The 71,304-nt window shown below is 33.8% G+C and overlaps 6 protein-coding genes, 1 long non-coding RNA gene and 2 pseudogenes across 9 annotated transcripts; 5 read left to right on the top strand and 4 right to left on the bottom strand.

The window, feature by feature from the left end:
- The first annotated feature begins 4,445 nt into the window (after positions 1–4,445).
- On the top strand, positions 4,446–9,199 carry LOC114713901 (aldehyde dehydrogenase family 2 member B7, mitochondrial). 2 transcript variants are annotated; one of them, XM_028898575.1, is made up of 11 exons: positions 4,448–4,593; positions 5,242–5,379; positions 5,601–5,743; positions 5,842–5,995; positions 6,089–6,318; positions 6,745–6,834; positions 7,191–7,364; positions 7,544–7,681; positions 7,945–8,082; positions 8,163–8,224; positions 8,620–9,199. In XM_028898575.1, exons 1-11 carry the CDS (start codon positions 4,521–4,523, stop codon positions 8,891–8,893), a joined length of 1,614 nt encoding a protein of 537 aa, XP_028754408.1. In that variant the 5' UTR covers positions 4,448–4,520; the 3' UTR covers positions 8,894–9,199. The 2 variants fall into 2 exon arrangements, with proteins under 2 accessions (XP_028754410.1, XP_028754408.1); XM_028898577.1 differs by lacking the exon at positions 8,163–8,224 and having other exon boundaries at positions 4,446–4,593; positions 8,620–8,685.
- A 1,203-nt stretch (positions 9,200–10,402) lies between these two features.
- On the bottom strand, positions 10,403–11,951 carry LOC114713903 (probable xyloglucan endotransglucosylase/hydrolase protein 33). Its single transcript, XM_028898579.1, has 4 exons — positions 11,720–11,951; positions 11,509–11,609; positions 11,128–11,336; positions 10,403–11,021 (listed from the first exon to the last, which is right to left on the bottom strand). Exons 1-4 carry the CDS (start codon positions 11,949–11,951, stop codon positions 10,628–10,630), a joined length of 936 nt encoding a protein of 311 aa, XP_028754412.1. The 3' UTR covers positions 10,403–10,627.
- A 4,830-nt stretch (positions 11,952–16,781) lies between these two features.
- On the top strand, positions 16,782–19,321 carry LOC114713911 (RNA-binding protein pno1). The gene is made up of 2 exons (XM_028898590.1): positions 16,782–16,927; positions 18,121–19,321. The coding sequence occupies exon 2, from the start codon at positions 18,168–18,170 to the stop codon at positions 18,828–18,830; it is 663 nt and encodes a 220-aa protein (XP_028754423.1). The 5' UTR covers positions 16,782–16,927; positions 18,121–18,167; the 3' UTR covers positions 18,831–19,321.
- A 2,502-nt stretch (positions 19,322–21,823) lies between these two features.
- LOC114713912 (uncharacterized) lies at positions 21,824–22,698 on the top strand. The gene is made up of 2 exons (XR_003737392.1): positions 21,824–22,052; positions 22,080–22,698. It is a non-coding gene; the product is annotated as an uncharacterized LOC114713912 (long non-coding RNA).
- A 1,125-nt stretch (positions 22,699–23,823) lies between these two features.
- Positions 23,824–34,107, top strand: LOC114713910 (ubiquitin-like-specific protease 1D). Of its 2 annotated transcripts, XM_028898588.1 has the most exons (15): positions 23,840–24,384; positions 25,914–25,965; positions 26,073–26,159; positions 26,348–26,439; positions 26,530–26,789; positions 27,785–27,833; positions 27,969–28,048; positions 28,146–28,178; positions 28,280–28,375; positions 29,557–29,659; positions 30,084–30,181; positions 31,106–31,228; positions 32,080–32,194; positions 32,986–33,093; positions 33,266–34,107. In XM_028898588.1, exons 1-15 carry the CDS (start codon positions 24,064–24,066, stop codon positions 33,404–33,406), a joined length of 1,758 nt encoding a protein of 585 aa, XP_028754421.1. In that variant the 5' UTR covers positions 23,840–24,063; the 3' UTR covers positions 33,407–34,107. The 2 variants fall into 2 exon arrangements, with proteins under 2 accessions (XP_028754422.1, XP_028754421.1); XM_028898589.1 differs by lacking the exons at positions 32,986–33,093; positions 33,266–34,107 and adding an exon at positions 32,877–32,979 and having other exon boundaries at positions 23,824–24,384.
- Positions 34,108–35,143: 1,036 nt separating this feature from the next.
- LOC114713940 (deoxynucleoside triphosphate triphosphohydrolase SAMHD1 homolog) lies at positions 35,144–41,193 on the bottom strand (annotated as a pseudogene).
- Positions 41,194–43,319: 2,126 nt separating this feature from the next.
- On the bottom strand, positions 43,320–46,770 carry LOC114713886 (uncharacterized). The gene is made up of 3 exons (XM_028898554.1): positions 46,542–46,770; positions 46,103–46,224; positions 43,320–43,713 (listed from the first exon to the last, which is right to left on the bottom strand). Exons 1-3 carry the CDS (start codon positions 46,721–46,723, stop codon positions 43,694–43,696), a joined length of 324 nt encoding a protein of 107 aa, XP_028754387.1. The 5' UTR covers positions 46,724–46,770; the 3' UTR covers positions 43,320–43,693.
- Positions 46,771–52,976: 6,206 nt separating this feature from the next.
- Positions 52,977–55,025, bottom strand: LOC114713916 (polygalacturonase 1 beta-like protein 3; annotated as a pseudogene).
- Positions 55,026–67,231: 12,206 nt separating this feature from the next.
- On the top strand, positions 67,232–69,887 carry LOC114713917 (transcription factor WER-like). Its single transcript, XM_028898596.1, has 4 exons — positions 67,232–67,235; positions 67,631–67,777; positions 67,928–68,057; positions 69,412–69,887. Exons 1-4 carry the CDS (start codon positions 67,232–67,234, stop codon positions 69,833–69,835), a joined length of 705 nt encoding a protein of 234 aa, XP_028754429.1. The 3' UTR covers positions 69,836–69,887.
- Positions 69,888–71,304: the final 1,417 nt, after the last annotated feature.

Here is a 71,304-nt window from a genome sequence, read left to right on the forward strand (position 1 = left end):
TGTTACTTGCTTACAATGATTGTGTCCGTGTTTGGAATAACGTTAGGGAGTTTAGAACTCCAACCAAAAAAAAAAAAAAAACGTTAGGGAGTTTAGAACTGAGTCGAGACAACAACGGAAAGATACAAGTAACGTGGAAAAAACAATGTTTGATATGATTCTCAAAATTTGCTTTAATGTTTGAGAAAATGGTTTCAAAAGACAATTACATAACTCAAATTTTTATTATGATCATTAATTTTATTAAACTCCTAATTAGGCTAGATAATCCAAAGAGAGATTTTAAAATTTTATGAAATGACCCTACTGCCCATTTTATTAGAAATCAACAGAGAATTCTAAATTAATATGTTTTATTTCATGATTAACACATTTTAATTTTAAAATAATAATTTTTTGTTTCCATAACGTATTTGTAATTAATCTTTAAATAAAATTTAATCAAAATATAATCCTAAAAAATAACATGTCACATTTTACAATTAACATGTTTTAATTATAAATTAACAATTTTCTGTCTTCAAAATATAGACGCAATAAGTCCTTGAATTAAAAAAAAATCACGACACAACTTTGAAAATTAACAAGTTCAATTATAAAATTAGCACATTTTAATTCTAAATTAACACCTTGAAAATGATAGAAAATTCGCACTTCTCTGGGTTTTTAATGAAAATAATATTAGATTTATTTCATAAAATTTTAAAATTCCTATTTATGTCATATGATCTAATTAGATATTTGATAAATTCAATGACTCAAATAAAAATTTGGGTTATTTAAGTGCCTTTTTAAGAAAAATTTCCTTAATTTTTTAGTTTTTTTATTGTTTAAAATTTATTTTTTTGTAATTGAATTTTTAATATATTATCTAAACAAATTGCTATCAAAATAACTTTCAAAGGACTTTTCATGCGTAAATCACACTTTTATCTCAATTTCTATTTCCAAAAATCACTTTTATCAATGTTAATCCGTACAAAATAAGAATAAATGTACGAGTGATTATATCAATATGAACTTCTCAAAGCGTGATAAAACTTCTCTCGCTTTTATCAATGTTTGCACGGAGTAATAATTAAAATATGGTAATAAATATGACTCGATTTTGGCAATAGTGTCAGAGTTTGGTGCCGAACGTGGCCACTTAGTCATATTCACGAAAAGTCAAGCCGCATGCAGCTTCCATTCTTTTGGAGGAACTCAAATACAAACGTGCCAGCCAATTAACAGGATTAAAGTACCAAATATAATTATATAATTATATGATAGAGTTATTATAAATTCTTCCTTATATTCTTATTATTTTTTAACATTAATTTTCGATTCAGGAATATTTATGTCCTTCTTCAGTTCATCTTTTTTTTACCATGACAAAATGATATATTAAAAGAGAAAGTTCAAATGTTACAAACAATCAGGTAACCTATACGAGTAACATTAGAAGAAATAAAATTTTTTTAGAAATTATATCAATATGATAAGAAAAAAATTGTAAATAAGTGATAATATTTGCTGCCAGGTGATTGGGAAACACTGAGAGAGGGCTGGAAGGTGCAAAAAATACTAATCAACACACATGTGGAAAAAAGGCTTCAAATGATGAGTCATGATATAAAAGTGATTAATTGAGTAAAGCAGAGCATTTAGAATGAAATTCAGTATCAACAATGCCCGTGTTTAATTTATTGTTCTTGTGATATACTGCCTCTGAACCGGAGGTAGCATTATTCAAATGTGAATTTGAAATATTTTGGAAATAAGTAATTAATAATTGTGCTGGTGTAAAAAGTAATTGATAACTGTGGTCCGTTGACAAACCCATTATAGATGGAAAAGAATTTAAAAAACCTATAAATAAAATATTATAATTAGGAATGGAGGTAATATTATTATAGACAGAAAAGAACTTAAAAAATCAATAAATAGAGTTTTATACTTAGGGTGGAGGTAATATTATTCGAATGTGAATTTCAAATATTTTGGTAGTAACTAATTAATAATTGTGCTGGCGAAAAACAGTAATTAATGATTGTGGTTGGTGGACAAGCCCATCACGGATGGAAAAGAACTTGAAGAGCCGCCACGTAACCTTTCAGCGGTGATCCCCACAGTTGAAGTATTCAGGTCAAAAAAAAAAAGAGAGACCCCCACAGTTGAAGTATGAATTCAAATCCGTTGACTCTTCGAAATATTACGGCCGATTGATCATTTGATTGGACGGTTCACACCTCCTAGATTGGATCCATACGCATTAAATTAATAACAAAATCTAAATTTTGTTAGAAGGACTTGTTTTTTTTTATTTATAAAATAATATTTATATTTATCTAAACATTTAATAAGTTTCTTTTAATTTCTTATTCTTTTTTTCATCTATTTATTGGATTTTTTACTTATTTTAAAGGCATATTTTAAAAAAAATATATACCTTACATATTTATTATTTTAAAGTGATTTTAACTAATTTTTTAATAAAAATAAATAGCTAAAATTTATTTTATATTTTAAACCAGATAGAGTAGCTGGCAAAAAAATAATAATAACAAAATTTGCGGGCAACAAAAACATAGTGAAGTTTGTATCCAGCATGCTCACGTTTTCTTGGATGGATGTCGTGTGCATTGGTATACCGCCGCCCGCCGGTCGTATCCAGCATGCCCTCGTTTTCTCGGGTTGATGTTGCTCCACGCAGACCTTTTTTGTTTTGGGCCATTGACGTAGACTTAAGAAATGGTATAGCTTTTTATTTGCCTGAATAAATTGCGTAGTTTTTTCACCCGCATCAACAGGGCAAGCAAAAACTTCCTCTAACGAAAACTAAGTATTACTCGTAGGACTCTTGAGACCGTCCCTCCACTTTTTCCATTTGCAACCTCTTTCAGCGCGTAGGGTGGGGAATAAATTGCATAGTTATAATATATATATATATGTATAGAGTATTTTTTGTGCTTGATATGAATTATCTTTCCATCTTTTATTCTCAATGTAAGAGTCAGATAACTAACTTATAAATATTTAAAAAAATTAGTTAAGTTAATTATTTATAATAAATAATGTTATTTTTTTAAAATATCTTTGTTAATTATATGTATTGAAATTTGATGGAAACTCTTTAAGTGTGCAGTCATCATGGGATTACTTGGGGGCGAAATAGATAAATCTTGAAGACAAATTGAATTAGAATTTTATATTTATGATCAAATTGAATTTCTAATTATCTCTTATACTAAGAAATGGAGGTGGTATTAAATTTGTTATATGGATGTATAATTTCATTCCTAATTTATTGTGGAGATTAATGTGCAAACTTGTTCTAGAAGTTTTCAATCATGAGTGCTTGGCACCTGATAGTTTTTTTTTAAGTGCAAATTTGCCCTAAAAGTGTCCTGTATCTTTAAAAACGTTAATGGTCAATATAATTACTTTAACAATTGATGTCAGTTTTTTAATAGCAGAAGACAGTATTGTTATGATTTTAAGCTTTCAGGACAAATTTACATCTTAACTCTTTATTGCTGTGTGGATGGTTATTTTTTTAAAGAGTATATATATTAAATATGAATAAAGTTAAGAAATTATAAATTTTTAAGACAAGATTAATAAAATTTAATGTTAATCTTAAAGTGTATTGAAGTGTCTTATGCATAGAGTTAAATAACCATATGTTTTTTGACAAAAAAATAAACATATATCAAGAAGAATGTTATGTGATATTCTACTCTATTCTTTTTATAAATTAATTTTTTTATATATAGAGTTGGTCAGGTAAGCTTTTAATATGTTTAAAATTTTAATAAACTTTTTTTCATTCCAACTCCAATTAATTACATTCCATGACCTCTCATCTCTCTTATTTTAGCATGCTATAGAAAGCATTATAATCTCACAAGGTCAAAAAAAAAAGAAAAGAAAGCATTATAATCTGGTAACATGACAATGTGTAATCCTTAAATCGGACGAGCAGTTAAACGGACGGATGAGATTTTTTTTTTTTGGACTCAAACGGACGGATGAGATTGAGCACAAAAAGTGCATGAGGGGATGATACGGAGAGAATTCCAAATCCCACAATATGGACATGCCACATAATTTTTATTTTTAACAGTCAAAGTCCACGTCAGGATCTCGTGTTAGGTGCCCAGCGCATATCGGCTGGTCCCTGCCATGCGTTTTGCTCTTCTTCGTCTTCCTCAAGATGTGCGTGTCGCAAGTTGAGACACCGTATATGTATGCGTTTATGGCTGTGATCGGCGAGACAATCATGATATGCGTAGAAATTTGAATTTCAGTTTTGGAACTACTGTAAAGTCATGGATAAGAATAAGACATTCGAAATTAGAATTTGGAAATAGTATCAAATTTCATTTAAGCCTATCCCAAGCACTTTCATTTTATATATATATATATATATATATATATATAGATACACACACACTCTATATAATAGTCATTCGTCCAATCCATCCCATATAATATAATACTGCGAGTAAGAAGTCAGAACAACCCAAGAGGCAGACATGGCTTCATCGATGAGGATCTCAAGGCTGCTCTCCCGCTCCCTCGCTTCTGCTTCCTTGTTTGCTCGAGGAGGTATTACTTGTTCCTTACTTCCGTGTTCTTTTCATGTCAATCCACTTGGTGATCCGATTGTTTTGTTGATGATGTGGTTCGCTTCTCCGAAAATGCTCAGAGCCGAATGTTGATGCGACGTCTTCTGAGCTTTTAGATTTTTCGTCTTTGATTTCTTTTCTCCTGTGGAGTTGATTCACTGGGGATTTGAAATATCTGTTGATCCGTCATCTAGTTTAGACTTCAATTTCTAGTGGATCGTACTGGATCAGCAGGGTCAAAGAAAATTAACACTGACAGGGAATGATGTGGGGAGGGTGGGATACGTAAGAGATGAATATCGTACTTGTGGGTCATAATTGCTGCGAAAGGTTGATGATTTATTTATGTCATTTATTACCTCTTTGGCCCTTCTAAGTCACTGGGTTTTCTTTATCATTCCCCGATTTCTGGATTTTTGTTTTTCTCGACATAACTACAAGTTCTCAGTACCTTTTGAGAGCGCACACGTTATTTTCAGTGATAGCAATCTGATAGTTATTTTCTGGCACCACATGTTCGGGTTAACATTTATACTCTTAATGGATGTTTACTGCGTCTTTTGCCTCAAAATCTTTTAAGTTATGAACTCTATTTTTCTGACTCAATGTTTGAAAATAAACGCTGCAGGTGGGAATGGTTACTCGAGCAGAGGGCTGAGTAAATATAGTACTGCTTCTGCAGCTCGTGAAGAACTGTTTAAGCCGTCGATTCAAGTGGAACACACTCAGCTCCTAATCAATGGGAAATTCGTGGATGCTGCTTCGGGTGAGTCCCCCCCCCCCCCGGGGGTCAAACTTAGACTTGTCTTTCTCATTATCTTCTTCGAGCACTTTCAAGATCCAAGGATCTACAGTTTTCAATCTGACTTGGAAAGATTGAAAGATAAATGAAGGAAAAGAAAAGGATGAGATTAAAAAAGCAAAGCTGATTTTCAATTTTTAAAGTCATCTCACTCAGTTACCGCTGTGATTCTTTTCGGGCTTTAGGCAAAACTTTTCCAACGCTGGACCCCAGGACAGGGGAAGTAATTGCACATGTTGCTGAGGGTGATTCTGAAGATGTAGATCGAGCAGTTGTCGCTGCACGTAAGGCATTTGATGAAGGGCCTTGGCCAAGAATGACAGCCTATGTATTCACCTCTAACGCTAATTTCTAATTTCGCTTTTTACCGCCTACAAGTTCTGAACTTTGTTCCATTTTTTCCCCTCGTACAAATGTAAATTACAGGAAAGACAAAAGATATTGTTGCGTGCTGCTGATCTTATTGAGAAGCATAACGATGAGCTTGCGACACTTGAGACCTGGGATAACGGGAAGCCCTATGCCCAAGCTGCTCAAATTGAAGTTCCAATGCTAGTTCGCCTAATTCGATACTATGCTGGTACGGGTTCCAACTTCCAACTAATGTATAACTTCTACGATAGATTCTATTCTACTTCCAAATTTCTAATAGTTCGACGTCTGAATTCTTCAGGTTGGGCTGATAAGATCCATGGCCTCACGGTTCCTGCTGATGGACCATATCATGTTCAAACATTGCATGAACCAATTGGTGTTGCCGGTCAGATCATTCCCTGGAACTTCCCACTACTCATGTTTGCATGGAAGGTTGGGCCTGCGTTGGCATGCGGCAACACTATCGTTTTGAAAACAGCTGAACAAACGCCATTATCTGCTTTATATGCAGCAAAGCTATTCCATGAGGTAGGTGACATTGAGTCACACACATTACACCAAGCTTTTGTTGAGAGCGACTTTTTTCTTTTGTGAAAAAATTTTAATTATCTAATTTCAATGGATGATTATGTAGCTTGAGTTATGATTTGTTTTTGACATTTAGTGTACCTCATGTTAAGTCCCTTCTTTTAGAAAACAATTTCTAGTTTCATTGCTGAACATGCCACATCTATTCAGTGGGGACTATTTTTGTTGTTATGCATTAGTAGTTTCTCTCTCTCGCCTATGTATTTATTAGTCTAGCTCGCGGGTACGTATTTACTTAACATTCTGTGATTTTGATAAGCTTGAATCACTTCTTCATGTGGTTGAACTCATTTTTGCATTGAAGAAATTAATAGATTGTTGTACCTGTATCCAATCCTCATATTGATTTTATCATCATTCTGGCAGGCTGGGCTTCCGTCTGGTGTTTTAAATATTATATCTGGCTTTGGTCCAACTGCTGGTGCTGCTGTTGCTAGTCACATGGATATTGACAAGGTAACAAGATAGTTTAGTTTGCAAGAGCACTCGTTTGTTTCAAGTATGACTTTCTCTCCACCCTTTATGGCCTTTGGTTGTCCACTCTGTTTTGGAGCTTGACATTTGCAGCTGCTTTGATGGTCAACTGGAGTATTTCATCGCAGCATGAATGAGTTTCAGGCTCAAAATAAGACGATTGAAGTTTGACCACTTGTTTTGGAAAGGAACAATTTTTCGTGATAGTACTCTTATTGACATTAATATTTCTGATTTCTAGGCTTGGGAAGTTTCAAATCCTAATTTCATAATTAACTCATTGAAATGGATTATAAGGATGACGGCAGTTGAGCCTGAACTTTCTATACCTCTTGCAGGTTGCTTTTACTGGATCAACTGATACTGGAAAAATCGTCCTCGAACTGGCAGCGAGAAGTAATCTCAAGACTGTAACTTTGGAACTTGGAGGGAAATCTCCCTTCATTGTATGCGAAGATGCTGATGTAGATCTAGCTGTAGAGCAAGCGCACTTTGCATTATTCTTTAATCAGGTTTGTAAAAAATTAGAATTACTCCTTTGTCTTCTCTCTCTCTCTCTCTCTCACGCACACACAAACACACGTCTATGTATGTTTATGTTTAACATGTATAGTTGTTGGATCCTGCTATGCAGTCACGTTCCTTAAGGATTATTGATAAATTGGATTTACGGACATTCTTTCGACTGCAGGGACAATGCTGCTGTGCCGGTTCTCGTACATTTGTACATGAAAGTATATATGATGAATTCGTTGAAAAAGCAAAGGCACGTGCCTTGAAACGTGTTGTTGGTGATCCATTCAAGACGGGAATAGAGCAAGGTCCTCAGGTAATTTGCAAAGAAACTTTTATGGTAACCCATTTATGAACTTAATGGTTTCAAAGTTTGTTTGAGAATCTGATATATTGACAGTCTCCCATTATTGTGCTTCACTAGCTCAATAATGAAGTGATGACTTGAAATATATAACTCCAAGTTTGACGCTTTACAATGTCGTAACGCATAGAACGAATGATTAATTGGATTTCGTCCTGTTTTATTGCGGAACAATCACACACACTGACAATTTCATGTATGATCATAATAACCAGATTGATTCTGAACAATTTGAGAAGATACTGAAGTATATAAGATCTGGTGTTGAAAGTGGAGCCACTTTAGAAACTGGAGGAGAGAGACTAGGAGATAAAGGCTTCTATGTCAAGCCCACAGTGTTTACAAATGTTCAGGTATATCTGTTGCTTGCAGAGTCATCTTATCTTAGGTAGAACTAAAAATATTAAGTGTTACTCATTATAAAAACATTCAGGACAATATGTTGATTGCGAAGGATGAGATATTTGGCCCTGTGCAATCCATTTTGAAATTCAAGTGAGTACAATGGTCCCTCTTTTACTGACAATGCTTTTTGGCGCATTTTCAAATTTTGATCATGATGTCAATTTTCTATATTTGGTTCTCCATTTTAAGGAATCTCATTGTTGTCCTTTAAAGTGACTTCTTCCACGAGTACCGTCCACACGTAACAGGCAGAGTAACGAAAATGCTGACATGTCTTAACATCAAACCAACATTCACAGTTTGATTGTCACGTTATTCTTGTTCTTAGTTAATGTGAGTGCTGTATGTTGATGGAAGCCAAGTTGAAGGACTACAATGTGGACTTAAGAAATGAAGAAACTGACTGAGGAAAAGTGACATCTTTAAGGATCAAGAAATTCACTCATTATCTCTGTTTCTTGCACTGATTTTTTGGTCGTTTCCAGGGACCTCGATGAAGTGGTTAGAAGAGCAAACAACACACGCTATGGCCTTGCTGCCGGGGTGTTCACGAAAAACATAGCCACAGCAAACACTCTGACTCGAGCACTGCGAGTTGGGACAGTGTGGGTAAATTGCTTCGATACATTTGATGCTGCAATTCCTTTTGGAGGGTACAAGATGAGTGGGCAAGGAAGAGAAAAAGGGATTTACAGTCTTAAAAATTACTTGCAAGTGAAGGCCGTCGTTACTCCCTTGGAGAACCCAGCATGGCTTTGAACATATATTTAGCTCCTTCTTTCCCTTCCCCTTTCTCTTGTGAAAGATCAATAAATAGGCTTCTTTGTGAAGACGATGACGAAATTCTTGTATGTATGCTACACATCTCCCGATGTTTTCTTTTTCTTTCATCTAGTGGGATGCTTGAATGAAGTTGTGTAGCCTTTGTTTTATGACTTTATCCCCACCTGAGTGTTCTTTCTTTACTTCTCTCCAGCCTTATTTTTCCTAGACTATTTTTTATATCCAAGCATAGATATTATTCTACCAGAGACAATTTTATTCAAGATATTATCGGATATTAAATGTGAGCACCTCTCTTAGCGATGGATTTGAACATTAATTTGTCATATCGTGAAAAATTAACCCTTTTGTTATTCCTAATTTTCATTGGTTATTTTTCTTGTATTATTATATCTCTCTAAAAGCAAGTTATATCCTAGGTCCTGTTTGGAATCAGCTTTGGGTTACTTATAAGCACATTTTATATAGGTAGAGCTAAAACTCCTCTTATTGTAAATTACGATTAAAAAATAGCTTATAAGTCATTTTAAACGGGCCAAGCTAATGAAAAAGAATCAAACCCTGAAATGGATTGTGATGTATATTGGGTTGAGTTTGGTTCATGATAGACAAACGAACGGGGGAGGGCTAAAGTCAAGAATCTTTCATTGTATTTAAATAGAATCGTGAAGGCACGAGGCATTGACGCTTGTGGACGACAACAGGGAAATGAAACTTCAGTTCAGTGCAGGTTGGAGCCACATGGTCATGTCCCTCAAAATTGATTGTTTGGTTTAATAGATATTCTCTCTGTCTCTCCTCTGTTTCCTGTGTCTCTGATCAGAACCAGAGACCCAAAGCCTATATTAAAAGACGCTGCTTCTTATAACATCATTAAGATTGAAACATTGAACGTTAAGTGGCTTTCCCAAGAGAACCAAACAATGTAACTCTTCAAACTCACACAATTAACAGCATATATTCTGGATCCATGAATTTTTAATCTTGCTTCATTTAAATTTTTTTATTCTTAATCTAATAAACTTCATGTCCTTAGCGATCCAATCTTCAAAATTAAAATAATGTGAGAAGTATATCTCACGCTAAGGAAAAGGAAATAACTTGGTAGGTTTTTTGCACCAGTTAGTGCTCATTCTTTTCCAACCAAATACCTTTTGATATTAGAATATGCGTTCATGAGTTTAAAATAATTTTTTGAACATGACCTAGATTTTATTTTTTAAAGCAATTTAGCCAAATAAAATTTGAAACCTCACATAAATTTAGTCTTAAAGATGAGAAAAATAACTTCCTGATTTCATATTAGTTGAATAATAAATGGCTAACAATAGAAGGTTATTGGTACAAATTAAAGAGTTTAGAGAAATTCATTATTTAGTTTTGAAGGTCAAAAAATCATTTACTTGCATATGAACCAAAGTTTTGAGAATTCTTATACAGCATAGACTAACAAAAGAAAAAAATTACATGAGTTCAGACCTAATATGAGAAAAGATAGAGAATTACTTTCTGTCGAATCACTTTTACACTATTGGCTATCTTTATTCCAATCCCTGAACCAAAGAATTAAACATACAAGTGCAGCATTATTCCTTCCACCCTACTCAGGGTAGGTGAAATTAAAAAGGTATAAGTTGTTAAAAAAAATCTATATCTATAAAAAGTTAAAAAAATAATAATAACAACAAATAATATAGGTATATATATGCTTCAGTGGCATTCTGGAGGCATGACTTTGTACCTGGGTTTATCATTACAGTAAGAGTAAAACATGAGTTTCCTTCTTGCCCAATCCATGGCTGCAATCTGCTGCTGAGACAGCTTAGAGAACTCAGGTCCATTCACAGGGTCCAAGCTTGAAGGACTTGAAGAAGACTTTGAGCAGGTAGAAGAAGGATTTGAAACCTCACAACCACTTAATTCCATTTCAGTGAAAGAAACAACAAATGGAGCATACTTATAATTCACTGGGTATTTTCCTCCATGTGTTGCCCAGTCTGATGCATCCCATATTGTTGCATATACTGACATTGGCTTTGATGGGTATATAGAGTATGATTTACTGTGGATGAACTCTCTCACTGGAATATTGTCCACTAAAAACCTGAAATATTCATTTTAAGAGGATTTTTTTTAGCTAGTTTAAAAGAATATTCCTATTTCTATAATTTAGTCCAACTTGATAATGGAATATAAATGAACTGGCTTACACTGTGTGATAGCTGTTCCATAAGATACTGTAGTAGTGGTGCTGTTTTGTGGGGTCAAACCAGAGATAGAACTTCTCTTCTCTTCCAGTGCTGACACTTCCATTGGCATAAACATTGGTTTGAATTACCCAGTCGTTTCGCTTGTCATGCCCCAGAAGCTCAATATCTATCTCATCATGGTTGTGAGGGAACTTATCTGCATTTGACAACTGATATATTTCCTCTTGTGAGATAAACATATTAATAATAAGATTTAGAAGATTTCAATCCTTAACAGATTTTGATGAAAGCTTAAGAAGCAGAGAGAGAAATGAGAATGAAACAGAAATCAGACACTGCAAATTGAAGTGTCATGTTCTTGAGCTAAGAATTGAAGCTTACATAGAAGGCTACTACAACACCAGATGAAAGACCAGCTGGTAGCTTGATAGCTGCACTGAAGAATCCATAGTAGTATCTGCCTTGCGAGACCAAACCAGAGCCTGGAAAGCACCAACAATCAAAAGGGTATCATAAGAAGTTTCTGAAGACTCCAACTTTATGTATTGTTAAATACAAGAGCATCATGATATATATTCATTTTCAAACGAACCTGAATTTTTGTCAAGAGCCAGAGTGGCCATGGACCCATTACTGAGATACTGAATATTTGGGGCCCCAAAAAACTTAGAAAACCCACGATCAATTGGAACACGAGGAAAAGAACTAGTCAGAGGCGTGGCACTTGGAGGTTTATAAACTCTCCTATGTGAAGAAACCTCAATGGCAAAGCAGAGAATTAAGACTAGAACTGAAAATAGAAACTTCTGCTGCAAAAATGCCATCTTTTGAATAATATACAGAGATGAAGAGCACTAAATGGCATATTTGGGGTATATATATTGTGGGTGGTTTAGATGATCGTTATCTTGCGCTTAGTTGTTTAATAGCTGGCTATTCCTTTCTTAGTATCGCTTTTGATGTGTGCTTTGGATCTGCAAGGCAATGATCAAGAGGGTCATGTGCGTTGATTTCTTTGAGGTTTGGCCTGTGGGGTAGCCCTAAAGTTATAGGAACATGGACCAGACATTTAATGAATAACAGGTAACTCTGTAATATCCATTGTATGTCTCATTTTCTAAGTAGCTGTTGTCTACTGTATCTCAAATTGCCTATTCAAGTGCAGGCTTGTTAGTTAGAAACGCGTTTGTTTTTGATTGATTGAGAGAGAGAGAGAGAGAGAGAGAGAGAGACTCCAATTTGCACAAAGGAACAAAACAAAGCAATGATGGAGACAGGCTGATTGTGAAGTCCTTGGTGTTTATTCTTGGTCAATATTAAAAAAATTGAAACTCGAGGCAGATAATATCTACAAACTAACTGATAAGTTCTTCCTTTTGGCGAAGTTAGCGAAAGATAAAGACATCAAGATACAAAGCAATGATGTTTAGAAGTAAGTACCTCTTTTATTCATAATCATCTTTGTCATTTCAATTTTGATTCTTTTGCATGGAGTGAAAAGATTAATCACCAGGTAGATTGGATTACACAAAGCAACTTACGAGTTTCAAGTCCCAGTGTTATCGAGATCAAAGAAGATGAAATTTTGGGAAAAAGTGACGTGCAGAAAGAGTCCGTTAGAAGGCAGATCAGCACTAAACAGATTAATAAAGAGAAAGTGGATCTAGAAGCTTATATAAGTACTTGATATTTAGTTTAATGAGGGCTGATTAAGAAAAAGGTTTAGCTTTGGTAATGAGGAAGCAAAGTGCCATATGGTAGCGTGACGAGGACCAAATCTGCCAGGACCAACTTAGCTGGCATGCAGAAGAATGTAATATATACATATATATTTTTATATATATAATGACAGTGATAAACCAAAAAACAAAAGAGACATCAGAGTCAGATGCTTCTTGCTCTTATTGTTTTCTTTTGCTAATAATGCGTCAGAAGTTGCATGCATCGCATTAACGTTAAAAGGGGACGTGAAGGCGGTGGTGGTCACAAGCAATCATCGTTTTTTCCCCTTCATCTCACTATTCATTCGTCTATATTAACAATTATACACTGATTAATGTATATTATAATATTCTACTCGATCCAATCCTTAATGTAAAAATTAATTGGAGATTTAATTTAGTCCTAAATATAAAATCTTAATCTACTTTATTTCTTACATTTATCTATTTTGCCCCCAAGTAATCCATATTGTATATGTTAAGGAGTTTCTATCAGGAGGTAATTTCAATATAAATAATTAATGAGGATATTTTAGAAAACATAATATCTATTTATTACAAATAACTAATTTAGTTAATTTTCTTCAAACTCATTTGACTTATAAATTAATGTATAATCTAATAATATACATAAATATTTTAGAGATATCATGTAATATATGTTATAATTAAGTAATTTACTACTTTTTTTAATCTTTTCAAATTAGTTAACTGAGTCTTATATTAAGGACAAAATGCAATATATTATATATAAATGTCTATGTGTGGGCATATATAGACAGACACACATAAGGGTGGTAATACAGGTCAACCTGCGAGTTGGCCTGTGGTGGGGTAACGTTAAGCAATGCGGGTTGAAAAAGTCCCGTATAATGGCAGGTTGACTTTTACCCCAGCCTAACTCGCAATAGTGGGCCAACCCGCCAACTATATATATATTTTTTACTTTTTCATTTTAAAAAATTTTTTTGTCATGCAATATAAAGAAAATATAATGAAATTTTTATCGTTCCTTCAAATACTTGATTCAAAATACTAAATAAATGATATAGGTATTTTTTTAAATTTTTTTTTGGATAGGATATAAAATATAAATAATATGCATATAATAATTAATAAAATTTAAAAAAATACAAAAAAAAAAATGCGGGTTAGCCCGCTGGTTGGCAAGCGAACCTGTGACGGATTGTGGGTTAGGCGGTGAGGGTTAAAAAATTTTGTTTACTGGTGGGTTGACTTTTATCCAATCCTAACTCACCATTTCTAGTTGGTTGAGAGGTTAGACATGCAAATCCAACTCATATTGTCAACTCTAGTTCACACACACATGTAGGTTTCTTTTTCGTGGTGACTGAGGAAGAGAACAAGGAGGATCAAGTTGGATGTGCACTACTTTGGCTGGTCTTAGACCTTTTGTGCTTGGGAATGAAAAGGGTCCTTTTTTTTTTCCCTCTGTGGAGAATGGCTTCTTCCAACCAATTGTGGAGAAGCATTTGCATTTGTAAACCGTTGGATTAAATTTGATTAATCAAATTTAATGATTTTTAAAATATAAATTACTCATCTGGTCATGAGAGGCAGATAATAAAGAGTTAGTTTTTAAATTAACTAAGTATACTCTCTAAGATTAGATTTCAAAGGACTAATTACCAATTAGTATGCTGAAAAGTAAGCAATGGGCGATGACTCAGCCGGTGTCCCCACATGCCCCATTTATGCAAATTGGTTCGAAAGCTAAAGAAGGGCCGTTGCTGAGATGGATCTCCCAACTCTCCGTCTCCATCTGGTTTTATACCACTAGGCCTACCTGATACTGATAGCTCTTGCTCTACTTTGACATGGGCCATTTTACCAGATGCGAAAATCGAACCTCTTATAACCTATTAATATTTTTTTATTTTTAATATAAGAACTAGTTTGATTTTTAATTTGATTCTAAATATAGAATCGTAATTCATTTTATCTCTTATATTTATCTATTTTTTTTAAAGTAGTTCTTATAGTAATTATTCATGTAAAATGTTCCATTAAATGGCTGGTCTAGCTACTACACATAACTAATAAGTGTATTTTAGGGAAGACAACATCTATTTATTACAAACTTCTTTTATTTACTCAAATTAGTCAACTAGTTCTTATATTAAAGACTAAAGATGGTACAATTTAATCTGCTACAGATATTCCTGTGCATAAGCATTCTTATATTGACATTGAATGCAATCTTACTTGAAATACTATCAAATGCTAAATATGAGCACCTCTTTATAGACAGGACTTAGATATTGAGTTGCCACTTTGCAAAGGACTAGCTCTTCTCAAGACTCGGCTCATGTTTTCTTTAAGCACATGTATTCTTTTATTAGAGACAATTCTATTTGAAACCTAATTTACTCCCCTAGTCCTATTTATAAGACAGATATAGAAGATATTTTTTGGTTCTATATATAGGGCATTGAGAAAATTTTTTTGTATGGATATACAATTTTACCCTTCATTTATTATTATGTTGACTTTGTTTATATGAGGTATGATATATATTAAACAGAGATAAAGTTAAAATTTATTAAATTTTAAATGAGATTTAGTAAAGTTTAAAGTTTTAGTTTGTATAAATAGAATCAGAGGAGTAGATCTCTAAAATGAATTGAATGTTGTTTAATATTAATTTCTTTGGGAAACGATCCACTTGTGTGACAGAAGGCCCATTATTACGGTGATTGTTGTTGGTGGGTTTAGTGGGCCGCCATTATTTTTCATAAATATGGGCGGCCATTCAATTCATCCATGCTGTCACGATATACACACACAATCCCTCCAACCCCACTTATATTAATTGCATTCAATTACTAGGATGAATAATTTTAAAGAAGTACACACCATTTTCAAAATTCTGAAAAATAAATACTCCCCCGTCTCTAATATAAAACATATTTAACTAATTTGATTAAATTAAAAAAGTTAGGTAAGTTAGTTAATTATAAAAAATATAACATGTTTTTCTTAAAATACTATAATCATCTTTCTTACTATCTTCCTTTCTTCATTCTTCTACTTGATTATGGTTAAGAGAGTATCTATATAAATAATTTAGAAAAAATTTATAAATATAAGAAATAAGCCTTATATTTAGAATTAAAACCAACTCAATAATTAGATTCTATATTAACGACTAGATGAGTACCACCTTTGGTCCTTAATATAAGAGCTAGTTGATTAATTTGAGAAGATTAAGGAAAAAAGTTAAGTTAGTTATTTGTAACAAATATATGTTGTCTTTTCTAAAATATCCTTAATAATCAACTGTATTGGTTAGAACTATTATTGTTAGAAAGATTACGTTGGGAAAAAAATACATAATATGAGAGTCAAAATGGATTGGAGTGTTATATCTAGGACCAAAATAAAAGTCAATCCAGGTCTTATATTAAGGATCAGGGGTAGTATTATATTTGTACCTTAAGATGGTTTTTTTTTTCCTTGTCAGAAACATTCAAAGTCAAAATGGGCCGAATATTTTGTATGATATATTAATCTAGAATTTTTATTTTTTTGGTAAGATAATTTAGAAATTTTATTGATTATTAATTAATGGTTAAAGTTTTCCCCACAATATAATTGTTTAAAGCTTGAAAATACTTTTTATACCAAAAAAAAGAGAAGATACTTTTTATAGTGTGATGTTTCTTTCTTTTTTTGTAGGCACCAGTACCCCTATTAAAGATAATTTTATTCGAAGTATTATTAAACATTAAATGTAAATAGTTTTTCTGTTAAACCCAACCTGTTGGTTTCAACATGACATACCAAACTCAAAAATTATAAATGGGCCAACCCAGCAAAAACCCAGCCTAGTGAGTCTTTTTGAAAAACAAAAATCGGGTCGCAGCTAACCTAAAACTTAAAACATTCGACCTTCTGAAGTCGCCAGCGTGAATCGTCCAGGCGGCCTTGCTTCGTCTTGCGGCTTCACCCGGAGGGATACTCAAAGCCAGTTGTCTGCGAGTGTGAGAGACTGAGAGTGAAGCAGATTCACGCGTGATTTTTTCTTGTACTTCTTCATCCTCCGTCAGCCAAAGCAGGTGATTCCTTCTTTTCGCTTTGTAGTTCTGCTGCACTGGTTGTTCTTTTTCCTTCTTATTTGCTAATACAAGTACGAAACTGTGACGAATTAAGAATTTGTAAACGAGGAGAACAAAGGATTGATCAGGAGCTATGCAGTATGCTCTGCTTCAAACACCTATATAGGTTCAACGGGTTTTTCTTTCACTTGTCATCTTTATGTAGATTGGTCCCTTGGAGGATCATATAGGGGAGAAATACAACCCAATATGTGCGCTCTGTCTTTTTACTTCCAAGACTTTTTGGGCGTCTTTTGTATGAGTATCTTCAGTTTGGTTTGCTCGTGTGAGTGTTAAAGGGTTACTCCTACTAGATTTTTATCTGTCCTAATTATTATTAAAAATTCCTAGTGAGTTTTTCGTGGTAGGTTAATTAAGAAGCCTGTTTTAGGTCAACACACAAACTCTTGTTTCTTTTGAGGATTTTCAAGTGTGTGTGTCCAACTGTTCAAAAGGCTCAACATAAGCTAGAAGTGGTGAATGCAGATAGTCAAGAACTTGATCAAGTCCTGTGACTTGGTTTTGCACTTTTTATTACAGAAAACTTCAATCCAAAATTTGACTATTGAAAATAAAAGTATCCTTAATTATCAATATTCTGGTCATTGAAAAGACATATAATTATCACCAAGTGTTTTAGTGGTTCTGCTGTGATGTAAAAATATTTTGCATAGCAATCTGTAAAATCAGAGTCGGTGTTATGAAAAACAATGACTTGATTAGGAATCAGAGGAAGTTGCGTGGTAGTACTTGGAAGCTTGAACTAAAGTCAGTCTGTATTGGAATTAATGGCTCTGCAAACCTGAAGGAGGACAAACCACAAAGATTTCGAGCTCTATAGCTCACAAATTGGAACTGCTTTTTCATTGGAGCTGTCTAGGATAGGAGTTGAATAGGGGAAGCACTGGTGTTGGGAAAGAGATATAATTTGGTGCAGATATTAGTTGATAGTGGTAGCAATAACGTGATTAAGATCGAGTAACAACATCAGAGTAGAGGGTTGTTTGGTATGCCATGAAATGTTGTTGCTGAAGTAATTCTATTTATTTATTTGGCGGGTAAGAACCCATACAAGAATCCATTAAAATTGCTGAAATAGTTTTAATGTGAGTTGTGGATTTGGCTTTTCAATTCACACTTGTGTAATTTTGTAGGTTCTAAATCAACTTTTATTGTGGGTAGCACTTGAAAAGGTTGCAATATGCAGTCCAACGAGGCATCTTCTTCCATGGAAGTTGAGGCTATCCCATCTGAATCCAAAGCCTTGCCACCAAAGCCAAAGTTTGAGCCTTTGAAACCTCATGAGATGTCTGATGGCCGTGTTCAGTTCCGCAAGGTTTCTGTTCCACAACATCGTTATACTCCTCTCAAGAAAGCTTGGATGGATATTTATACCCCAGTGTATGAGCAGATGAAAATTGACATCCGTATGAATTTAAAGGCTCGAAAGGTAGAGCTGAAGACCAGACAAGATACACCCGACATTAGTAACCTGCAAAAATGCGCTGATTTTGTTCATGCTTTCATGCTGGGATTTGATGTCATAGATGCTGTTGCCCTGTTGCGGTTAGATGAGCTCTATGTTGAATCTTTCGAGATAAAGGATGTTAAAACACTTAGAGGGGACCACCTGTCTCGTGCTATAGGGAGATTATCTGGTAAAGGTGGCAAAACAAAGTTCGCAATTGAGAACGCAACAAAGACGAGGATTGTGATTGCTGATACCAAAATTCACATATTGGGATCTTTTGCTAACATTAAGATAGCTAGGGACTCTCTTTGTAGCCTAATCTTGGGGTCACCGGCGGGTAAGGTGTATTCAAAACTTAGAGCAGTTACTGCTAGACTGGCTGAAAGGTTTTGATCTTCTTTTAGTCAAGACATTATTGGAGCTTTTTTCTGTTCTTTTGTTATTTTATCATTGATATCAACCGTGGTGAGGCAGTGTTACTGGAAGGAAGCTGCTCATCAATATTTACCTCATTCAGTTTTGGATGTCTCGGTTTTAGCTATATGCCAAAGTATGAATTAAAGATATAGATTCGACGCCATTGCCGTTCGTTGTAATTGTAAGCCTTATGTCTCTTTATCCATTGGACTATAAGTATGTCAGTTGATGATAATAGTTGCTTTCGTGGAAGTGTTGTAATTGAACATTATATTAAGTCCTTTGGTGTGGGGGTTTCTTTTTTTGTTTTGTTTTTTTCTTAGCTGACCGATCTGATGAAAACATGGATTCATCATGGATGTCATATATTGAGATTTAGATTTGTTCTTTTTTATTTCTGTTGGAAAACAATAATTATGTTGATAGAGAAGTGCAAAAAGTTGTACTGACATGTTGAAGTTGTGATATCATCATCTCATTTTACTGGGATTTTATAAAACCATTAATGTGTGTCTTAAAAAAGTGGGTAATAAATAGTATGTCAACTTACATCTAATGTTTTAGGATTTATACATCGATTTCACGTCATATATAAAAATTTTGTTTTGGTAAGGAAACAAATTAATCTCTTCACCAATCTTCTACCTTGCATCTTCAAGGCATGTGCCAAAAGTGCCCGTATATGGTTAATCAATACCCTCGCTTCCAACACGACATTGCAGCCATACTTTCGCTTTTGAAGAAAAGGACAGGAAAAACAAAGGGCAATAGAGGGAGATCATATAGTCCAAGGGAAAAAAACAGGCTTGTAAGCCATATCATACGCGTATAACACAAGTATGGCGTATATGTAGTGGTGTAAATTCATTTATGACTTCACCGCATAGACAGTTCATATTTCCTTGTTTGAATTTTTGTTAGGAGAGGTACTCACAATAATTTGAATAGGATTGTCTTTAATAGGAGGATACCATGCCTACAAATAAATAAGTTTATGTTTCACTGTAAATTGAAGGATACCAAAAGTAAGGCTGCATGCAAGTACTTTTCCGGTTGTTAATATAGGATCTAATTGAGAGTTAACGTTAGTCCTATATATAAGACATATTTTACAAGTTTGTCATTTTTTCTTCCAAATTAACCCATTGATATTCTTCCAATAATAATCAAGTAGGAGAGGAAAGGAGAAAATTAAAAAAAAATATTTATGATATTTTAGAAAAAAACGTGTTATAAGAATTAATTTAACTAATATTTTTAATATGTTTTAAAATGTTTGCTAGGACCTTAACTTTCATAATATTTTTCGTCCATGAAAAATTATTCCAAGAATAAATACTTGTGCAAAACTGAACGATGATTTTTTTTAAGAGACTATAATAAAATTTATTACAATAATTTTGTCCCACCGCATTATTTTATAGAACTAATTGAACCCTGCCGTTGGTATTTTGTTATTTTTCCCTCCATTTCCTTTCTGCAAAGGCGCGAAGCATATGGCAGTCACTGTTCCGGCCTCTTCGCGGCTGAGAGTAGCAAATTCAACGGACAAGAAGGTTTCACTTCAACTGGACTGGGATCGACTGTTGCCTACCGAGACGAGCTTCCACCCACGCTCCCCTTCGCGTCTTCCTCCGATACTCTCTCTCACTTCCCCAAACCCTCTGGCTCGGACCTCCATCAGCTATTTCCGGTCGATGATAACCAAGAACAGTATAGTGATAGTGATCTTATGCGTTACAGTATAGGGATGGTCCTTATTTGCATGACGAAGATGAAAAAATTCGAGTCCTTATAAAGCACTATGAAGATGAGCTGACCGGCAGGAAAAGGGGGCGTCGTGACAAGGTCTGGTTCTTGTTTTGCCTTTAAGTTGTTAGAAATACGGTAAATGCACAATCAACCTCGTGCCCAGAGGATGAGAATATAGTTAGAAATGCAAGAGTTAGGGCATCTTGTTGATGCTTTATGCACAGTGCGTAGCGATCTTGTGCTCAACTGTCTTGCTTTTTATTTTTATTCTTTCGATATTTGGGTGGGTATTAATTAGCTCTGATACTCAATTCAATGCTTTTCATCATGCCTTTTCCTTGCTCATAAAAGTCGCAACGGAGGTAAGAAAAAGAATAGGAGTTATCGAAATTGACCGGTTTGTAGTTGGCTTGCCTCATGATTTGTCGTTTAAGTTTTAATTGTAGGCCGAGCAACAGTGCACTTGCCACATCTTCTGATAAAAATTTCCCTTATTATGGACTCCTTCCGTGCGTTTCGATATCTCCCTCTCTTTGGTGAATATTTGTTCACTCCATTTTCTCTTCCCAATGAGCAAATGGCTCACATGGGAAGCTTTTATATTTGATTGAGCTTAATGTTCTTGGTTTAATCCTTGTCATTTCTCTTTGGTTCTTAGCTGCTTATTTTATAGCATGAGGGTCTAATGAATGTTGTGACAGATCTAATTGAATTACTAAATCCTAATTTGGTCACATTAGTTAGCAATTGTCTGTGCCCTGGCTTGTAGAAATATATAATATCATGAAAATCCATCTTCGTTGTGTAAAAGAATCGCAAATCTTCTTCCGGTTCTAAATATAAGACCCTTTTTATAGTATAAATTATACTACAAAAAGAGTTTTATATTTAGGACCGGAGGAGTAATAATCTAATGTTAAATTTAGTGGCATTTTGAAACCATTCCATCTTTGATTAGAATTTAGACATTACATAGTTTGTAATATTATGTTGTGTCATTACATAATTAATTATCAAAGTCTGGTACTAATTTTACTGCTACATATATTTAATAGGGTAATTCCTAGTTTGCATCTTTTGCTAGCAATCCCTTTAAGGACATGAAAAAGTTGATTTGGTTTTAACGTATGAAACATCATCGATGAATTGAACTCAGTATTATTGTATTTTCGTTGTCGTTAATTTGTTTCATGTGTCTTTCCAGTCTGTTATCACTCGTAAGGTCTACCATCGATTTTAGCCTCTTGGCAGCTCTAAACTCTTGTGCAGTTTTAGGAGCTCCTTCTCCTCCCAGCCGCTCTTTAATTGAAAGTTCGAAGCGCACGGTTGATAAACTCTGAGCTTTGCCATTCACTAGTCTAACGGAGAATCAACAAGCTAGCTTCTCTGAGGCCGTGGACTTGTTGAAAACAGCTTTTCCAGATCATCCTGAGTTAGATCGTATGGGTAAGGAGAGCAGTTCCTCGTCTATAGTGTCAAAGACTGCGGTGATGCCATCAAACAACTCACGGATAATCTCTTAGCCATTGCTAACAAGAAGGAAGACTTTGAAGCTAGTGTGCAGAAAATACGTGCAGCGGAGCTTGAGCAGGACAAGATAGAATCAGAGCACCAAAGTAGGGATGCTTAAGCAAAGGAAGTGGAGAACACAACCTTGAGCAGAAGGTCCCAAATTGATCAATTGCAGGCCGAGCTAAAAAGTAAGGAAGCTGAGGGTGTGGCGTTGAGAAATGAGGTTGATGCTCTGCTCTTAAAAGGCAAGGAATTGAAGAATCAACATGAGGTTCTGGCTGCACGGCATAAGTCCTTAAAGCAATCCGTGGATTCTGAGGTGGCAAATGGGCATAGCTGGCCTAAGCAGTTGGTTCGGGCTCGTCAAATGCAAGTCTTCTTGACTGAGGAATGGGACTCCGTGTCCTAACTCGACCTACATTCTTTGCCTTTACCTTAGTGCTCTTGCTCTTTACTCGGAACTTTTGGGCGTCTTTTGTTTGAGTATCTTCAGTTTGGTTGTGTGTGTGAATGTTAAATGGACTGGAATTCCCACTGGATTTTATCTGTGTTAATTATAATTAATATTATCATCTCTAAATCTCTACTGAGTTTTCCCTTGGAAGGTCAATCAAAAAGCATGTTGAAGGTCAACAACAAAAAATCCTGCGTCTCATGAAGATTCGGGAGCGCGTCCAACTGTTCAAGAGGCTCAACTTAATCTACAACTGGTGAATGCAAATAGTCAAGAGCTCAATTAAGTCCTGTGACTTATTTTTGAACTTTTGATTAAAAAAGAAAACTTCAATCCAAAATTTGACTATTGAAATATCCTTAACTACCAATATTTTGGTCATTGGAAAAACATCTTTTGGTCATTCACGAGTGTGAGTGTGCATGAAAGGTTTTGATCTTCTTTTAGTCAATATATCATGGGAGCTTTTTCTCTCTCATATTGGTAATTTATCACTCATATCAACCGTGGTGGGGAATAGTTACTGGAAGGAAGCTCTTTCATCAACGTGATCCTCATTCAGTTTTGGATGTATTGGTTTCACGTATATGTGAAGTATGAATTAAAGAGAGATTCAACGCCATTGCCGTGAGCTTTGCTTGCAAGCGTTATCTCTTGTTTCTTCATTGGATAAGAAGTATGCCGGTTGATGATAATAGTGGCCTTCGGTCTTGAGAACGAATCTAAATATAAGTATTAAGTATTATAATTTATTATTGAAATACAAATTTATTTCGAAAGTTTTTACTTAGAAACGCTGAGGATCTAAAAGTTTTTTTAGTACAAATTTGTTCTGAAAATTTAAAACTAGTAATTTTATCCTTTAGACATTTGTTGGTCCTATTTATAGGGTATTAAAAGAATTTTTTTTATGAATGTATAATTTTACCCTTCATTTATTATTTTATTGACTTTGTTTACATGAAATATAATGTATATTAAATATGAATAAAATTATAAAGTTATTAAATTTTAAATAAGAGTTGATGAAATTTAATATTTTTCTTCATCAATGTAATACATGTTGAATTAAGTGACTTATAAATAGGATCAGAAGAGTAATAGTCAACATTAGTTTTTTTGCCAACTAATAATCAATAGTAATATTTTAACTGTGTTTTCTTTTTACCTGGAATATTTTAACTATGTAAGTTTTATAGGAAATCCAGCTTCCTTGTCAAACAGGCCGAGTTCAGAAGAGAGCAAGAGTCCTGACCCGTTCCGTATTCATCCGTGGCGCCTACTGGAAAAGGGCGAGATTTCTGGGCCCAGTTCAGGACAGCAAGCCACGCTGTGCTACCCGCGTCGATGCTCTTGCCCAAGCGAGTCAATCAATGCTCATCTGATTTCGTCTTTCTCCGTTTCCCTCCTTTTCCTTTCACCCGGAGGCGAGGCCAACACCAGCCACTGTGCAGTCCTCTTCCGTGACGGCTCAGAGGATTAATTGAATGCATGGAGCACGACGATGGCAACAAGGTTCCACTTCAGTTGGACTGGGATCGACTCTTGCCTTCGCGAGACGACGAGCCCCCACCTACGCTCATCATCTCTCAACCCCCAAAATTGGCTGACGCCGTTCTCGATCAGCAATCTCCAGTCGCTGATAACCTAGAACGGTATAGTGATCGTGATCTTATGGATTTACTCCGAAGGAAAAAACGCACCCTGGAGACCACTGGTCCGAAATTGCCTGACAAAGGTGAAAAACTTCGAGTCCTTATCAAACACTGTGAAGATGAGTTGGCTCACAGGAAGAGGAGACGTGTGGACGAGGTCTGGCTCTTGTCTTGCCTTGTAAGCGGCTGTTGTTAGAAATAGTGTAAATGTATCGTGTATTTCGTGCCCAGAGCATGGGAATAGAGTTAGAAATGCATGAGTTAGGGCGTCGTGTTTTATGCTTTATTTGTGTCGTGGAATTATGCCACGGTGATAATTTGGCTGCAGAGTCCATAGCGATATTGTGCTGAACTGAGGTCGGTGCTCAGCTGTTTTTTTGGATTTGTCTTTTAGTTGTAGGCTGAGCAACAGCGCACCTGCCGTATCTGTTGATAATAACTTCCCTAATCAACTTTCTTTTATGATATGGAACTCCTTCTATGCCTTTCAATTATTCCCCTCTCTGGTGAATATTTGTTCATCCCATTTTCTGTTCCTAATGAGCAAATAACTCGCTTGGGTAGCCTTTATATATGGCTGAGCTTAATGTCCTTGGTTTTGATCCTTACCATTTCGCTTTCTTTGATTCTTGGGTTGTGGATTATCAACCTGATGTCCATGAAATTTTTACAGCTTTGTTGTCTATTGTCTACCCAGAAGCTTTAATGAATGCTGTGACAGATCTTATTCGATAATTAAATCCTAATTTGGTCTCATTAGTTAGTAATTATTCTGTGTAAATGTTGTGCTCATGCTTGAAGAGATATATAATATCATGAAAACCCTCCTTCCTCATGTAAAGGAATGGTAAGCAATACTTAGAGATGTGCCAGCCGTTTATCTCATATTTTTTTTCAAGGGATGAGCTTTAATAATGAGTTATAAATTGATAAATAGGGCTTACAGGCCTAAGCTCTTATGGGCTTGGCCCGCTGGGGCTTAGCCCTGAAGGGTCTGGGTCAGCATGTGTGTGTGTGTTTTAAAAATATTAAATAAATTTATTTTTTTAAAATATCAGAAAAATTTATGGTCTAAGTTTGTAGCGTAATTTTATGATGTAAGTTTGATGTTCCTTAAGATGTAAAGTTTATTATTTTTTAATGTAATGATGTTTTCTTGAATTTTTTATAGGTAACAATAATTTAAATTTGAATGATCAAATTTTAGAAAATATGTATTGAGTTTTGTTTTTATTTATTCTTTAAAGAATTGCATTTTGAACTTTAGATGTTATAGTTTATATGTTACATTTGCATTTACTTATTTTGATTTTGAAAAAATAAAAAATTTAAATACAGGCTTACGGCATGACTCCAAGCCCTGATAATAAGGGACTTGTAAATGATGTTTTGTATGATAAACAAGGATTATGGGTTATGTGTAAATGTACTCCAGAAATGCACAAACTTTTATATAGGAGATGAATGTTCAGGAATTCTCTTTTCTCCCTCTCGAGAAATTTGGTTGTAGTCTATCTTGTGTTGTTCTATATTACTCATTGTTTAAAATATTTACGGATTTCTAGGTAGATTTCTTTCCAAAAGGGGGAAGAAAGAATATTAACATGGCATTTTCTTTGTCCCTTAGTCAGGATTTATTCTCTCTTTAACGACTTGCATGTTGTTTCCTTTGCCCTTTGTGCATAGAAAGTTGATGAGAATGAGAAGCCCAGACCAGCAACGAGCTCAAGTATTGTTGGTGAGGTTCTAGATTTGATTGCTTAGAATCATCTATTGATTCCTGGTTAGTTATAGGTATTGGCTTATTCAGTCATAATTTAAAGTTTACCTGTTTTAACTAAACAGAAAGCACAAAAGTTGAGGGGCCAAAAGTCGAGCTTGATTCTGATAAGGAGCCTGATGATTTGATGTCTTCTGGAAAGTGGCTAAAAGGTATCAATGTTGATCCATAGGTGTCTTTTAAGTGTCAACTTTTGGCTCTTATTTTCTTGATAGAAGAGGGAAGAAAATAACTATCAGGTTATGACTATAAACGTTGGACATGTAAAGCTGGCTTTTGCACAAGATCAGATTATCTGTTTTTGGAATTCCCATCTGAAGCAACTGAATGTGTTTTTTAGGGAGGTCTATTGACTTTAGGCATGAAGATGAATCATCAAAAGCACATCCGCCACCCTCATTTGCACCTTGTTTAAATAATAAAATGAAAGATGTAAGGCTGTTTACATCTTTCAGAATTATTTTTTTTAAAAATTATTTCTTTTTAACTTCCTTTTTAATCTAACTTTAATTTGTTAAGCAGACTGATTGTCAGAAAACCAATGCATTTAGTAAAGAGTTATCACATTTCAAGCATTGTCTCAGTCACAAAATGAGACATAATGAAGACTTTTCACAGAAGAAAAGAAAGAGAGATCAATCATCTTCAAGACAGGTGCCATTCCAATGCCCTAGCAACATTTCCAGATCTAAAACTGCTAGTGAAGATAAAAGTCAGAGAGCAACTTCCACATTCTCTCTGCAGAGAATTGGGGAAAAGCTATCTGGTTGCTTTCCAAAAATGTAAGTTAAATGACTTGCTTTTGGTTTTTTTTTAACCTTTGAGAATGTTAATATTACTGTGATTTTGGCATTAATTTATGCACCTAATTAGTCATTCCAGCATTTTCTGCTCACTTTATAATTATATGCATTTTTACTTGTTAAAACTAATCTGCAACATTTCCTTTTAGTTGGTGATTAGAATTTACCAGTTAATTTTTAGGGGTATTTTTTAATATATAACATCTTTTAGTTTTTTCCCCCTTTTTAGGTGGGGGGCAGAGTTATAGAGAAATTTCAGGTGCCTTGTGCGAGGTAGCCCATCCGCCTCCTATAAAATCCACTCACATGTGCACAATGAAATCTGAACCTAGGATTGTTTTAAGATACCCAATGCTTAACCATTTATGTATGTTCCCATGAGCCCTGGGTTTGCATATTCATTCTTGACAATTTTGGTTTAACATAATGCTGTGCTGCTAATTTAGTCGTGGTTGTTTAAAATTGGTCTTAGTTGATCAGAGAAAGGATTATGAATGTTGATGTTATTTTTCCCACTTTGTTATTTATGCTATAATAGACTCAATATGTGAATAAGAAAGAAGGTTGTATGTTTTAGAGTGCTGTCCATTGTCATTGAACTCGTGCTAGACTGGACTGGTTGGTTCAATTGGCAGCCTGGTGACCCCAAGTCTTTATTAGATGCTGTCTAAAACCGTGTCTAACCTGTACACGGTTATTTTTCAACCTGAATTACCCAGCTAAATAAACCAGCTAATGTGTGGTTGTCACACAAGAAGTGAATGTTAATATTTTCATATGCTTTTGCTATCATGGTCCCCCCCATGCTGCTGTAACTATATTATCATTATCATCATTGTCAAGAGAAAGTAATTGCCAAAATGTCCCTCCTCCTGCACCCTCTTATACTTGAGTTTGGATGACAAATATATGGTTTGTGATTTTTCGGTTTTGCTGGATTTTCTGAATTTTTTTTCCTTGTCCCAATTTGGTAGCAAGGATGCTTTTAAGGCTATTCGGTCAGATGGCCCAAGTTCTAGGAAGGTATTCATCTAAAATGTTCTTTATTCTTTGTGATGTAAGCCACAATTTCATTTCTTGTCTGTTGATGATCTGTTGTGCTTATAGCATCACTGATTAATTACAAATGATAGCTGATATAGAGCACGATTTAAACAGGATCCACTCATTGTTCTTGATGAAGAGGATGGACACTATAATTTGGAGGAAATAGATGAAGACGACAAATTTGCTGAATGGTTAGGGAGTTTCATTGCCGTTGCGTTTAGTCTAATATACATATAGTTGAATGTGCCTATGCAATAGTTACTCACTTAACCTTCGCCTTTTTATCAGCCTGAAAGAAGCTAGGATTTATTATCCATCAAGGTACAATAGAGGAGTAATGTTTGAAAATTATGTTTTACACTCAATTCTCTAATCAAGTATGTGTTTACCTGACCTTGCTACCATACTTTGTGATGTCACAGTGATGATCCGGAATCTGTTGAAATTAGTTACACAGATATGGATTGTCTTGCCCCCGGAGGTTATTTAACATCAACTATTATGAACTTTTACATACGGTAAGTAATCTAGTCTTTCTTCACCTTTCTCTGCGTCAAGGACCATTTCAAATCTAGGGCATAAAACTTTAAATGACGGCCTGTGAATTTGTTTATAATATTATTGTAATCTGTAGCATGCTTCCTGGCGTTTAAACCTCTTAAGCTTAAAGCGCTGATAAAGTGTCAACTCACTGAGCCTCCCGCCAAAACCTGATTTTAAGAAAAACGGGTAATAAGGTTTGTACTGTTGATTAATTGGTCATTGAGGCTTTGATACTGCGTCAAAAATTAATTTAATTCAGTTTAAGTAAAGATTTATTAATGGTTTGATCATAATCTATCGCTTTAAACATTCATCTTTTTTGGTTATAAAGTACCATAGATTATTTTGACCCCTTATTTCACTTGTTATGTGAATCATTCATGCGCTGTGCTTAATAAGAATGACCAAAGCAAGAATGAGATGTTTATGTGATGAAAGAGTTGAAGCATAAAACAAAAGTTGAGTATTTCAAGGAGGATTTTCTTAATGTTTCCACCTTCTTTTTGGCTAAAAAATATTGTCAGGGTAATCCAGCTTACATATTTCATTCTCTACCTTTTTTTTTTCCCCCTAGCAACTAAGAGAAACGTTAATATTTGACATGTTTTTAGCTTTTCTTTATTTAATACCTATAAGTTGGAGTGAAATCTATCTATTACTTTCGATTTTTCACTCCCCTATCCAATTTCCTTCACTCCTATCAAACACACCTTTATCATGGATTAAGCTTATTTGTTCTTCCTAAAAATATCAAAATTAGTGTAACTGATATTGAAGCGCTATTTTATTTTTGTTTATTCTGATTTAATTAATTGCTTCTTTTTTTTCCCCAAGAAGGGTTTGAAATTTGGAATGATGAACTATTTCCTGGTTGAATGGCGAGCAATGGAGTTGTATAATCCTCCACTTGCATGTCTAATTAGTTTTATACCAATGACTTGTGGTCTTTTTTGTTCCTACAACTGATTAGCTGTTAGCTGTTACTTCGCTTGTTGATTATTATGCAAGTCACCTCTTGTTTTGTTCTTTCAGGTTATTTCATGGTGGAAACCTGAATCTTACTGTTGCTTAGAAATTGTCCGTTTAATTTAACATGCTTGTAATTTTTTTTTTTTTTTAAAAGCTTTGTACTTATTACTTGATCTGAGTTGGCTAGATACCTACAGCAGCAAGCATCTCTGACGGACAGATCAGTGACTGATTATCTTTTTCTTAATACATATTTCTACAAGAAGCTTAAGGATGCTGGTTCCTACAAGGTGGTGTTTTTCTCCCTGCATGCATAACTGTATTTATCCATGCAGACAGATTATTTCATTCTTCACACTCTTGGAATGTGCTTATCCATTTCAAGAATTTCAAACCCGATTCTGTTTAGTCTGATTACTGTTTGATGATGAATCTTTGGCGCTATTGATTATTTCTTTGAATGCTTCCCTTTTAAACATGCCTTTATTAATTTATTTAGTATGTAATGAAATAGACAACGGTGCTTTTAAACATGTTGGGACATACATTGAAATCAATTACTCTAGAGATTAGTAATAAAGATATTTGTCACTGTAGCTCACTACTCCCCTTTCACTTGTTGCCTTTCTCTTTGTTCTTTTCTCTCAATATTTACTAACTCAAATTCCACTGTAATTATCTAGCACTGACTCAAATTCCACTGCTATTATGTAGCAAAGTGATAGAGAGACATTCTATGTGAAGTTCAGAAGGTGGTGGAAGGGTGTGAATATTTTTCAGAAGGCATATGTTCTAATTCCCATACATGAGGAGTAAGTTTTTCCATTATTCTGGTAGTTTGACTTTTAAGTGATTATTCTCTAAGGAGTATTTACCCAATATTTGCAAAGCAACTTTTTAGCATACTTCTGCAATGGTTATATAGACCATTGGCATGACAACTTCTAAAATGTCACATCTCTAAACATATTCCTTTGAGTGGTAATAAGCAACCGATCAACTATTAGTGGTCATCTGAAGTTGCTACTGATAAATAAACACAATAAAACAAGTTATTCATATTGAGCATCTGCGCCAATAATCCTGTTATGTGAATGCCATTTATCTGAGAATGTACTGCACATTATTTTGTATTTCTTTTATAAGATCCCGTTTCAGTTAATCTTTGTCCCAAACATCTCGCTTTTTGTTTTAATACAATTTAGAAACAAACTGAGAATGAAGAATTAAGACAAGAATGAAGGGAAATTAACCATTTGATGGACTCAGTGCTGAAATCAGATTTATCCTTGAACGCACTCCACATGTTTCTTTGTGGTGTTTAGTTTATGATATTGCTGGGTTGAACTTGTGGCTGCTGAAAGGGATTGGCATTACCTGTTCTGAACTTTTTTTTTCTTTTCCTTTTTTTTAAATACTTCTCTTGTCTCCTAACTTCCTTTTCTATTAGAGAACATCTTTTTCTACTGTGTTTAATTTTTTTGAAAATTTTTTATAGAAAAACATATTATTGCTTGCACAGATGACATGAAGAGTAAATTAAAAGGTTGGTATATAAAATAATAAAATTTTGTGCTATTTTCTGTTTCTGCAGGTCTTGATGGCATAATCTGAAATTGTAGTTTTATTCTGTTGAGCAATTTTGTTGCATGTATATGATCATTGTTGAGACATCCGCCCTCAATTCCTATCTCTGTCTGGGTTTATGACTTATCTATGATGTTTTATATATTCAGTCTTCATTGGAGCTTGGCCATTATATGCATACCAGACATGGAGGATGAATCGGGCCCAATCATATTGCATTTGGATTCTCTGGGTCTTCACTCAAGTAGATCAGTTTTTGATAATGTAAGAAGGTGAGAGAGATGAAGCACTTCTATCCAATTAAAAATGTGATCTATCAAGCTCTTCTATGCTCTGTTCATTAGCTTTGAGTATATCTTTTGCTTTATAGTGATATTGTTATGATATCTTAGTGTTGTTATTTGGACATGGACAAGATTTATGCCTGTATTTGTGAGAAGTAAATATGATTATGTGGCTATCACAAAAAAAAAAGAAGGGGTAAATATGATTATGTCTTTGCATTTTGGAAACATCTTATGCCTAGAGGTACCGGGAATCATTTTAATAAATTTACACCAACAAATTAAGTGAGACAAGTTAATATATCGGGTTAATCTCAAATGTTTAAGGCTTAAGCTGGCTGATTCAATGGCATAGGTCAAATCACTTATTAGATTTTTCTGTGATCATTCCTCTGGCCTGGCTATATATCATTTTACTTTTTGTCGAAGCAGCACAGTCTAGTCTGAGTAACTTCCGAACTGGAACTGTTTTTTTGGGTACTTAATCGTCTTATATATCTTATAGAAAACCCTGCATACTTTGAGGTGAGTTTTTTTACCTCATCATCAAAGTCTGCTTGCTGTGCAAATCATATAATTGATCCCACTTAGTGGGATGAGGCTTCCCTTTTTCACCCCCAGGGGGGGTTTGGAAAGGCTTCTTGTTGTTTCAAAGTCCTATGACAATTTTCTGGGTGTGCAACTTGGTAACATGACATGCGTTCTGTAAAGTTTGGCTAACTTCCAATTATTCAGTCTCTGTTCCATATCTCTTATTATAATTTTCTGATTGCCGTGTTTGGCACTTGTCTTTAATGTGGATGTCAAGCTTTAAGATAATGTGAAATTATGAATTGTAGGTATTTGATAGAAGAATGGAGATATTTGGTCCAAGAATCTGTGTGTTCAGATATTCCTATTGAAGATGGAATATGGAAGAATCTTGATTGTAAAATCAAAGAAAGAATCATCACGGTGAGCACCCCCCCCCCAAAAAAAAAAAGAAAGAAAAAAAGTTGAAATACAAATTTATCCTAGAAGTTTTCACTCAACATTAGATAGTCGAAAGTTTTTTAGGTGCCAATTTGTCTTGGAAGTTTAAAATTATAGCAATATTACCCTTTGTCGTTGAAAATATTAATAGTTAATGTCATGATTTTAACAGTAAGAGGCAATATTGCTATGATTTTAACTTTTGGGACAAATTTTTTTTTTTTTTTAAAGAACACTTTCGGGCAAATTTATATCTTAACCCAAGAAAGAATCATTTCAGCAAGTTTGTTGGTGCTCTCTCTTCATGCTATTTATGATGGCAATGTGAAGGTGATTTATGGATCTTAAATCTTCGGACAAAAGAGGAGAATGGATTGTGGGGAGGGTGGGGAGAAAGAAATCTGACCCCTATTATGCAACAATGCATGCTTTGTTGCAAATATATTAGCTGTGCTTGGATAAATAGATTGTAAATAATAAAATAATAGAATTCTTGAGACTGGGAGCGGTCAGATTTGGAGGGATCACACTCAAGCAACCATAAAGCTCTAATACAAGTTCAACTAAAAGCCCAACTAACCTTAGAATTGCAAAATAACCCCTTATCGTCTAAGCTCTAAAGTTTGACACTTGACTGAGGATGCAGCTTATTGACTTATTGTAGCTCTTTAACTTGCATGCTGGAAACTAAAGAAGCAAGACTAATGTACGGGTGTTTGGACATTATTTCAATGTTGCCTTCATAACAAATATATAGCCGCGTTTTGCACCAGGTCCCTCAACAGAAGAATGACTGTGATTGTGGTCTTTTTGTGCTGTACTTCATCAAGCGTTTCATTGAAGAGGCTCCCAAAAGATTGAGGAAGAAAGATATGCCCATGGTAATTGGCAATAGATATTATAATATAATATAATACTCATCCGGTCCTAAATATAAGACTCTTATATACATTAGTATGAAGATCTTATACTTAGGACTGGAGGAATATAATATTCTGTGTATATTCATTTTCAATTAATGAATTTTATTGGTTGATTCATTTCAATGTACAGTTTGGGAGGCAGTGGTTCCAGCCTGAAGAGGCATCTGATTTAAGAGTGAGAATACGTGCTTTGCTTAAAATCGAATTTCGCAAGGCACATAAGCAAAAAGCTATCTCTCCGGACTCTGTCGTGACTATCCATGATTCATGACCTGGTAGTGTTGGTTGACGGATTTGTGCATAGTTCACGTTGCAGATGCAGCTTTATTTTCAGCCTCCTGGTGTCCATACCGCACAATAACCTATTAGCGGCATTCCATACAAAAAATGGTAATGTTTGGTATGCCCAAGGATACTAACTTCAAGTCCTCGGGGTTGAGATTACCCCAAATCTCTGATTGAAATGTATAGAGGAAAGAGAGTTGACAACTAAAAAAGGCAGGCTTGTAGAGGGGAGACATCAATTATTTTGTACATGTAACAGGCATTGAATAGGTTCAAACGCTTTACAATGCTGACCTAGATATGGCCTTCATATAATGAAATTGAGCCGGTGGATATTCTTGCTGCGAGGAGTATCACTCATTTGCCTTGCACAGCCAATTTGGTCTTCGAACAAGAGTAGTACTTCATCAATTTTCCTCCTAGCTAGTTTAAGCGGACACGAACCATGTAGTTGCTTTTTCTCTTTTTGGATGTAACTCATTATGGGCAGTCTTTTGGGCCAGGATCTCCAAAAATCAAACCTGTGTTATTCTCCTTAGGACTGCTTACCATCTTAACTGATAATTTGTTAGTAAATTATATAGTCGTCTTTATTAGTATTTAGTAGTAACAGGTAAATGTGTGTAAAAATATTCTCTATCTTTTTCAAAAAAATTTGGATGAAAAAATACGTATCAATTTTCCTCATAGCTGGTTTAAGCGGACGCAAATCATATAATTGCTTTTTTCTTTTTGGAAACAACTCATTATGGGCGTGAAACTAGTGTTTCAGGCCAGAATCCCCAAGAATTAAACTTATGTTATTCTCCTTATACTTGTCATCTTAATTGATAACTTGTTAATAAATTATATAATTGTCTTTATTAGTATTAAAACGTAAATGTGTAAAAATATTCTTTATCTTTTTCAAAAAAGCACTAGGTATCATAAATAAATTTTGGGTGAAAAAATACGTCTAAATTTTTTCAAACAGGTGAAAATATCATATCCCTTCATCGTACCAAACGTTTGTTGTTTACTTTCCTGCGGGTCTCCCTTTCTCAGGTGTCAATTGAGCTTGAGATACTCTCCCCTTTGTCAATCCCTTCCACTTCCCAGTCCGGTCTCTCTTTCCCCTCCAAATTCTGTTTTCCATCTTCTTATTCCCCCCCCCCCCCAAAAAAAACTGTGTAAGTATTACTTTTAAAAAATATTTGAATAAAATAAAAAAATTATGAATAATTTTTTAAATAAAAGAATTAAGTTTTTTTTTAAATATATCCACTATTAATTTATACAATTTTGATTAAAGGGTTTTAGGTCTCTTATTTGAAAAACTGAAAATTATTTAAAATGTATAAATAAAAGACTCGCTTGGTAATCTCTTATTCAAAAAATTTATTCATAAAGTTTATTGTTTATTCAGATGTTTTTTCAAATAAATACTCCTACAACAAGTTTGACAAAAAAAAATAGAAAATGAGAGAACAGAAGAGAGTGATGGAAAGGAGAGGGGGGTTGATAAAAATGACAGAGCATGAGAAGAGATGACACATGAATAAAGCAAGACTCACAAAAATAATAGTAATGAATGTTTAGTGCAACTGATAAATGGAGTAATTTCTCCCCCATTTCACAAAGTATTTTGCAATTATGATTTGTTTATAATGCCCAATGTTCTTTTTGAAAAAGATAAACATATTTTCGCACCTTTATCCTCATTAATAATACGTATTAAAAATTAAAAAATTAAAAAATTGTATGCAAATCATAACGTTAGCCGCGCCTTTGCAGAAAGGCTTCTACGCAATAATGTAAACAAAGCTTTTAATATATGTTTTTCCTCAAAATAAAAAATGTAAGAAAAGATGACATGGATATGGAAATTTTACACGTGGCATCAAGTCTCACATGTATGAAGGATGTAAGCATCATTTATGTCGAGCGGCATTAAGGAGCGTTTTACGACCATTCGTAGAGAGTAGGGAATCAGTATTTACACGTCCCGAGTTGGGTGTCAGATATGCACAATCATATTCGGCGTTTCTTCTTCTCGGGTGTTTCATGTACTTGCGCCTTCCTTCCGAAGGTCTTGAGCTGATAATTTTCGAAGGCAGCAGAAACAGCTCCTACCTATAACAAGGTTTTAAAAGTCAACATACCGATTTATTTAAATTGTACATTAAAAAGGAAATTCTATTTCCAAAGGAGTCGCTAACCAGTTCAGGCCTCTTACTATAAACCCTCACTATCATATCTTCGTAAAATGCTGGCAACAAGTGACTGATACGGTCTTCCTGGATGGGAAATTTTTCTTGATTCTCACCGTAGTCCTGCTAAAATTAACGTCCCGTTCAGCTCTCCGCCACGCAAGTGTATTATTTATAAATCTTAGCAAGGCTTAGACTTGGCAAGAAGCGTGATTTGATAATGACTGTTTATTAATCACCTCAATTAGGAAACAAAAACAGAACAAAAGGAGGGAAAAGGTAAGCACGCAGTACCTTAAAGAACTTTATTCTGGATCCGCAAATATGCATGAACAGAGAGAGAGAGTATTTCTCATGCTATGTCAAAGCAAGCAAGTGTACAGAAAAGCAGTCGACTGAAGCTCACTCTATTAAAGAAAGGTTAATCAAAAAGAATTATTGTTTTTGCCAAGTACCTCTCAAGAGGGTTTTCTTTTCCACGCGTCAAATCAATTTTAACATTGCATACAGCGATATCATCTTCTTTCAGAGTGATGCCATTTGTTACCTGTTTGGAAAATGTTGGGATTAGATACCGTCTGTATAAGCCCCTCACACGGAAAACCACATGTTTGAAATGATTTAAAATCAACACGTATTGGTAATATGGAGAGGCGTGAACCTGCGAACAAATAATATCTTGAGGTCTGATGCCTCTGAAGTGTTCCAGTCTGTCCTTTGGAACAGAAAATTCATTGCAGAACTGCAAAATTGGGAAAAGATTGTGGTTTAACCACCTTGCATGTGTAACTTCTGCAAACATCAATATCTATCCACCAATTAAAAAGAACTTAGTGAAAGAGGAAGACGTCGAGGACCTCTTCCTTCCCCAGAAAAGCGATAGTTAGAAAACCTGGTATATATCCCTTCTGCGAATGCGAAGAATGAGGTCTCGAGCTTCCTTGAGCTCTTTTGCGGAAGAAGTTTCAATTGTTTTAAGGATCGAGTCATCTAGCTGAAATTAAACAGTGGATTTGGTTCCGTAAAATGAACTTAGAAGCTCTGAGAACAAAAGTTTGGGGAAAATTACCTTCCAAAACTCAGATGGTTCATGAATTGAGGACGTCAAACTAAGGTACGGATTAGCTTTTACCAGTGCATCTACCACCATTAATTCTATCGCCTAATAACGGAGACAGCCACAAATCAGGTGATTTTCTTTGGATACAATCAGTTTACAATTCAGTAAATTTGGAGAAACAAATCACCTTCACTTTCGCATGTGTGTAGACTGTCCGATGCAAGTCCGCACGGGCCGCAAATAGCTTGAAAATTGTCAGATCTGACCAAAAAGTCAATAAGAGGTAAGTTTTGCAACTTTTCACAGCTTTCGCTGTTATAATGATATCAAATCAAAATATTTTCACAATGCACTAACAATCTTTAGCACGATAACATATTTCGTCACCCACAACTTGCATCGTCTCCATCAACCTGCAAGTTCAATATTTAATCAAGCTTCGGTTCTCCACCCCACATTGATAACTCATGAAATGAAAACGACATCTGCACATTTTTTGAGAATAAACCGATACATGTAAGCCGGAAAATAAGTTTTTGTGTTGGCAAACGGAAAGTTCACACAATATTGCCCCCAAAAATAGAAAGAGCATTCAAATTAACAAAAAGGCCCATTACAGAACAAGAATGGACACCTGTCAGGCTGAAAGCTGCATCCTAGGCCGCAAGCACGAGTGTCACGAACAATGTAGTCAAACCTGTACATGCATAAATTATATATGATTTCCATCAAGAGCATGAGTGTTAACGATCAAGCAAATCCAGAAAAGCACCACTTACTTGTCAACATCGATTCCATTGCGACCGTTTGCAACAATATCATACAAGAATTGTTTTTCCTTGGCCCAATATATATAAAACAAATTCGTAAAAATGAAACCACGCAAAAAAAACTTGAGGAATTTGGTGCGAAAAAAGAAGAAGAAGATAACAACTCCCAACTCCCGCCACCTCCCCTGACGGGAAAAAAAAAAAAATCGAGGTAACCTACTCTTTGCGGAGGATGATCGTGACTAGCTGTAATCATTTCCTGTCAAAACTCAAAAGAATACAAAAATATTAAAGCGCCATATACAGGTATTGAATTTTATCCGTCCATGTATGAACCAGAGAAAAAAGCAAAACATTCAGGAGTTAAATAATGTCGATAGGCAACACAAGTAGAGGGAAAAATAAAAAAGTTCTGCAGTGGTATAAGATTGTGATCACTCCATCAAGGTGCATCGTAATCACGTTCCATTTCGCACACATTCTGAAATTTGTATCAATTTCTCACACATAAGGAATTTCTATCTTGAAAAACATACGCGAAAGCGAGAATGAGAAAAAAATTTGAACGTAAGCATATGGGTGGGCAGCCTACCCGTCACTGGGGAGCCACAGTCAAAAAGTGTGCCCCATAATATTCAAGAAACTTCCACCATATTAAAATTGAATAATTGATAATTTGTACTAGTCCATTGTAGTGCATAGAGCCCAGGGAAAGCATTGTGTGTCTAGCAAAAAATTCTATAATCTAACCTTTGCCTTCTTGAGGATTTCAGGATCCATATCAACATTGTGTTCGTCAACTATGTAATCAATCATCTTCACAGACATTTCTCATGAGACCTGAAAAAATTATAACATTATGATGAATCCTCTGATACGAAATGATTGCAAGTTAAAAAAATAAACTTAGCGCCACAAACATAATAACAACAAAATGTGGCAGAAGTATTGAGCATAATGTTTTGTCTGCTCAATCAAAGCCCACAGAAATAATATACTACTCTGGAAGAATCAAGACGTATGTATTCATGTTGAAATAATGTGAACATATACTCCAATGTCAGAGCTCCAAATCAAGGCGACAGACAGATTTATGCTTTCAGATTACATGATGTCAGTAGTGGCAGAGCTACGAAGTAGGATGGATGCAATTATTTTCTAAATTCTTTTGATACCTCATCTTATAAACATAGACTCCTCGATAGTATACTGCTTTGTGAAATACTTTCATTTAAATGTTTGAATCAAGCTAAATAAAATTAAGTCATGAATAATATTCTGTCATCTTGCTGAATTTAGCAGGAACTTTGAGCCCAAATGAGTTGTGTACTAAAAATTGCTCTTCGTTGATTCGCATTGATATCAATACATCAATGATTTCCTTACCCAAATGCTCACGAGATATGTCTATCCCATATTCACGTAACGCCCAACAGAGGTACTCTTAAAAAAATACATCACAGAGACGAGCATCATAATAATTCAATGAATAACCCTAAAGAACATTTTAAAGGGGAAAAAATCATCTAAAGAAGTAATTGCAATTTACTACAGTTAATTTACTTGCTCACAATTTTATATGTGCGCCTGTAACTGTATACCTCTTTGATATCACAGGTCTATGTTTAATTCTAATTTTGATATCCCCCAATTAGGAGATCCAAATCTTTTTTTAGCACTTTGTACATTCCATGGGAAAAGAATTAGACAATATAGTGTAAAACGATTATTAAATGAAGAAAAGGATAGATGCGATAAAATTATTTCCTAAGGGGAAATCATAAAACTTCAATTTGCCAAAAACTGTTAGTTACCATGGGGAGCCACTTAGCAGCTGGGGAAGGAACTGGCTCTCAAACGTGTGGCTGAATGGCCCATGGCCAATATCATGCAGTAGTCCTAGAAACGAAAGACCACTAGCTATGAAACAGTTGTTTACGATGAGTCAAGATAAAATAATTCTAATAGAGATATCAGTACCAGCAAGTTTTACTGTCCATACATCAGAACGCTCAATACCAAGCTCTAGGCCCTAAAAGTATGGGTATATTTGTAAGCAGGATAATCTCATAACCAGTATCTGAAAAGTACAGTTAAGATACAGTATTACTTGGTATCTTTTAATGATATCAACAGCTTTGCCGGCCAGCCAATAAACGCCCAGTGAATGCTCAAAACGAGAGTGCACAGCCCCAGGGTAAACCATGTGAGTTAAACCTGGAACACGTAAAATCTTAAGTTAGTAATAACCGATAAAATTAGATCCATTGAAATGGATCTCTTATTGTTCAACATTTTTGAAAATTTTTGCACCATTCAACACAGCTTTAACAAGCCTAATTGTTTTCTTGTAATTAACAGAGGAGTTCACATTCTTAGCAAATAGGTGTGGCCATTTGATACATTTCCTTTTGTAGAGAACACTTACTTGGATGGCAATTATTCACCGAGGGAGTTATACAAACACATGCTGCCGGCACTTATCGCCATTCAAGCAGCCAAAAAAATAAATTTCATCGCATATGATAAGAGTGAAAGGCTTCGGGAAGATATATCAAATGTACGCTAGGAGTGTTACTACTCTATTATTAGCATTATAAATTCTACCGGCAGGAGTCCATCTCCAGAGAGGCCAATTGGAGGTTGACACGATAGAAATACTCCTATAGAAGTATATGCAGCCAATAATAATTTAACAATACGTAGACTCACCAAGTTGCTTCAAATCACGGAGTCTGCATTACAAAAGATTTGAACCAAATAATAAAGTTAGATAAGTGTACGAAATGTAAATACAACTATTTGACTAACGTCGAAGACACACTTGCCTCTGAAATTGTTCCGTGTCAACAAACTTCAAGAAGATCTGTGGCAGGCGAGGTTAGTAAAAGTTGACAACTACTTTCTAATATATCCACCAAATGCAATGAAAAAAGCAGCGGAAAAAACTTAATCCCCTTTTTGAATTAAAAGAAAGAGTAAACTTCTTTTGATTTTTGAAAACAAATCATCTGCCTGTAAAATATAGTTAAAATCTTCATTACGTTACCGAAAAAATAATCACTATACTTCGTCCAAATAATTATGTAGCCTAGTATATTCAAGTTGTCCGTATGAGACTCTAATGTTTATATTTACTTTTCTATCTTCTTTTCTGCCTTCAGGCACACGATATCAATAAAATGACGTGAACGGCTCAAATCCTTTATTCTTTTCTTATGAACCGATATTAGTTTAGTTCATAAACACCTCAGATAGGAATTCCAGATTTCCAACTCAGACAGGGCCGATTTGAATCTATTTCTCCGATTCCATTTCCACAGGGACAAGAATACATAATTCTAAGTCTCAGACATGATCATCAGGAGAGGTTAAAAAAAAGTCTCACATAACAATTCAATATTTAAAAAAATCTAAGCTTAAACACAATTTAGAAAAGGAAAGGAGAAAAGAAAAGACGAAAGAAACGTGTTATATTGGAGGAATACGTGGAGAAAATTTCGTGAAAGCGAGACATCGAAGAGTGTTTACCGGCTCAAGGAAGATGTTGCCGTGAACATTATCACGAACGTGCTTTAGCATTTTCCTTTCCAGACAAATTTCCTCCATCGTACGAGCAGGAGTAGCCATTCTTTGCTCAGTGATCATCAAGTCCAGGAGAAGAAGGAGAAAGACAAACAGAGACAGAGCTCGGAAGCTGAAATAACCTAATGAAATTTACTCTCTCAAAGGCTTGCTCCAGAGGAATGGAGAGAAAATTTGAGAGACTGTCACAGCACAAAAGGAAAAATGAGAACGGGAAGGCAATTTATACATGAGAAGCGTTTGAAGAGGTGGTGGTAATAAACATGAAAGGATACCGCCAAAACAAAAATTCATCCATCTGCTGAGAATTGGGGGCGTGTAATCACGATCCAATAATAAGTCAGGAATCTGATTCTTTTTTAAAAAAAAAAATTTGGACTAATTGATTTATAGGAAATGTTTTGGTGTTAATCAAAATTAATAGACAGAGTAAAAGAATATGGATGGTCACCCTTTTTTTTTTTTTGGCGCCAAACAGACGAGGCGTCACATTGAAGACCCCTGCTGTACGAAACCTTACACAACCATAGTTTAACTTTTTTAAATATAACCCTAGAATGGATTATGACAGTCATTATCGTTATTTTCCCAAAACAATCATTATCATTATTATTATTAATACCCACCTATATTTGTAATAACTAACAACCAGTATAATAACCTTTTGCATGAGAAACGTCCGAAAGTCATAACCGACAGACGAGAGCCGGAGAGGTTTTGGTTTATTTATTCTAGTCATTTTCATTCATTTTTGGTGAGAAGTCAGTTTCTTGTTATGGTTTTTTGCTTTTTTTTTTGGGCCAGCCACTATCCAGTGATTTGTATGATACTCATAAATTTGATTGATTTGATTATATATTTTCTTCTAGTAAAAGAGAGGCTTGAAGCCATATCATTCTATTGGACATGAAATAATGATTGATTAGGAGTTTTGAATATTTCAAATATTTATCATTATTAGAGAATATTTCGTTTTTAATTTTGATAGATTGTTATCTTTTATTATTATTTTTATTTGCATTTAATTTTGGATTTCTAGGATGTTTTCTCATTGCTTTGCACATCATTGAGTACTGAGTTCTTCATCAGCTTCGTTTTTCCCCTCCCTTCTTACTTTCTCTCTCTCTCTTCTCTAGTCTCTCTTCCTCTCTTTGAATTCAGATCCTTTCAATGAAACATGGACAGAATAAGAACTTCATAGTAATAAACACGTGATGGAAAGGAAGTCATTCATTAAACTTTCATCGTTATGCACACCTGGTGAATTTCAAGTGTTTTATTGCAGGTTACTGCTTTTTTGGGCCAAGAAATCTCGCGTTTTATCTGTCTCGATGAACCGATTGCAATCCGTGAATTGAATTGAAGTTTAATCAAAAAAAATATTAACCATCAAATTATAATCTAATAATGTTGAGAGTTAATTATAAATTTATTTATTAAATCACAATTTTATGAATAATTTTTCTTAATTCAGACTCAATTGAAAGGATCCAAATCAATCGTGAACATTTGCTCCGAGTCTGCCTATTCCTTTGGCTTCTGAGTTCTGAGATCCTTCCTTTGCTTTTGATTAGGGATTTTCATCAACGCGTGACGTGTCTGCCGAGTAAAGACGCAACGTGGAAAGCCAGTGAAAAGTGCAAGGACGGGTCTGCAAATTTTATCTATAAATATTTGTTTCCTTGTCCATGTGTTTTGATCAAACGATCATCACAAATTTAGAGTCTGTTTAGAACAGTTTATAAATAACTTATAAATTATTTTTTAATAGTAAATTACAGAATATAAGGCAGGTATATAAAAGGAGTTTTGTTTTAGCTTACGAACATATTTATAGGGGATTTTCACTGTTTTGTCAAAACGAGGGTTAGTTTTAAGCTTACTCGATAAAATGCCGACAATCTTTATTCATACTGAACACTCGACTTAGCTTTAGTGTTATATTTTATTATTCCCTTTCAACTTTAGCTTTTATTCTCTCTTCTTGACTTCGTCAGCGTCATGACAAATCTGTAAGAGTTGGGGCCAGTGATTCTTTCGTCTATTACACCCGGAACAGGATTGAATATGATGGCGCATTCGAAGAGTAATATCGCAACTGAACCAAAACAATGAACATTCTTAATAGAAAAATTACTCAAGTTAATTCTAATAAACGGGTAATCTCCTCACGTAACATTATGCACTACTATTATATATCAATCCATAAATTCCAGTAGATTAATTTGAAAAAAAAAAAAGAATTAAAATATTATATTTAAAATCAAATTTAATATATCTCAACTAGCTCCTGTATTAGTGATCAGAAAAAAGTACAATTTATTATCAATTAAAAATTAGATTGAATTCATGCAGTGCATCTGAGTCCTGAATTTTGCCAGTATAAGATGTCAGTCTTAAAAAAAATGTCATAGTTGTACGGGAAAAAAGTCTCTCCCAGATTGAAGTGTTGCCCGAAATGAAAAGGCTGATCTTTCAAAAATTCCAAGCAGCAAAAATATCTTCAGAAAGTCACCGGAGCACAATTTGAAAACCTGAGTCTCCAAGGAAGAACTAATCAAGTTACATTATTGAGTATAGTGCTCAGTAGAAACAAGGGTTGAAAGCAAAAGCTGCACTTAATGGTATCCGGGTCGCATACAAGCAAAGATATCACTGATACAACGGTGTTATAGAGGTGTTGCAAAACCTGTCACAAGAACAGTGAAAATTAGGATTGCCAAGTAGAAAATGAAACAGAAGTCCAATATGAATAAAATAAAGCAAGCGGTAAAATGATGGACAAGATAATGAAGGAACTCAGCATTGACATGAGAATGAAGGCATTCATTATTCAACGTGGCAATGTCTTTGATAGGATGAAACAATAGAACCCACAGGTCACAAAGCCCCAGCTTATGATACTACTACCTTCTAAAGGAAATTTTTTTCCTCCAGACAGGAACAAATAGACACAACCTGTAATTTCCTTTACACTGAATCCATCACTCATGTTTTTCGCTGCTGCTTTAGTATTCTCCCACATTAGCTTGCTCCAAACAATTGTCCAAAAATATCAAGCAGTCAAGTCAGTTATACTCCCCTAATTTCCGGTTTACAAAGTCAACCATGAAGATCTTGACACACAGATTCTCTCTCCCCTTACTAACCACACATGCACACTTAAATTCAGAGCTTGAGCAAATCCATTCAGACCAAGGAATAGGTAATGGCTCAGATATCAGATAAAATCCACAGCAGTAAGCCTTATGTTTAGCTTAAAGGCAGATGGAACCAACGGCAGCTACTAAAGAAGGATTCAAGGTTGAGGGTGTTCTGCTCTAGATTGAAATGTTTTAAACAAGAAAGTTGTAGTGAATTAGTTATTATAAAAAGAGGAACAAGGTATACCAATGGTAATTGACTCAAGTAGAAGGAACTTGATGCCCTTTGGGTAAGGTCGAGGTTTCAAATCTTGTGGATTAAAAAAAAAAAAAATCAAGTTAACTTTTATTTAGGCCTGATAATGCTCGGATCTGGATTAATTAGTATTGAAGAACATAGTTGTATAAAAAAATGAAAGAAAAAGATCCATTTAACTTCAGAAAGTCAAAACAAACTCATGACACAAGGTACGGTAGAAAGCATCAAAAGCTTTGAAAAACAAGAACCAGTAAAACTGAAAGGCCTAGTTGGGCTCGCAGGCCTTAACACTCTACTTAAAGACAAATCCCGTTTTGCTTGCATAGAATAGGGGTCCGGGAAAAACACAGGAACAGAAGAGAAGAGAAGCACTTCTTCCAGCAACCCAGGTGTATATTCAGCCAATCTATTCACGGAAGTCCCCTCCATAGATGTGACTGATGCTACAATGAAGAAAGTCTTCATGAGGTGTCTGCAAGAAGTTTTATGGTACCATAGTGGTGAGAATGCAGGCTAGCACATGTATCAAAAAGTAAATGAGCATTTTTAGAGTCAGCCTACACTCTGTTTCCTATTAGTGACTGATTTAAGTCAATGCCAGAGAGCCCATAAACTAGCTAGCCTATATCATAGTCAACCCTTCCGGTTACAACCCTATAATTTCAAGGGGTCCAGTGCATAAAAATATCAGTACCTAAGCTCTCAGACAACAGTAACACAATCACCAATGAAAAATAATTTAGCCAAAAATAGAGTTCGCTGCAACCAAACTTTTTTTTTTCAAATAAACACAATCTTCAATTCATTTGGTATGGCTGAAAAATTCACGCAGAAACAAAACAAAGCCAAGAAATTTCACAAAATTATTCTCAATAAATTTAATACCGACTAGAATCACTGTCAAGGCAATGCATCAAGTTGGGGAGGGGTGTTTGCTGACAATTACTCATATGGTACGACTAGGAGGAGCCTGAGAGCAAGATAGACTCTGTCGGCATTTGGCAGCAGGAGCAGTTCAGGGAACCTGGTGGTCTCTATTGGCAATCACCTTCAAATTTATTAGTAGTAGATCGTGCTAGTATGAGAGGCCTTCATTTCATATCTATCATTCCTCATTTTAAAACTAGCCTGTTAGTAAAATCAAATGCCTTCTCTAAAATTTGAATTTCTAAACTTCAAGTTTGCTGTGAAGGAACTAGCAGTTAAAAATTCCCTATGCCTTCCACTTAAATCATACAAAGACTTGAAAGTTGTCCTTCACATTCCAAACACACGTGAAGCTGTGAAACAAATCTCGTAGATCCTTCCGTTCCCTTGTGCAGACCTAAGACTTGTCGCATCATATGTTATTGCTACTTCTCTACAGAAAGAGTTGCAAACCTTGTGCAATGAAACGCACAAACAGAGATCTGGGACTTGAAGGAAAATTAGTAATGCGTGTGTTTGGAGGACAAGGATGACATGTTATACCCAAAACACATAAATTAACCGAGCATCATCACCCTCGTCATTACCATTATATTGAGGCAACAATCAAATTTACAAATAACCGAAGTACCTATTACGTAACAGTGCCCATTTTGCCCCCAAAAAAAACAACCACAAATGAGATTGTGAACCACAGAATTGATATTAAAATGATACTACAGATTTGAAAGGGAGTTCAGGAGCGGTACCTTCAGATAGACAACCCCACTTGTTACTGTGTAGAGATAGCAGAGAAGTGAACAAGGCAGTGGAAGTAGCACTATGCAACGGCATCAATGACACCTGCGCGCCAGCCAACTGCTTTGGAAGCCTAAAGCACAACAACATCAAAAAAATTTAGGAATCACAGCAGGGGAAACAGTCCTAATGCGTTAAGGAGGACTTTCAAATAACAATATAGGAAAGCAAAGACTGTTGTATGTTGCACAAAGAAACAGATCATTCTCCCCGTAAATGATAAGAAATGTTGAGACTAATGCAAGGAAAAACGTCATTTGATTGTCTTCAAGAATAGACAGTAACCTTAATACGCTGTATACTGTAATCACTAGGTTCCAGAAACACCAAATGAGGGTTACATGTAGGGCAAGAAAATGATAATAGTACGAACAAAGCAGAGGAATTCACCAGGAAAACGAGAGCGAGCGCCTCTGCGCAGCAACTCGAGAAGCAGACGATGCTCTGCATGAACCTAACCCGCCAAGTTTAGAGGCATCCGAAGTAAAAGCAGATGAAGAACGACGAGAAAGATGGGCTCTCGCAGAAGCGGAAGCGAGTTGGAGGGATTTTCTAGAACAGGTAGCCGCCATGCCTTGTGCTGCGCTGAATGCGAGCGAAAGGCAGTCCCTACTAGGGTCTAGGGAGGCAATTCACACTCCTGCTGAGTCCTGCACAAGGAGGGAATCACCGAAGGGTTGTTTCTGGGCTGGGTCGATATGAATTGAGCGCTTGGTTTGCAATGGGCCTTTTTTCCATTATGCTAACTTCAAAATGGCCTGAATTTGACCTTGCTCCCATATTTTCGAAAACAGGGACAAAAATTGGAATCTCCTGACCCACACTTGTTAAAAGATAGGGTTGATATAATTTTTTGACCCTTTAAGTTTAGACCCGTTTTAATTTTGGTCCCTGAAATTTTAAACATGTGATTTTGATTCTTGAAATTTATTCCGTTACAAAATGTTAGTCCCTAGCCGTTAATTTTTGTTGAGCTGGCACAAACAGTTTTAATTTGGATGATGTGGCTTTTGACTTAACAACATGAGCTGATTAAGTGGTGTGATATCCCATTTAAAAATCTATTTTTAAGTGACATTTCAATTGCATTATTTTTACATTAGCATAATTGTTTGATGATTTCCTAGGCAAATATTATTTGGTAGATGTTAGTTATCCAACACAAATGGGATACGTTGACCTGTACAGACATGAGTGTTATCACCTTTTAGACTTTAGTTATCAACCAAGATTTTAAAATGAGAATGAGACCTTCAATTATCATCATTCAAGTTTGAGATACACTATTAAAAGAACTTTTTTAAGGTTTGGAAGAATAGGTCTGTAATCTCAAAAGATAGGCTCAAATTCAAGTTTCAAACACAAGTCCGCACAATTTGTGCAACAATAGCTATGCAAAGTTTTAGCATACAAAATTCTCCAATTTATGACCACTTTGTACAAGTTGAATATGAAAGTGTAATAGATAAAGACAATAACTATAGAGTTGATAAGTCATTCTCGTCAAGTTTAACATATGCCACACAAATGAATTGTGTTTGTGAGTTAGTCAGAAACTAGATTATACAAAGTTTATGATCTAATTAGTTATGTAACTTCATTTATTTAAAAAATGAACATATTAATGAATTTTAATTTATGTTCATATTTGTCTATTATATATATTTAATTATCTACAGTGTATTTTCAAAATTTTCTCACTAACAAATTTTTTTATTTTATAATTTCACCAAAAGAACAATTTTTATGTTATTATAATAATTGTAGGTATTTTTTTCAACTATTATCACGTTAAAAACGTATAACATTAAACACTATTATTCAATAAAGTTTATGTTATTTTCAGTCATTTAATAATTAAAATTATTTTTTTATTAATCATTTAAACAAATTTTAACTTTTTAAACTGATTTTTTATAAACATTAATCATATTATATTAACTGACTTGTAATCCAACTCATATTTATAAAAATCAGATGGAATAAAAGTGCTGATTCAAACACGTCCTTAATTCAGCAATGGTCCAGGTCATGTCATTTTGAAAAATCCAGTGACAAACCTGAATCCGACCGGGAACCGGACCCAGAGCCAGGAAAGCGCCATGAGTGGGACTCCAAGCTGACGTGTCCAGGTGGCAAATGGCAACACCGTGATTGATCTTCGCCTTACTGTTCGGATCTAAAAGATCCGCCTCATACACCCGAACCTCTGGAACCGAGTGGCAGTAATAGAGACAGAGTAGATAAGGAAACAGGCTCTGATGATACGACACTGATTGGGTGACCCGCCCACCGTTGATCCGTTTGACCGAACCCACCACCACGCTCTTCTTCGAGGAAGTAACATAAACAGTGATGATTTTGTCATTTCCCTTTTCCACAATGGGAATAAAAAAGAACCGCATACATGTTTTATTCTGATACGCATAGTTTAATCATACAAATAAATATTAAGCACAGAAGTTAAACAAATAAAGAAATTAGGAACATGGCAATTAAACGTTTAGTGCATTCAATCTCGAAACAACTATATATGTGACTCCATGTCAGTGTATCGAAACAGTTGTCTTCCATTATATTGCCAAATATAATGGAATTATCTCTCGATCATACAATTCTAAAATTACGTTTCAGGGAAAATACAATAACGCATCGTTACCCAGAAAAAAAAAAAAGGGAAAATTTCACTGTAGGACCGCAGAAGACAATTAATTTCAAAGAGCCCCCAAAACTTTCTGAAACTTCACTGCAGGACCAAGGGGGCAAACTGATATTAACTTCACAAAGAAAATGACGCTATTGCCCCTCATAATACTTATTGCAGGGTGACATGTAAATGGATTAATTTCAGTTGTAAATAAATGTATGTATGTTGCAAATTGACTAGTCTCACTTGCAAATGGGTGCTCCCACACTTGTTCACTCACGGAGACCTTTTTCAGGTGAAGGAAGTGACATGTAAATGGACTAATTCCAGTTGTAAATAAATATATGTATGTTGCAAATTGTCTAGTCCCACTTGCAAATGGGCTGTCCCACACTTGTTCACTCAGACACATTCTTCAGGTGAAGAAGGTAATATGTAAATGGACTAATTTTAATTGTAAATATATCTATGCATGTTGTAAATTATCTAACCTCACTTGCAAATGGGTTCTCCCATACTTGTTCACATGAGGGGCAATAGGGTCATTTTCTTTGTGGAATTAATATCAGTTTGCCCCTTGATCCTGCAGTGAAATTTCAGAAAGTTTTGGGGGCTCTTTGAAATTAATTCTGTACTGCGGTCCTTGAACGAAATTTTCCCAAAAAAAAAACTAGATTGTGTTTCAATTAATTATATATTATCTATAGTTAACTGATTTTTTCTAATAAAATTTAATTGAGATTTGATAAGACTGAAGTTCACTTAATTAGAGTACGTAGTTTATACTAAAAGAAAAGGTAAGGTAACATTTAAAGACTGGATGATATTTTCCAACCGTATCTAATATTTTAATTTTATTTATGGCGGATCCAGTATTTTGGTATCATTTTTCTAAATATTTTAGCACCCGCCTCTTTACTATCTTCATCTTATTTATAATACATTCAGATTCAGCATTCAAAAATCATAAATTATAAGTAATATTAGGATGTTGGATGTAACTAAACAACAACATTAAAAAGTGTTGGATGGGTCAGAAAAATAATATTAGAGTATTGGATACACAATAAATTAAATAAATAATATTATTGGGTACAACTAAAAAAATAACATCAAAATACTATATGCTATTATATATATATACACACATATATAAAGGCTGACTTAGCCTCTGGTATTGCCTTGATTATTTTACTTATTGCAACTATTACAATATGATTTAGCACATATCAAGGCAACCCCAGAAAATTACTGACAAATTTAAAATTATATTTTTTTACTATAAAAATTTAAATGATAGCTTAAAACTAAATAATTAGAGATTCTAGGCGAGATCTCCTCATAAATATATCCGATTATGATAATTAATTAAACAAAATCTTTTATTCAGATCTGAAGCGCCTCGATTCTCAGACTTGATTGCTAAACCGAAAAGAAGTATGAAGGTGGAACGAGACGCCACATTTAAAAGTTTTCGAGCACTCCACACGCTGCGGATCCAAAACATGCGCTGGCATAATGTGTGCATTCACTGATTCGCAAGACATCTTTTTATAACACGAATTTTAACACGTTTCAATAATTCTCAACCCTTTTCTTTAATAACATTTATTATTTTTTTTCAAAGTAATTTATTTATTTATAAACTGGTATATGTACTACTTCTGATACTTAATAGATAACATTGTTTGACTTTTATTTCGATCATAAATATAAAATTTCAATCCATTTTGTCTCTCATATTTATGTATTTTTTTCAAAATAGTCCTTCTAATAATAGTAGTTCTAACTAATGCACTTGACTAATAAGGATATTTTAGGAAAAATAACACATATTTATTAAAAATAACTAACTTGACTTATTTTCTTAATCTATTCAAATTACTCAACTAACTCTCATATTTAGGATTATAGATAGTATAATCTAATGTTATTAGAGTACATTTTAGGAAAATTAGGCCCCAGCTGGGCTATAATTGTTATAATTAACTAATTTATTTAATTTTTAAAATTTATTCAAATTAGTTAAATAATTAGGTCAGAGCTTGGGCTTCACCCGGTTGTTCAAATTGCAGCATCATGCTGGCTTGCCCACTCCAATATATGCTGCCAACAATGCATCATAAGAATATATATAACACCTCCTCCAACCTTTAATATAAGAATTAGTTAATTAATTTGAGTATATTAAGGAAATTATTTAAGTTAGTTGTTTGTAATAAATAAGTGTCGTCTTTCCTAAAATACTCTTGCTAATTAAGTGTTATTTGATGAAATATTTTATATATACAATTACTACAAAAACTATCTTTAAAAAATAGATAAATAAGAGAGACTAAATGAATTAGGATCTTATATTTAGAATCAAACTAAAAATTAATTAATTCTTATATTACGACGTGAAATTAGTGCATGCCTTTCAATTGCACTGAAAATTACCCGAGTACACGTGTTCTTGCAAATGATACTTTTGCAACAGATGACTATGTTTGGATTGCAGTTGGAGAAGCCAAAAGCATATGGGAAAGCGTGAAACTGAGGTTAGTGGCTTATTGTGGCTCAGAAGATTGTTTGGATGGGACTGCTTTTCTAACTGACTTATGGGAAAAAGTAACTTTTCTAACTGACTTGTCCAACGCAATCTGAATCAACTTTTCTAACTGACTTATAGGAAAATTGTACAAAGCTTACGATCTAATTAGTCATGTGATTTCATTTACTTTAATTAGAGACTAAATAAATTTTAATTTATATTCTTGTTTATCCATTATGTATATTTAATTAATTATCTACAAGGTGTTTTCAAATTTTTCTCCGTAACAAATATTTTTATTTTATAATCTCACAAATAAACTATTTATATTTTACCATAATAATTTTATGTATTTTTTAAACTATTATCACATTAAAAACATATAATTTCAAACACTATTATTCAATAAAATCTATGTCATTTTCAGTCATTTACAACCAAACTAACTTTTCTATTAATCATCCAAACAACTTTTAACTTTTTCAACTGACTTTTTATAAGCACCTATCCAAACATAAATCATATTACACTAACTGACTTTTACTCCAACTTCAGTTATAAAAGTCAGTTAGACTATAAGTCAGTTTTGTCCAACGCCAATCCAAACATACCCATCATATTTAGGATATCCGTGTGTTACAGTTGACCACACTTCAAATAATTGCCCTGCTTTTGGAATGATTGTGTGAATTCTCTTTTACATTAACTTCAGCGTTTGCACATTAATTTAAGGGCAAAGCAAAAGGATATACTACAAATAAAAAAAATGACCACGTCGTGTTTGGCTTAGTGCGTGTTGGGGGACCCATCAAACCACTTTATTTATTTTTTAATGAAAATCTAATTAAAGCAGTAGCAACTTGCGTTTTGATTATTGAAAATTTGTGCCTGGAGAGCTGAACACGCTTTTTAGTTGTATCTTGTTTTTGGCTGTGGAGAAAGCGGAGGACGACTAATTAATTTCGGCCACAATGTGCTAAATGCCCGAATATTCTATATTATTTTGAGTCACTAATTTGAAATTCGAAGCTATCCAGATTTTAGAGATCACTCTTCACACACATCTAGATTATTAAAGCATTGTTAAAAAATGGACGCCAAATGATAACCACTATTCCACCTCTGATTTTAAAACTCATATACCCCCTTTAAATGCTGATACGAATGCCATGATACATGAATAATATTATTAATCTTAAGCTGTACTAATACAAATTAATAATATACACTTTTCAATACTTTTTTTTTAACATAATATGCTCTTCATCCATATTTTATTTTATTATATGTTAGCAATCCGATCTCAATAAAATATTCCCAATCAGTTTTTCCCTTGCGCCCCTTCCTGATTCAAATTAAAGACCCATAGAGAAGGATAGCTAGACAATCACACACACACACACACACACACTAATTACCCCAGTCCGCAATCGACAGGACAGTACATCAGCGAAACCAAAATCCTACTGCTAATTCATTGATCGTTACAAGAGCCAAGCTCAAGCTCAACTACTCGATTTATTTTGTTTGAATTAGAGCGACATGCACTAACGATCTTAATTTATAATTTATAAGTGGAATTCAACCCAAAATCTCACATTTAAAAGAAAAATTTCATATCACTCGCGTACAAAGCTGTTGACTCAATTGCTCTAGTTCTCCATTGTTCTCCCCTTTTTATTCTTAATTCTCATGATCAGCAATAGCCCAGGTCATGTCATTCTGGAAAATCCAGTGACAAACCTCAATCCGACCGGGACCCGGACCCAGAGCCAGGAAAGCGCCATGAGTGGAACTCCACGCTGACGTGTCCAGGTGGCAAATGGCAACACCGTGATTGATCTTTGCCTTACTGTTCGGATCTAAAAGATCCGCCTCATACACCCGAACCTTTGGAACCGAGTGGCAGTAATACAGCAGATAAGGAAACAGGCTCTGATGACACGAGACTGATTGGGTGACCCGTCCGCCGTTGATCCGTTTGACCGAACCCACCATTATGCTCTTCTTCGACCCGTTTACGTTCTCAGTGGTTCGAACCGTCACGTCGTGGCCTAGAACTGAAGTTGCGAAGTCGATCATGTCCTCGATGGAGCCCACGCACCGCTTGGTCTCACCCCGGCTCGGTGCCCTCTCGCACTCACCCAACGAACTCTCCAGAACCTTCTCCATGGACGAGTCATTCTCCACCTTGAATATTTGCTTCAGCTCAGAGATCTTGGAAGATGAAAACGGTAGTTTGGACAGGATAGATCGGGGCAAAAACGACCTTTCCGCCATCTTATCTCTTATATCCGGCATAGGCATTACGGTCCCTTCTTTGAGCATCGCCTCACGGAAGAATTTGCCCGGTTCCACCCATTTATTTACGATCCTGCCACTGCCACTGCCAGCTCCAGCTTTGGAGGCCATGAAAGCGCTGTTGGTGGAGCTATCATTGTTATATTCTCCGAATGAGATGCCCTCTTTGGCATATTCTTTGAACTCGTGGGTGTCTTTCAAAACATTATAGCCTTTGAATCCAACCTTGGGATCGACGGCCCCTTTACCGTACTTAGTGAACGTGTCTGCGCCCATGTTGCCGTCATTCCCATAGTTCATGAAGTCAACTATTCCGCCGTTAGAGTTCTTAGCGTAGGATGGGAAGCCATCGGATTTCTGTAATTAAGAAAGCTTTCAATCGGTCCGTTGCCTCCATCTCCGTAGTTTTTGAAGTTATTATTTGGGACGTTCATATTGTCTCCGTAGTTGTTGAATTTATCGGTCCCGCCATTCCCCGTCTCGCCCTAATTTGTGAAGTTAGACTCGATGACGTTGGAATGCGTCTGGTAGCTGTTGAACTCATTGAGAGCGCCGTTCCCATTCTTGGCATAGCTGGTGAAGGTCTGGTCCCCAGAGTTTGACTCGTCGGAATAACTGGAGAACGATTGGGTCCTCGCATTAGTGGCGTCGGAGTAGGAGGTGAATCGGAGGTGTAACTCATTGACTGAATCAGTGTACTGCTTGAACTCGCCGGCACCGCCGATGGCTCCGGTTCCGTAGGTGTGGAAGTCCTGTTCCACGTGCTCGCTTTGCGAGGCGTAGCTACGAAAGTCGTCTTTGCGATCAGTGGAGCCTCGGCTGTATCGCCGGAAACCGTTCTGACTCGGCGTGAGGAACTGATTCTGGGAGTAGTTTTTGAACGAGTTACCTCCGCCGAGCTGATCCGATCCATAATTTGTGAAGTTTTTGGGATCTTGATACACAGCGAATTTGCCATTTTGATTGTGCTTTCCAGAGGTTCGTGCCGACTCTATCGAACAGACAAGGGGGCGGAGGAGCAGAACTCATGGAGGCGCGTGGAGAGCGTATTGGTGGCTGCATGCTGAGCAAAAGTCGCCGTGTCGACGGCACTCAGTGGAGAAGCCTTCGAGAGCAAAAACGATGGTTTTGGCAAATTGTTGGTGATCTTTTTATCCCAATAACGTTGCAGAAAAGCTTTTGGAGTGAATGGATTCTTCTCCCTTGCCGCAGCGTCGCCGGAGCCTCCAACGGCGGCAAAACTAACCTGCATTGATGAATGACGAATATCACCGCGGTCAAACCCTACTAAGAATGCCACAAACTATAAAGACAATGCAATGAAAAGGAGCTAAGAAACAAAACTTACGCTGAAAGATGAATATAGGAGGAAGAGGAGGAAGGTGGTTCTCATGTTGGTTTTCAATTTTCAATTGTATAGTTAAATTTATATCAGCTCATCAGAACCCGACTGTGTGTAAGTACAATCCTGCATGAATTTAGGAATGCAGGAGATGAATAGAGATCGTAAGAATCGGTACGCCAGAAAAGGAGAAAAACAACATAAGAATCATGAAATCAGAATTCAGAGACACCTCGTGGACGTGGTGAGATGCTTGCATGAACATGAGGATTGAAATCGCATTTATAGGCCATGAAAGCCTCCCATTGGTTACTCTATATGGACTAATCTCATAAATGAACTGTGCAATAAAATATCACTCTCACGTGTCCTAAATGTAGGAGCAGGCCAGGTAGCATGTTATTTTTCTTGTTTTTTTTAAATAAAAGACTGTATTTCATTACTCACTAACGCCTAAGAGATGTTGGGATTGAATCAAAACCATGATTTAAAAGTGCTTTTACGATGTATGAAATAAAATATATAGGAGTTTGTTTTGTTTTGCGAAAAAATACTTCTAAAAAGTATTTTTGAGTGCTTCTAAACACCTCATAAGAGTCATCAAAACATAAAAAGACTAGAATCCTTCATCAAAGTCTACCTCATGAAGGATGCAAAAATTATCAATCATCAAGGTACGTAGCATAAGACTTCAACCCATTTTGTATATTGTAGTTTTTTTTTTTTCTAAACCCTTATTTAATTGCACATAAAAGATTTTTTATCAAGGAAGTAGTTCCCAGTTCAAATTAATTAATGGTTAAAAATGGCACTTTATGAAGCCAACATACTGTGCATTCTTCATAAATTATTAAGCTAATTATTTTTTTAATTTTTATCAATTAGTAATTGACTAGTTCTTATATTTAATATCAGAATAAATTATCTGGATTTGTTCTTTTTTCTTAGTTGTGGTTGGATTTGTTTTTTCAATGGCCTAACATATTTCAGTTCCAAAAATGTTCTTAGCAAACAAGTGACACGTTAGACGGTGGCGGGATGCGTTGCGTCCCCGCTACGGACTCTACGAGGCTCATTACCTCCGCTGAAGTGAATTCGGAGTTCATTTGTTAGAATTGGTTGTTTCTTTAATATATAAAATTAATATATATATATATATAGTATGTGTTTGGAATAAAAATACATATAATGCGTTTACCTAATAATATCATTAACTCCTATACGTCGTTCTCACAAATTTAGTTAAAATCTTAATTTTCTCAGTAAATGTATCTTTTCAATTTTACCCTTGAATAAAATAACTGTCTACCTCTTTAAATTAAAACACCCCTCCTTGATCATATGATGTAACGATAAATGAAGAAAATGTATAATTGCAAAATATTACTCTCTCTGTTTCATGATATTTAAGTGGGTTAGAGTATACGTTTCGTCCTATATATTTACATCAAATTTGGGTCTAGCCGATTAACTTTATAAAATGTACTTTTAGTTATATAATCCTAACATAATAAGTCTTAATTAATGGAAAATGCTAACCATGTGTTAGTTTTATAAAACTATTTTCTTAGTCATATACATTGGAATTGCCGATAAAAATCTTTTATAATCAATGAAAATTAAAAAAAATTATAAATTTAAAAAATAAAATAAATTAAAATTTTATATTTATTATCAAATTTAATCCTAACTAACTTTTTGGCTAAAAATGTTGAGATGATAATGTTATGTTATGATTTTATTGACATTATTACTACTAAGCATGATTCAATCATACAAATAAGTAGTGGTGCACAAATAAACAAATAGAGAAATAATGCAACTGGCAATACAGTGAAGCGGCAGCAACAATGCAACATGTGACTCCACGTGGGGGATCGAAATGAAGTGAGACCGAGGGATCTAAAGAAGTGTGCACCCCACGCTGCAGATCCTAAATACGCGCTGCCATAACTTGTCAGTGAATCCCAAAAACTTCTTTTAATACAAAATTTAACACGTTTTAATTAATCTCTTAAGTAGTGAATCCCACTCCTCTAGATCTGGTCTTATTTATATGATAAAAGAAAAAAATATTTTTTATTTTTATTTATAAGATATTGAGAAATTTTTTTGTTTAGATGTATAATTTTATCTTTCATTAATTATTGTGTTGACTTTGTTTATATAAATTATTGAATTTTAAATAAAAGTTAATAAAGTTTAAGGTTTTTCTTAATATGTGTGAAATATGTTACAGATGACTTATAAATTAAATAAGGCCTGAGGAGTATATCAGACCAAGTGGATCAATAATGTCTTATAATCACTGTTATCAAACTCGCGAGTTAATTCTCTGAGTTTAACGTTTTTACATTTTCAGCTAACAAAATCGTGTCGATTTACTCTTAAACTTATGATAATTGTAAACTCGGTTAAACTTACGAGTTTACTGTTTTTATGTTTTTAGCTTACAAAATCATATTAACTCGCTCTTAAACTCATGCTAAATTTTTGGATTTGATTATATTTAGTGACTTTATATATCAATTTTATAAAAAAATTTTGTTGAATGTGATAAATTATGAACATTGATAAATATAATTTTGATTATTTAAATTTAAAATATATTTAAATGAAATTGTTCTCACTTTTTATATATTAATTATTTGATTATATACTTTCAATACTAGTTTATTAATAAAAGTAAACTCTTTACGAGTTTACGATCCGAGTTTGTGATTCGAGTTTACGTCATTATCACGAGTTTGTTTAAATTTGTGAGTTTGACAACCTTGCTTATACTCCTCTAGTCTTTCGTATAGGAAGTAATTATTGAGTTGATCTTGATTCTAAAAGTAAGACCTATTTGTCGTATTTATTAATTTTTTTGCTAAATTGCTTCTATTGATACTCTCTCAAACATAACCATATAAGAGAGATGAAAGATATTAAGAAAACTAATTATGGCATTTCAGAAAAAATATATTATATTTTTTATAATTAACTAACTTATTTAATTTTTTTAATTTGATCAAATTAATTGCATAGCTCTTAGATTAAAAATCGGATGAGTGTTATTTAAGACTAGATTATGTCTATATATTTGATCACGAAAAGTAATAGCCTAAATGGATGATAATAATAGTACCCCTCTATGATTTTGCAAGGATTAGACACCTATTTTTTTTTCAATACTAAAGGAAAAGGTAGGTTGATATAAGCATGACATTGATTTTATTTTCCTAATACATTTAATATCCGACTTTTTATATGACTCATTTAACATCTTAATCTTATTTATACGATAAAAGAAAAAATATTTTTTATTCTTATTTACAAGATATTGAGAAAAAAAATTTGTTTAGAGGTACAGTTTTATCTTTCATTAATTATTGTGTTGACTTTGTTTACATAATGTATAATGTATATTAAATATGGATAAAATTAAAAAATTATTGAATTTTAAATAAAAGTTAATAAAATTTAAAGTTTTTCTTAATATGTATGAAACATGTTACAGGTGACTTATAAATAAGGCCAGGGGAGTATATCAGACCAAGTGGATCAATAATGTCTTATACTCCTCTAGTCTTTCATATAAAAAGTAATCATTGAGTTGGTATTGATTTTAAAAGTAAGACCTATTTGTCATATTTATTAATTTTTTTTAAATTATCTCTATTGATACTCCCTTAAACATAACCAAGTAAGAGAGAGATGGAGGATATTAAGAAAACTAATTACGTTATTTCAAAAACATATATATCATATTTTTTATAATTAACCAACTTACCTAACTTCTTTGATTTGATCAAATTAATTACATAACTCTTATATTAAAAATGAGATGAGTGTTATTTAAGACTAAATTATGTCTATATATTTGATCACGAAAAATAATAGCCTAAATGGGCGATAATAACAGTAGCCCTCTATGATTTTGCAAGGACCAGACACCTATTTTTTTTCAATACTAAAGAAAAAAGTAGGTTGATATAACTCATAGAAACATAACATTGATTTCATTTTCCTAATACATTTAATATCCGACCTTTTTACAAGGCTCATTTAGCATCTTAATCTTATTTTGTGATACATGTAGTATCCTAATTTTATTTTTACTATAGTTTTCACTTAGTTGTAAGTCAAATCACAAATTTTAACTTAATTTGTGACTCAATCTTTGGAGTTCAACTCAATATAATACAATCCTTATAATTTTAACGATTTAATTCTCTAGTCCTATTTATAAATTATTTTCAATATTTTTACACAAACCAAGAAAAACTTCAAACTTCATTAATCCTCACTTAAAATTTAACAACTGCTTAACTGTATTCTTATTTAATATACATTATACCTCATGAAAATAAAGTCAACACAATAATAAATGAAGTGTAAAACTATACAATCATATGAAAAATTTCTTCTCCGCCTTATAAATAGGACCAAAAACCTTCTTTTCTGTCTATTCTATAAATAAGACCAAAGGAGTAAAATCTTACTCCTTAAGTTTAGTGAAATATGTAATTTTATTTTTTAAATATAGAAAGTAAAGATTTAAATGATTAAAAGTATAGAGATTGAGTTATAATTGAATTATAATTATAGAAATTGAATTGTATTGAATTAAAATTTAAAAATTGAGCATTTTTTCTAAAAATTTGGGGTGTCATGGTGGGCTTGGTGTGTGTTTGATTTTGACGGGGACCCTTCAAGCCACTCTTTCTCTTTTGGGAAAAAAAAATCTAAAAATAGAAGCAACTTGCGTTTTGATTATTCGAAAATCGTGTTTGGAAGGCTGAACGCGCTCGTGTCTAGCTGTATATCACATGTTTGTTTAGCTTTGGAGAAAGTGAACATTCTGCCCTCCTTGTCCATGTGCTCCAGCACTTTCACGCGCTCTGAATGCTCTTCAACAAAAACTTTACACCCTTTATTTCATTTGTTTTCTCCCAGTCTCATTCTCACTTTTGGATTGAAAATTGAATGGCTGACATTTAGTACTACCTCCAATTCTAATTATAAAAGTTAGTTAACTAATTTGAGTAGATTAAGAAAAAAAATTAAATTAGTTATTTATAATAAGTATATGTTGTCTTTCCTAAAATATCATTGCTAATCAAATGTATTTGTAAGAACTACCATTGATAGAAGAACTATCTTGAAAAAAAATATATCAATATGAGAGACAAAATGAATTGTAATCTTATATCTAGAACCAAAATGAAAGTTAAACAAAGTCTTATATTAAAAACCGGAAGTAAAAAAAATGATTTTATAAAATAATGCCGTAATAAGAAATGGGAAAAGAAGATGATACAGATCCTTGGCAGTTCGCACCCATGACGAAGCTGCCCAATTGTGGTCGATACTGGCTTCCTGAATCGAGAATTTGGTTCCACCATGCTTAAAATAAATATCCTCTGCAAAATCCCCACTCGAATAGATAAGCTGGGCAGGTATAATAAAACTTCTTCATCATGAACATTGAAAGTATTTGGACGTCCCACATTGCTTGCAATTTGACACAGTCTACTGTTTATAAAGTCCATGTTATGCCTGCCTTATCGTCTTAAGCCCAGTTTAGATAGCAGGCCAAATTATGGTTTGGTGGGGAAAAAAACAATTCAAACAAGCACGAATTACCTGAAACCATGGTTTGGGTTGAAACCATCATTTTGGAACCCAAAATCATGGTTTCGGGAGAAGTGAATCTGTTGTGCTTCTGGCTCAAATTGGGGAGTATGATTGTGCCTATTAAAGTAAATCTCAACAATAATATGACTTTAACACCTTTTAATTAATTTTTTATAAACATATTTAATCTTATATCTTATAAATAAATATACACATATTAATTATTTATTAATTATATTATCTTATGTATTATTAATTATGTTGATAAAAAATATATTATTAACAATTTTATTCCTTCGAATTAAAATATATCATACAATCTATGTTTTATGTAATTATCATATTAACTTATGCTTTTTTTAATAATTTGTACATATAAAAAATGCTTCTGATAACAACTATCCAAACACTTTCACTTCTCAGAATCACTTTTTCACAAAATCTATTTTTTTCAGAATCTATTCTCCAGAAGCTATTCTCCAAACCATGATTTGGTTTCATCTAAACACACCTTTACTGACATCGGTTCTAACACTTTCTTTTGATTCTATTTTTGAACAATCTCTCCTTGCTACGAGGAATGCCCGGTTTAACCAGAATCATCTTGTTAGCTTTTAGAATCATGTTACCTCTCTATTGCCTCTTTGAGTAAGCCTAGTACCCTTCTCGACTTGAGTTTTCACTTAGTATTTTTTATCTCGATTTATATAAAATTTGTGAAATATATTTATAAATGATTTCAACAGTGATCAGTCTCTATATTGCCAACAATTCGTCCTAACAAATAGTGATATGTGTACTTGTCACCAAAAAGGGCAAAAAAAAAGAAGATAGTGATATGTGTGCGTTGAAATCTATTTCAAATGGCTGCTACTCGAAGGTTCAAGTTCTTTTTCGGACAGTGGGCCGTCCTGATCAATTGGCCCAATTACAGCTTTTAGTTCTGGTCTATAAAGCCAGTCTTATTTCCAATTAAAGAAAAACAAGCAGCTCCTTTTTCACCACACCAAAGTATTAGTAATAGGAGGTCACCTTGGCCGAAGAGGGGAATGCCCAGAGGCTGATCGTCCTGCCCATGTGTAGCCAGACCAGAGACACTCAGCTCATTTAATTCACTCCAAATGGTGAAACAAAATCTATAAATTAAAAGAAACACGGTAATAGCGAAAGAGCAAAAGAAGGGGAAAAAAACAGAGATGGCTTACTAATAATAATAATACTATATTAAAAAAAAGAGTGAATGGCGGAAGAGGGCAAGAAAGGAACCGATCGGAACCGTACACTAAAGATAAATGCCTGTTACGTGAACAGATTGCAGACAGAATCGTACAATTATTAAAGGCCTGGTTTGGCTTTATTTTCACTGTCCTGTAATTCATCAATCCTTCATTAATTATACACTTTTAAGCGTTTTTTAACTTCTAACCAATCGTGTTCCCCATCCATCTTTTCTGACCACGGCAGAAGACTGGGTGATAAAAAAAAAAAAAACTTCTATCCACTTTTCTTAATTTGTGTGGATTACCTAACGTTTTACAATACACGAAAGGTTTGAATTGATCTCGCGGCCTCTTACACCAGGGATGAAAACCCTCTAAATTAAAGCCATATTTGGCAAAACGGTAAAAATTCTTTATAAGCACATTTTATATAAATCGAAATAAAATTCTTCTCATATGTTTATCTCGTATTTTATAAATTATTATTAAAAATCAGCTTATAAACTGCTTATAAACTGTTTGAAATGAGTCATAAGTTTTTAAAGTGTTGAGTGTTAGAAATACTTTTACATGAACCAAAGCAAGACTCAATTATTTTGTCTCGAAAGACCAACCTAAACACCCGTGATCAAATTAGAGTGCATGTCAAACTGTGAATGAGAAATGCACGGGCGCGCGTGTTAAGTGTGAAAGAACGAACATGGCTGAGCTGGCAACTTGGTCAAAAATTCGCCAAAATTATCAAAATATTGGCATAATAATATGTGGTTTTTAAAAACACATTCAAGTCCATATTTAACAACCGTCGTTCTCCTTTCTTCTTCTTTTTTTCCTCCTCAGACGGAAAAAAATAGAGCTCTGAATTCTGAAACTAGCTAGAGTCGTGTATGGCAACGTTGTGTCTTGTGAGCTAGCGGCCCTCAGGCCAAATATAGCAAAGAAAAAACTTTTTCCGATAAAACGAAGGAAATATGAAAAGAAGTTAGCACTTGAATGCAACCCTTCAAGTGGATTCTTTAATGTTCTTTTGTTTGTTTGTGTGAGACTTGACACTTGAGGGCCAAACTGAGGTTTTGTTGACCATGCAGTTAATAATAATTATTAATTTTTGACTTGTATATATATATACTCCTTCCGTTTCTTATTATAAGAGACATTTGATGCTTATGGCATGTTCCTATATATAAGAGACACTTAAAAGTTGTCTCTACTTTTTTGTGTTGATTTCCTATTTTACACATATTTATTGTCTCCAACTCACACTCTCTCTCCCTCCCACTTCTCTTTCTTTCAATAATTTAATTGTTCTCTCTCATACTCTCTCTCCTTATTAATGAGGGCATTTTTGGAAAAAAATTATATTTTTTACACATTGATTGTTCTTAACTAATTTTAACTGCTTTTTTTATCAACGTAATTCGGTTATTCGTCTCTTATAATAAGGAACGGAGGGAGTATATATCTATATAATGTTAGTGACTTCATTATGCATGACATTATTACTATCTTATAAACATAATATTGATGATGTTACTCATAGCATACAAGCATGACGGATGAAATGGATCGAGGAAGGCATCATGAGTATTTTTGTGATCATAATGTGCAGATAAATTTTGATTTTAGTTCCCATATTCTTAATGAATTTTAGTTTTGGCCTCTATGCTTAACGGTATTGATTAACATTTAATGTTGTTAAATTCTTATGAAACCATAAATACCAAAAATCACAGTTAGAAGTAGCAAAGACTAAAATCTCGATTCCATCAAATAGTAAGGATAACCTGAAATTCCACTTTATTCTTATATATAAGTCACTTAGAGAAAAAAAATTTTGTTCCTAAACACTCATCCGGTCCTTAATATAGGACTCAATTCTTGAGTTGATTTTGATCCTAAATATAAGACCCATTTATTATATTTATCAATTTTTTCTAAATTACCCCTATAGATACTCCCTCAACCATAATCAAATAGAAGAGGGAGATGAGGTATTAAAAAAGATGATTATGGTGTTTTAGAAAAAATGTGTCACTTTTCTTATAATTAACTAATTTACCTTAACTTCCTTAATTTAATCAGATTAGTTAAATGGGTCTTACATTAAGGATTAGAGGAGTACTATCTCTGGTCCTAATTATAAGACTCCGCTTATAGTTTATAAACGAGGTCTTATAATTAGGACAATGGGTAGTTTGAGTTATTTGTAGGATGATTTTTTTTTAATTTACTCCTATTGAATATCATAAAAATGTGTTAGGAAAAATGTACAGTATATTTTTTAGTATTATTTCTTTAATAGGGGAAAATATGACAACTTTTATCAGTTTGAGGCATTGCTTAACACGTGAGAATCGGTAAAAGGTATTTACATATAAAAACATAGTGATAATTAAATAAATAAATAACTGTTAAGAGACGCAGGAGCGGTAATAGAAATGAAAGGAAGGTGAGGTAGGTAAGGTTGTTGAGCATTTAATTGCTTCTATACGTAGAGAGCATCTTCCCTTTTCTCGAGGATATTATCCCTTAGAATAAATACATTATTATACTAACATTTAATTAAGCCATAAAAAAACGATACTCCTTCAGCTTTATTTATAGGATAGACAAAATATTTTTTGATCTTATTTATAAGGTATTAAGAAATTTTTTTTATAGGGATATATAATTTTACTTCTTATTTATTATTGTGTTAATTTTGTTTATATAATGTATAATGTATATTAAATAAAAATAAAATTAAAAAGTTATTGAATTTTAAATGAGAGTTAGTAAAGTTTAAATTTTTTTATGAAACATATTAAAAATAACTTAGAAACATGTATGCTTCGGGAGGGCGGGAAGAGAGGGTTGTCACCGACATAACATTGTAATTGCATTACAATATAAATGGCACGAGATTTACCGAATGTTGAATAAGTTTGCTAGAAAACAGTTAGGGAAGCAGAAAATTTTTTTTCAAAAAAAATTATTTGTAAACATTTAAATTCAAAGTACGCATTCTCCATAATGACAATATAAAAGATAAGAAAAAGTCTCCAAATGAAAACATTATTAATGAAAAGGACTTGATAAATATTTATAAACAGGAAATAAATTAAAATTTATAAATAACCAAATCCAAGGCAAATTTTGAATAGTGCATCCACGTCGCTGCAGGACAGACACTGCTCGAGGGAGTTCCTCTTCTCCGGTCGCGTTTTAAAAGTTGATCGAACACGAGACCATAACTATTTCGTAATCATTAAGTGAGCAAGTATATCATGAATTATTTGACCAAATTTTCCTGTCCATGCCAAATTACTCATGGACTTCTTTTTATCGGGTATTTTTAACATATTTTACAAAAATTATAAAAATTTTAAATTTTTGTTAATTTTTTTAAATATAACAACTTCTAAATTTTATTACTCTTTAATATATATGACTTTAAAAAAATATATAAATTAATAAATATATGATAAAATAGTAAGTTGATATAAAAAGTTTAACGAGATAATTTGTAAATAGAATAAAAAAAATTCTCTCTTTATAAATAAAACAAGTGCCTTCGCTATTTCCAGTCTATCAAACAAAAAAAAAAAATCCACTGCCTTGGATCTCATATGTGTGTGTGTGTGTGACATCTTTTTAAAGAGACATTCTTAATCATTTTATAACGTATATGATGGTTTCAAAGATCATTGAATATTTTTTTTCATATGTTTTCATATTTAATAAGAGCAATGAAAAAATATAAATTAATACGTTATTGAAATTTAATATAGTTAATAGAGATTAATATTTAAAATCAACTAAATTTATGAAGTGTATAATTCTCAATATTCACGCAAATTGAACATTATTTTTGCGGTATATTATGAATTAAAACATTGTGTTTCCAATAAATTAAGCCAAATTTAAAGGCGCCGGATTATGGATAAATCAGTATTATTAATATTAACATCAGTAATTTCACAGTCTTAGTGGTCATTTTTATTCCTTTGATTACTTTGTCAGAAGTTCATGGATGATGGGAAAAAAATTACGCCCCTAAAAATTAATGAAGTATATACTGTTTCTATTAAAATAAAACTAGTTCACGGTTTAATTTAATTTTAAATATCAGATTTAGTATATTTTATTGTTTATATTTATCATTTATTTTTTGCACATCAAATGACCCTGGCTCATCATGATTTATGGAGGATAAGGACAGGATCCAAAAATTACGGAATGAGCCGTAGGTGAATTAAGAGTTGGAGACTAATCTACACTAAATCAAAAGTTAGAGAGAGACTGAGACTGACTGACGAGATTAGGTTTAGTAGAAACGGTTAATTTCTTGTAACGTGATAAATTAAAGTTTAAATTTTTACTGAGAAAAGTGTTTATATTTAATGTCTGATAGTGTCTAAAGTAAGATTGTATTCAATAAAAGGATTTTTTTTACTAAAAAAGGTAAAGACTGAATTATAAGTCAATAATTTTTCTGAAAATTTATAGATTTTAAAAAATATTTCGTCCTTTTCTGCGAATAAAAATGTGGGGCCGCCGTGCAGGCTGCGACCATTTAATTTGAAAGCTACAGTAGTGAGGCCGTCCTGGATGTTAGGAAGGGCACAGCTCCCGCATTTATGTTCATCTCAATTTTTTCAACTTTCCTTTTATACCCCTCTCTTTTTCTTTGGGTCCACCCCACTCGCAAGATGCGAGGACATGTGTACATCTCTTCATCATTTATGACAAAAAATATATATTCATTTTATTTTGTATTATATAGACGTTTTTTGGGTCATACATCGTGTAAATTTGAAAAATGAGTTGTATTCTTATGACCTGTCAACGAACGTTGGCAAAAAATAAAGAAAGAACTGTATATGAAATAAATTTTTATGCATTTTATTTTATATAAATGTGAGATATTAATTACATCTGGGCTTTTGCATTTTTTAAATTTGTCAGGATTAGTGGATTAGCCACGATTCATGAATGATATCCTCATTCTGTTTTTATAAAAATATCACAAAAATATATTTTATGCAGACGTGGAAAATTATTAAACAATTTAATTTTTTGTAAAACCATACAATACAATCTTATATATAATTTCTAAAATGCCCCTAATTTTCTTCAAATTTACATTATTTTGACCATTACAAAACAGAATAACACTGATTATGAAATAGGAAAAAGAAATTTTTTGTGACACTTTTTGTTTTGCCATGAAGTTTTTTTTGTGACATTTATTATGAGACGGCAGGAGCACTTGTTATAAATTTTATTGCATGGATGAAACCAATCAACCCTGCAGAGTATATTATATATTACCACGTGATAATAAGATTCACCTACTTGCAAAGACTAAAGAGGGCCTTTCTTTGAAAAATGAGCCTGTTAATGAATGCCAATTAAAATATTTTGGCGTGAACGATGGGTAAACTTCAATAAATACAGGTTTTTACGTTGGCAAAAGAAAAAAAGGACAGGTTTTTAGATTTATATACTGCTTCCGATCCTAATTATAAGACTCTCTTTGTAGGTTATAAACAAAATTTTATAATTATGAAAAGAAGTAATATTTAATTAGGTTGAAAAGTGAAAGGCTGGCTCTTGCATGTAATGCGAGCAATAAGGGTGGGACTGAATGAACAGTGACAGAAGCCGAAGGAAGAAGGAGCTGGCAGTAAGTAGCAATAACAGTTAAATATTTTTGAAATTAAAATGATATTTATTTTATATATAAATTAAACCCGAGAGCGAGATATATATAAATAAGCCAACATGGTCCCAAAATTACCCCATACAGAACTGAAACCCTCTCTCAAACAGTGGAAGCTCAGTTTGAGGAAGAAGATGAAGGGAGGAGACGGGAGTGGGTACAAGAAGGGCTGTGGACGGAGGAAGAAGACAGAGTTTTGATGGAATACATTAGGGTTCATGGAAGACGCCACTGGAACCGCATTTCCAAAGTCACTGGTATTATTCATATGTATAGATTCTGCAGAGACTTTCATACCATATATAGATATATATATATCTCAGTAAGATATTTATACATAAATACATATACACACACACACATATATATATATATATATGTGATAACGATGATGATGATGATGATAGGTTTAATGAGGAGTGGGAAGAGCTGCAGATTAAGGTGGCTGAACTATCTCAGCCCAAACGTCAAACATGGAAGTTTCTCTGAAGAAGAAGACGATCTCATCATTCGCCTTCACAATCTCCTTGGAAACAGGTCTTCTTCTTCTTTTACTTTATTGTTAACTCTTCCTTCAGCTTTCTGGGACAACAAATTTCTCTATCCACATTTTTCGATTCATTTAGAGGTCTCTTGGACCATTTTAAAGGCAACATGACAGTTGATTTTGTTGCATCATCAGTGTGATAGAAGAATGGTCGTCGTTTGATTTTGATGATATGGATTTGTGTGAGTTATAGTTAATTAAACATAGATATATATGGAATATATTTTTCTGTTAAATTAAAATCTAGTATTTTGTTTGACATATTAAGTTACTTCTAAGAAAGTAAGCTGAGGTTGATGAGCTCTCTCTGGCTAGTAATAGTATATGATTCTGGTAAAGTACTGAACAGTTCCAAGCCTGAACACAACAATAGGTTTTAGATTTAGGGAGTATTTGAATAGAAATAAAACTATAGTTTTAAAAGTATTTTGGTATACGAAGTAAATTTGTAGAGTAATTTGTCTCGATTTACAGAAAATTGCATTTTAAAATAATTTTGAAAAGTCAGAAACAGTGAAATTAATGGTCCTTTCATTAAAAGGCAACCTAATAAAGTGGTCCACGGTGTTCATAAAACAAGCACAATGCGCGAAAATCAACGTAAAACGACATTACACTTACAATTCAGAATAGGACTAATAGTCTAATAGTGAATGGATACTTTTTTTTTTTTAAAAAAAAGAAGTAGAAGATTTTTTTGGTTATATGATTCAATTATCATTTGTATTTTCAGGTATGATGTTTACTTGAATGATACTCCTCCGGTCCTAATTATAAGACCCGATTGACTTATTTGAGGAGATTAAGGAAGTAAGTTAAGTTGGTTATTTATAATAAATAAGTGTTGTCATTCATAAAATATCCTTACTAATTAAGTATATTGGCTAAAACTATCATTATTAGAAGGATTATCTTGGAAAAAAATGCATAAATATAAGAGACAAAATGGATTGGGTCTTATAATTAGGACCAAATAAAAAGTCAAATTGGGTCTTATAATAAGGACCGGAAGAGTAATATATTCCGTTTAAATGGATTTTGAATCGGCAGATTTGATCGTGTCCTTTAAACATCTTGGATCTTTGATTCTTCGTACCCCAAGAACCTCAGAAGTATAAAAAAGTTAGATTATCTTTGACTGAATGAAACTTTCAAACTTGCCTCTTCTTACTCACTTTTCTCCAACAGGAAATTTTTTGAAATTTATATCAAACGGTGCTTCTTGTACTAATTTTACTTTACTATATGTGCATCTTAAAAAGCTACCAATAATTGGCCTTCTCTCTTGCCACATCTTAACTACAAACAATCTCAGTCGTTTTGGTCAACTATACATATATGCAGGTGGTCTCTAATTGCAGGCAGGGTACCTGGAAGAACAGACAACCAAGTAAAAAATCATTGGAACACTCATTTGTGCAAGAAACTTGGTATCACTAGGCCGACAAAAAAACCCATTAAGGACAAAGTATCTTTTGAACCTAAGGCTTCACAGTCAAAAGAGACCCAAAATGTTCACATATCTTCCAATTCTATGCCTATTATTCCTCTCACTCTCAATAATAAATCCAAAGAAACTGAGATAAAAGAGCAAGGAAGCTATGTCAACAACCATCCCATGGCAAGTATCGAAGAAGCACAACATTATTGGCTACCTGCAGAAAATGATCACTTTGACCAAACTTTTATGTTTGGTCATGATCATACTTTTGTCCTACATAGTCCTCCTAGCTTGATGGAATTCTTTGATGAATTCGATATAATTTAGCGTGTACTAAATTGAACGGTTGGATTTGATAAATAATGAATAGATATATCGATTTTGATTGTCTTTAATTTTTTTAAAAAATTCCACGGGCAGATCATGTGTGTGTGAGAGAGAATATATATGACGAGTTTTTATAAAATATATTCTTCCGATCCTAAATATAAGACTCTTATACACACTATGACCGGAGGAGTATTAAGATGCATAAATTTAATTTAATTATATATAAAGGAGAGATCAATTACATCAATATTTAAGATTTGATGTTGTTATGTTTCTTAATACTATCTCTGATCCTTAATATAAGACCCTATTTAATTTTTATTCTGGTCCTAAATATAAGACCCCATTCCATTTTGTCTCTCATATTTATACATTCTTTTCCAAAATAGCCCTTCTAACAATGATAATTCTAATCAATACACTTGATTAGTAAGGATATTTGAGGAAAGACAACACCTATTTACGACAAATGACTAATGCAACTTACTTTCTTAATCTTCTCAAATTAGTTAACTGGTTTTTATAATTAGGACTGGAAGTAGTAATATACATAAATCATTAGATTAATTAAGGAGACGTAAAAACACGCAATGCTTGGCAGTATAGCAAGTTACGATGAGCCAAGACAGCATATCCACAAAAATAGAGTTTTTTGGGAAGTTTCTTCCCTGTTAACTTCGCCCTGCCTGGCTCATCCAATTCAAGTACATTTTTGTATTCGATTCATTTATTTTCTCTGGCCACTATATACGACTCACTGTAATGTTAACTGATGTCATACGCAAATTTCCAAAGATTCGAATAATATCTTTTAGGCAATAGAACTTTTCCAGCAATCAAAACCCAGTATCAATTCGCCGGCAAAAAAAAAAAAAAGAAACCAGTCTCAGTTATTGCTCTCCTCCGATTCTCAAAATTCAAGCTAGTCAATTAATATTTACTTTATACTAAATATGAAACCTCAATCTAAGTTATCAAATTTATAAACTTTTTTCTCTTAGACTATTGATTATACATATAAAAAGAGATCTTTATAAATGAGTTGGATAGTATGATTAAATAGAGAAGATATTTTAAATAAACTAACCCACATTTTCTTACAAATAATTAACTTAAAAACTAACACATATCTTATAAATAATTAATCTAATTAAGTAATTTTTTAATATCTGTGGATTAATTATTTAACTCATATATATATATATATATATATATAGAAACGACTAAATCTATTATTGGAGTACTAATAAAAAACCAAACAAAGGAACAAAATTGTGAACAAGTAACCACGTTAATACCCTCCACCTGCAGCAATTGACAATCGTATTGTGATCTTTATAAATTTATACAAGTTCTCATAAGTTGGATATATATATCGCAGGTTCATCATCAGAATCAGATTAGATTCCATGAATGAAAAAGGACAAAAAAGAAGAAGAAGAAATTTCATAGATTACCTACCAATA

This window comes from Neltuma alba, unplaced genomic scaffold (genome assembly GCF_004799145.2).
Source record: "Neltuma alba isolate B1F8T4 unplaced genomic scaffold, ASM479914v2 tig00011479_pilon, whole genome shotgun sequence".
NCBI lineage: Eukaryota > Viridiplantae > Streptophyta > Magnoliopsida > Fabales > Fabaceae > Neltuma > Neltuma alba.

Bases quoted from the DNA above. Each gene is read 5' to 3' on its own strand.
- LOC114713917 (XM_028898596.1), top strand. The intron at 67,778-67,927 runs GTATTATTCATA...TGATGATGATAG, and splicing joins CCGCATTTCCAAAGTCACTG to GTTTAATGAGGAGTGGGAAG. The intron at 68,058-69,411 runs GTCTTCTTCTTC...ACATATATGCAG, and splicing joins CACAATCTCCTTGGAAACAG to GTGGTCTCTAATTGCAGGCA.
- LOC114713911 (XM_028898590.1), top strand. From the start codon at position 18,168: ATGCAGTCCAACGAGGCATCTTCTTCCATGGAAGTTGAGGCTATCCCA.
- LOC114713910 (XM_028898588.1), top strand. From the start codon at position 24,064: ATGGAGCACGACGATGGCAACAAGGTTCCACTTCAGTTGGACTGGGAT. The intron at 24,385-25,913 runs GTCTGGCTCTTG...CTTTGTGCATAG, and splicing joins AGAGGAGACGTGTGGACGAG to AAAGTTGATGAGAATGAGAA. The intron at 29,660-30,083 runs GTGGTGTTTTTC...GCTATTATGTAG, and splicing joins AGGATGCTGGTTCCTACAAG to CAAAGTGATAGAGAGACATT.
- LOC114713903 (XM_028898579.1), bottom strand. From the start codon at position 11,951: ATGGCATTTTTGCAGCAGAAGTTTCTATTTTCAGTTCTAGTCTTAATT. The intron at 11,337-11,508 runs GTAAGCTTCAAT...GAAATATATCAG, and splicing joins GTGTTGTAGTAGCCTTCTAT to TTGTCAAATGCAGATAAGTT. The intron at 11,022-11,127 runs GTAAGCCAGTTC...TGAATATTTCAG, and splicing joins TGGAACAGCTATCACACAGT to GTTTTTAGTGGACAATATTC.
- LOC114713901 (XM_028898575.1), top strand. From the start codon at position 4,521: ATGGCTTCATCGATGAGGATCTCAAGGCTGCTCTCCCGCTCCCTCGCT. The intron at 7,682-7,944 runs GTAATTTGCAAA...CATAATAACCAG, and splicing joins GAATAGAGCAAGGTCCTCAG to ATTGATTCTGAACAATTTGA. The intron at 8,225-8,619 runs GTGAGTACAATG...GGTCGTTTCCAG, and splicing joins CAATCCATTTTGAAATTCAA to GGACCTCGATGAAGTGGTTA.
- LOC114713886 (XM_028898554.1), bottom strand. From the start codon at position 46,723: ATGGCGGCTACCTGTTCTAGAAAATCCCTCCAACTCGCTTCCGCTTCT. The intron at 46,225-46,541 runs GTGAATTCCTCT...GTTGTGCTTTAG, and splicing joins CGCTCGCTCTCGTTTTCCTG to GCTTCCAAAGCAGTTGGCTG. The intron at 43,714-46,102 runs GTACCGCTCCTG...TTCTTGTGACAG, and splicing joins GTGGGGTTGTCTATCTGAAG to GTTTTGCAACACCTCTATAA.